General features: G+C 40.8%; 1 protein-coding gene across 1 annotated transcript; it reads right to left on the bottom strand.

The window, feature by feature from the left end:
* Positions 1-32,636: 32,636 nt before the first annotated feature.
* Positions 32,637-61,986, bottom strand: Cyp19a1 (cytochrome P450 family 19 subfamily A member 1). The gene is made up of 9 exons (XM_005316566.4): positions 61,808-61,986; positions 55,973-56,123; positions 47,320-47,474; positions 42,980-43,156; positions 40,873-40,987; positions 37,581-37,695; positions 36,647-36,809; positions 34,357-34,598; positions 32,637-32,982 (listed from the first exon to the last, which is right to left on the bottom strand). Exons 1-9 carry the CDS (start codon positions 61,950-61,952, stop codon positions 32,734-32,736), a joined length of 1,512 nt encoding a protein of 503 aa, XP_005316623.1. The 5' UTR covers positions 61,953-61,986; the 3' UTR covers positions 32,637-32,733.
* Between the last annotated feature and the right edge of the window lie 10,103 nt (positions 61,987-72,089).

Here is a 72,089-nt window from a genome sequence, read left to right as displayed (position 1 = left end):
AGCCATACCACAGGTGCATGTGTGGTTAGGCCAAGAAGTGGGTTCATTAACATCAAGGTAACAGTTGAAATATTTTATATTTCACCCCTAGACTCCTTCTTTTCACTGTCTCCTCACTTATATTAACAGGGTTGTTACAGTTAGTACAAGATGAAGTATTTTTTTTTAAGGATTTACTTATTAAATAGTTAGTTATACACACAGTCTAAAAGCAAGTTTGTAGAGTGTTGTATTTAAGTGCATCAGGAAAAAAAAAAAGACAAAATTGTCTGAAGTCACTTTTGGTACACAGCCCTAGATTCATTTCCTACTATTGTGGTTTGGTGATGGACACAAGAAAGAATCAAATTCTCTTCCTCCTAGTAAGTGATGAATCTATGAACCCATTTAACTACATACAAACAGCAGTCAGGTAGAAGATATTATGGGAGGAAAGAATCCACTTGAAATTATAACAAAGCAGACAAAATTACTCCCAGTAATTTTTTCTGCAGTGGCCCAGATGCTCTGGAGAATAGTATGGAGTTTCTCAGGATAACAAGAGGAATTGTTCTCCTAATTCAAAATCGAACATGTTCAGGATATCGGGCAATAAAAAGAAGAACAGTAACATGTTAAAATATTTTTACGGAACTTTATTATAGCTATTCTAAAACTCCACATCCCTGTTGCATTATTGAGAAAAACATGTCGAGAAATGGTAACAAATAGGGGCTGGATCTTATGGGACAGGGCAAGACTAGATTGTCATCAATTCATGTGAAAAGCACATTTAAAATGCTATTTTAAATTACACAAAAGAAGCCTTAAACAACAGAAAGATCTCCTATGTTTGATCTTCCATTCTATTTTTTTAGAAAAACAGTGCTTGAATTTATTAATATATAAAAGATAAAAGTTGTAATTATATATTGTGGGTTCATTAACATCAAAATAACAGTTGAAGGTGTGATGAATTCAAGCACAGGCAAGCACAAACTGGACTCATCTTCATAAAACATCCAGTACTGGGTATTGAACAAGGAGAAGGCTCAGGTCAGATGTTTGGAAAGCCATAAGGACCACGTTTCTACATGAGCTTCCATTCTTGAGAGGACTCAATATTGCAAAGATGTCAAGTCTCCCTAAGTGAATCTAGACGCTTTTAATCATATAAACTGAATTTAAAATTCACATGGACAAACAAATAAGCATGTTCTTGTAAAGAAAAAAAATTGTGAAAGAAAAAAATATAGAGTAACAGGAGGGACTAATACAATCAGATTTTGAAACACATTATAGCAATTAACACGACATGGTACAAACACCTGCCTAGATCAATGACACAGACTAGAAAGTCAAGTCAAATACATAATGAAAGTTAGCATACAATTTAAAAAATGAATTTGAAGAGAAAAAGTAGGCTATTCATTTAATAAAATGAGTAGATCATCATGTGAAGAAAAGTTGGATCTGGGTGAGGTCACACGCACTTGTAATCCCAGCAACTCAGGAGGCTGAGACGGGAGGCCAGTTTCTAAGTTAGAGGACAGCCTCAGCAATTTAGTGAGACCCTGTCTCAAACTTAAAAAAAAAAAAAAAATGGAGCTGGAGGTGTAACTCAATGGTAAAGTGCCCCTAAATTAAATCCCCAGTAACACAAAAAAAGGGGAAAAAAAAGGAGTTTACTAAATCACAACAGCATTTGTTGTGGGGAAAATCATCACTGAACACTAAAATTAGTGGATAAAAAAACACGAATAAGAGATAGAGGGCTGGGGATGTAGCTCAGTGGTAGAGTATTTGCCTGGCATCCGTGAGGCCTTGCGTTCAATCCCCAGTACTAGCCAAAAAAAAAAGATAGGATATTCATGTGATCTCAAGCTATCTCCCTATAAGTTATTAATTAATTACAAAGTGAAAGATACAACTTTTAAAAGTGTTTGGGTTTTCTAACCAAGGCACCCACCATCATAGAGCAGAGATAAACCATTCCTGATATTCCTGTCCAGATCCCAGACTTTCAGAATTCATGAGCATAATGAATGGTTGTTTAATGGTGCTGAGTTTTGGGGTAATTTGCCATGTAGATATAAAAATGGAACAGGTGGTGTCTGCTAAATTTTCTTAGCGTTAAGTTTCCATTTCCCTCTTTGTAAGTAACAGATAATTGTGTGGGAATACGTGAGACTGTAAATGTTCTGTTTCTCATCAAACTTTTACCCTTGTCAAACCAGCTTTAGCATCTGCTGATGATTTTCTAATTCCATTATTCCTTCTCTATTTCTTTGTTGGCATTTTTATATAAGGAAAAGCTTTCCCCTCTTCTCTACTTTTATGTGTATATATTTATAATGATATAATCTCATGGAATCTTATTTTATTCACTGAAATATAATGCATTATTATCATTGATGCTCCAGTTGTCCCACTGGCTAGCAGAAGTACCTTCAAGCTTGTTCTGAGTTCTTTTGAATTTTCCCCACTTCTTGTTAAGTGTCTCTTTAGTTTCTGGTTCCATATATATAGCAGGCTCATCTTGGAGTTTCCATGCCCCAGTTCTAGAATCCAGACTTTTCTCCCAGGAATCCTAGTTCTTTTTTGGTGGGGAATGATATTTGGAAACCAAGATTTAAGTGCTAAATGTGCTCACTGCTACATGGGTATTATTGCTTCTAGGTACTCTCAATGGACACATATTTATCTATTAATATATTAAAAAGCATGAGTTCATACTTATATCTCCAATTCCAACTCATAATCTCAGAGAACATTCCAATCTTTCCCCTTCCCATGTTTTAAATTTGTTTCTCTGACAGAAGGAAACCTGGCTCCCATTTCCCTCAATCCATTTATTCATTTGATCAGGCCTAAAAATCAAGGAAATTCGTTTCAGAATTGCTAACTTGTGTTTCTGAGAAAAGCAAGCCTAGTAATTAGAGTTCAGCATTTTTCCAGTTATTTTTTTTTAAGTAGAATTAACATGTAGTGAAAAGCACAAATCGTGAGTATACATTTGATATATTTTGACTAATGAACCTACATTTTATGAAGGCATAATATTCTCTCATCCTGGAATATTCTCTCCTTAGTCAATACCCCAAGAACCAACCACGTTTCTGAAATTTTTTTTTCCCCACTGCAGTTACTTTTGTCTTTTGTGGAACTACATATAAATAGAATTGTACAATTTGTACTGTTTCGTGATTGGTTTCTTTTGCTCACAGAATGCCTATGAGATTCATCTATTATGTATCAGTAGAGTTTCCCTGTGTATTGCTCAGTACTATTTCATGTATAAATGGACCACAGTTTGTTTATTCATTTCCTTGGATTTTAGTCATTTCCAATGTTTGACTATTATGAATAAAGCTGCTATCAATGTTCCTGTACAAGTCTTTTTGTGGCTATACATTCTCATTTCTCTTGGGCATGAGCGCTGAGTCATACGGTAGATGCATATTCAAATGCATATGAAGCTACCATTTCCAAAATTATCGTATAATTGAACCCTCCCACCAGCAACCGGTAAGAGTTCTGTTATTTCGCATCCTCACCAACATTTGGTGTTTTCATTTCTTTTAATTTTAGCCATTCTAGTTGTTTTAGATTTTGTCTCTGGGATGACCAATGGCTTCGAGCCCTCTTCCCTCACTTTCCTAAGCATGGGCATTCCTGAGGCTTGGGTTTTGGCTCATTCTCTGTCCTTACTCTTCAGTTGGATTTAGTTCAGGGAGTGGGCATAGTTGTATGGTTCTTAAGGTTTTTGGAATTAAGCTTAAGAAATAGATCAGAAAGTTCAAGGATGCTCTTTACATTCCTAATTCCGATTTACATAAGCTTTTGTTAATGAGACAAAATTTTGTAATTAATCACGTGCATATAATTTACTTGGGTTTGTTCTGTTTTGTAAAGCTGATTTCAATTATAGATATTTATAAAGAAAATGAGTATCTGGCATTGTTTACATGCTAACACTTCCAGAGTTTTTATGAAAATTATATGAGTAAAAAGATGAATTTTCATAAAATTTTCTTAGCAGCCTTTTTATTTTTAGAAAATAATACAAACCGTTCAAGGCTAGCATCAACATATTGCCAGACTGATAATTGTACTTGGTGTTTTCATACTCCTTTGCTTTTGTGCATTCGTTCAGTATGCCTACCACATCTCTGTACGGTATTATCTGCAATTTACAGATGGAGCCAAGGGAGGCTCAGAGAGGTTAAGCAATTTGCCTAAGGTCTTGCAGTTGGTAGCGGATCAGGAACTGAAGAAGAATGAGTCTGTGTCATGGTCCATGCTGATTTTATTAGAAGTTGTCTGGGCTCCCCAGGAGCCCAATGTGTTCTCTAGCCCTGTGGAAGCAGCCAGTTTGATTGCTTCATTTAAATAGCACCGTGATGCAGCTCAGGGGTCCAGATCCAGTCAAGGATGGAGAATATCTACATTTGGCTGGGGTCATGGACCTCAGAACTTTCAGGAAGGGGCAGATGTCTACTGGTTTCCTGTAGCTGCTTCTGTGGAGCGCTGGTGAGGAGCAGCAATGTGAACAGGGTCTCTCTGACCTCCTTGCAGAAACAATTGCAGAGTTGGAGCAGGAGGAGGCCCTTTTATATTCTCATGACCTGGGAACCTCTGTTAGGATGAAATGTCCAGGTAAGCTGAGCCCATCTTTTGCTCCTAAATACAATATTAACAATGTTTTGACTTTCTACCTGATTCTCAGGTGAGATAATTGAGTTCATTGGTAGGCAGTCTCAGTTCAAATTTCCAGGCTCTTTACTTAGATTCACAACCTGGTAGCACTCTTACCCAGCTTTTTCTTTCCTCTTTACACTAATGAAGAGAATCATGACTGCTCAGTAGCACTCTCCATTTGCAATTTGCAAATTGCTTGTCCAAAGGAAAAATGCGCTCCAAATACTGACGTGTTTAATAATACATTTGCCCATTGTATATGTTTCTCAGACTATGGAATGAGTTTGACTGTAATTATAGCACAAAATAATTTGTAAGGAAAAAAAATTGTAGAAAGTATTGTAAAGAGATGTAGCTATAAGGGAATGACATTTTAAAATTACATAATTTCATAAAATAGAAATATTTACAGATAAATCAAAGGGTAAGCTACCTGGGCATCCATTAAACTACTTGGTCATTTGATGATACAAATTAGTCTGAACTTACAGTCATGAAGCCTAAAAGCAATCATACTAAGGTACATAAGAAATTGTCCAATGAAGCCAGGAATGATGGTGCACACCTTTAATCCCAGGAGCTTGGCAGGCTGAGTCAGGAGAATCGTGAGTTCAAAGCCAGCCTCAGCAACTTAGCATGGCCCTAAGCAACATTGTGAGACCCTGTACCAAAGGGGGGAAAAATGTCAAATGGGAATTTGAGAATTTGATTATAAATTGAAAAGTAAAATGAAAATGCTTTAAAAAAAATCATTACAATCCCAATAAAATTTAACTTGGTACAGTTAAATCCTGGATATGGGTAAGGTATATCCATGGAAAATATAATATTTTAAGATGTCCTACCAGATCTAGCAAGTCTATGGAAATGGGAAGTGGAAGTAGAATTTGATGACTTTCATGTGTTTGAAGTTTGAATGGAATAGTGGAGACTACTGGGTAAAGGAGAAAGGAAGATCAGGCAGTGAGAGTTACTGGTCTTACTGGTCTTATTTCCTATAATTTCTCAGATAGAAAAAAGAGTGTGAACCTGAGAAATCTGGAGGGACAGGGTGGGGCAGGGTCTCAGGCCTGGGGTTTTGATGCAGAGAGACAGGCCTGGGTGCAAATAGCACAGCCCAGGGACCTAGACTTGGGGGCAAGAAAAGGAAACTAAGAGGAGGGAGCAAAATGAGTTCCCAAGGTCTAGCTCTTCCCTGTCCACTCCTCATTTACTTCCACTTCTGAAGAAGGTAATTTAAATATCACAGGGAGGTTCAGCTTTGAGGGTTCTCCCTACAAGGCCTAAAGTTCACGACTGAGTTCACAAAGAAACTGTGCCAACACATGCAGCCTAGTTTTTGTCACGGAATGGGGCTCTGTACCCTGGCAACTATGATTCAAAAGGAAAGAGCTTTAAAAGGAACCCTATAACATGGATTTTATTCCCCAGGGAAGTGTCATCCCTATAAATAGAGAGTGAGTATGAGGAAACATATCATCCAGAATTAATGAATCTGGCTCCCTTGGGGGATTATCATCAAACACACGGGACTGTTTTCTTTCATTCCTCTCCAGGATAACCCTCAGTGTTTGGGAAGGTGACTTATCAGAGGATGAAGATCAAGGTGGACAGAGCCAAAGTCTGTCATGGTGAACAACTCTTGTCCTAGCCTATTCAGAGCAGCCTCATCTCATCCAAAACGTCCACTGGGGATTGGTTCACCTTCACCCCAATCATGGAGCACCAGCATAGAACTTGTTTCTCCCCCGTACTCCAACCTCTAGAGATCTGCTCTAGGGTGGAGACTGAGAATCGTTCCTAGGGCCAAGTTATCAAGAAGCAAAGACCTTGTTAGAGTCAGAGGAGGATTTTGCAAGCAGGTGTCTTCACAAATATGCCCCTAGCTATTTCATTTGGGTATGATCCAGAAGGTCATATCAGTGGTCAGACATCTAATGTGGTTTGGAGATTTTCATCTTCCTTTCCTATAATTTCTCAGCCAGACCTCAATAAATGAATATGCAGAGGATGTCACATCCTGCTAGAATAAGAAAATAGGTGGTAGAAAGGGAATTTTTTAACTGCTTTTACAATAGTGAAGGTTAGCAAAGTCCCTAAATCAAATAGCTCAAGGAATTCCAGGTTTGGGGGAATGCAACACAGAATGTCCCCTTATTAGAGGGGTGCTTTCCAAGACCGCTAGTGGATGCCTGAAACTGCAGATCATACTAAACCTGATATGTACTGTTTTTTTCCAAAACATACATATTAGCAAAATTTGAATCAAAATTTGATTTATAAATCAAGCACACTGAGAGATTAGCAACAGCAATAATAAACTAGAACAATTCTAATAACATACCGTAATCAGTTGTTTCAAACTTATAAATTACTTATTTCTGGAAATTTCTATGTAATATTTTTTGGACTATAGGCAACGGTGGATAATTGACATTGTAGAAAGCAAAGCAAGGGTTAAGAGGGGGCTACTGTATAGTGAGTGTTCATATCCCCACTGGGCTTCTGAAGGTACCATATTGAGAGTATTAGGAGAGGCAGCAGCAGAGGCTGAGAGAGATTTAAGGAAAACATCTAGAATAAGGTTAACTTCCTCTCCCTCCCTTTGGAAGGCATAACCTGTTGGAAGGTATCTCATGGGTACTTCTGAGAGGGACGAAGTCATCCTTTCGTACGTACCTGATCTTGTGATGATGGACCCAAGCCCAGCAACAGCAGCATTCACCCATTCTTGAGGCAGAGCCACTCTTGGGGCTCGGCTTTTCAGTGCTATTGCATTGGAGATCAAGTTTCCACCACACGAGCTTCGGGTGACACACTGAAACCACAGCATGAGACCAACAAAAGCTGTGAATTCTTTCCATCAGTTCAAATCAAGTTTGATCACCAAATTTTCAGCCTTCAGAAATCTCACATTTCTCACTTCTTCATGGAAAGTGTACAGGGCTAGGCCCACTTTCAGGGGCTAGTGGCCACCAAGCAGCTTGTTGGCTTCTTGGCCACACTCAGTGGACCCTGAGTCTATTCTGTAGACCCTGCGTTTCCAGCTTGGGGAAGACATAAGAAGAGGAAGGAGGGAAAACTTGCTTTAATTCACATTTATAGTTGTTTGCAGACAGTTCTGTTAGCAGAGAACCCCAGAAGGAAGGATCTAGACATGCATCCTCAACTACCAACAGAGCCCTTAGTTAACATTTTATCACCAAACACATTGGGTACTTGCTCAGTGTAACTTGTTAGTCTTTTCATCAGGTCACATCTGAAAACACCAGCTCTGTTGCTGTTTCTCTTTCTTGCAGTTGCGTTAGCTCTAGTGTCAGGGTTACAACAACTCACATCATTCTTCACTCACGGGGTCGCATTGCCCCGTACTTGCTCCCCTGCCTCAGACACACGTTGTGCCTCCATTTAATCATTCAGTCTCATTTTTACCTTTATCCTCCCCACTCCTTATTTTTTTGGTACTGGGGATTGAACCCTGGGATGCTTAATCTCTGAGTCACATCCCCAGTCCTTTTTATATTTTGTTTTGAGACAGGGCCTCGCTAAACTGCTAAGGCTGGCGGCCGGCTTTGAACTCGTGATCCTCCTGTCTCAGCCTCACAAGCCATTGAGATTATAGGCGCATATTTATCTTAAACACATAAATCCTCAGGCTTCACTTCATTCTGTCTCATTTGAATCTCTCCATTGGTAGAATAGTTCACAGAAGGATTCACTTGTCTTCTCTGCGGGAAGGTGGTTCTGCTGAGCTTTCTGCTTTAGCTTTGATCATTAAGGCTCAGAATTTATAGAATTAGATACTAGTTTATAGAAAACTGAAAGGAGGTGAATGATTTTTGTCTGGTTGAAAGCGGCTGCTTCGTTTGGTGGGGAAGGTTATCCCCTGAGTGATGGCTTTATGCTGTGTAGCATTAACTGGTTCTGTATCTAAGGTACCAATTGCCCCCGGACTCTTTTTTATTACTGACTCTGTGTCATTTTCTCATGTTACCCTTTTAGCCAGCTTTTCCATCCTGCCTTCCCTCATTAATGAATATGCAAATCTTTGACACTAGCTCCTTGTATATTTGTAAAAAAAAAATCGCATTCTTAGCATTTTGAAAAGTATGCTTTGACACCCCCAAATGTGACTAAGATTGACTTTCTCACCATTCTGGAGAGTCGTTAAAGCTAGATTTAGCTGAATTAGCAAAGTTGCAGTGCTGTGAAATTCTTGCTCCTGAGTAATGTGGTGGTTCAAGGACGAGTTTTAAAAGTAGAAAACGACAGGGAGCAGCCCCCGCCCCAATATTACTTGAGGGAACTTTATAGCTTAAGCATCTAGAGGATGGAGTTGGAAATGTGAATATGATCTGGGCAAAGCTCCTGTCCTCAAGGAGCAGTGTGGGGTGGGCTACAGATGGAGCCTGTGACTGAGAGTCCTGGTCAGTACAGGGTGCATGGCAGCAAGGAAGAGCAGGAAAGAGCTCAGGGAGGGTGGGACACTTAGGAGTGGCCCCCAACTTACCCCCAGATGTTGTCCAGTGCAGGAATGAATACAACTTAACCCAATGTGAAGGTAAGAAAAGGCCGTTCTGGTTAGAAAAGTGTGAGAAAAGGGAGGGGAAGGGAAATAGCATGATATGTGAGCAGAGGTTCTTGTCTTCAGAGCACTGGTTGTGAGGCAGGAAGTAACATGTATTCTGCAGACAAGCTTTTACTTATGTAATGGTTAAATTCATGTGTCAGCTTGATTGCCCAGAGAACTGGTTAAACTTTATTTCTGGGTACCTCTATGAGTGTGTTTCTAGATGAGATCAACATTTGAGTTGGTGGACTTAATAAAACAGATCACCCTTCTCAGTGTGGGTGGGCACCATTCAACCTGTTGAATACACAGAATGGTGGTGGGAGGTTGAATTCCCATTCTCTGCCTGACTGTTGAGCAGGACTTTGGTCTTCTGCCCTTGAACTGGGGTTTACACCCTCAAAGATCTCAGTGTAAGAGTTTTTAGGCCTCTGATCCCTCAGACTGGAAAAAGTTTCCTTGGCTATGGAGAGAACAATGGAGTAGAAACACCAGCAAGATTGCTAAGGAGCTTTGTCCTTTTCAGCTCAATTTCTCTGGTTCTAGAAGCCGTGAGGGAGGCAGTTGTGATGAGTAAGTCTAGTTGTTTATTGGTCAGGGAGGACAGCCCACCAGAGTTAGTTGGCTTCAGAGACTCTCCTCTGTTCCCCCCGACTTGGTTCAACTCCCAGCTGTCTCACAAGGACGACTCTTATGGTGCAGATATGAGGTGTCCCCCAAGAATTCATGTGTGAGACAACACAAGACCATTTGGGGGAATGATTAGATTATGAGAGTAGTAATATAATCCATGGATTGACCCACTGATAGGGATTAACTGGGTGGTAACTATAGGCAGATAGGGTGTGACTGGAGGAAGTAGGTCACTGGGGGTTATGCCTTTGGAGTTTATATTTTTGTCCCTAGCAAGTGGAGCTCCCTCTGTGGTTCCTTGTTGCCATGTCCTGAACTGCTTTCCTCCTCCATGCCCTTCTGCCACAATGTTCTGACTTGCCTCAGGTCCAGAGCAATCTATGGACTGAGACCACTGAAAGTGAATGCTGAATAAACTTTTCCTCTTCTAAAATTGTTCTTGTCATGTCTTTTGGTCACAGCTACTAAAGAGTTGACTAAAATAACAACCCACTCACAATAGCCCAGAACACTAGCAGACCCACTATTTAATAGTGGGTCTGCTAGTGTTCTGGGTATAATGGGTATAATGGTTAATTTAAATTTTCAACTCGATTGGGTTAAGAGATGCTGACAATTAAGAGGCTTCTGGGTGTGTCAATGAGGGTGTGTCTAGGAATGATTGGCATGTGGGATAGCCAACCGAAGTGGAGACCCTCCCTAAGTGTGGGCAACACCATCCAATTGGATGGTGGCTTGGATGGAATAGAAGTTGGAAAAACAAGGAAGCAGCAGCAGATGCAAGCTGGATTCTTCTTGAATGGGTTCTTGATTGCTGCTGCAATTGTCTGAGGATATTGGACTCTCACTTCTTCACTCTTTCAAAGCAGATTCTACCAGTGAATTTCCAGAAGCCTTTGGTCTCAGACTAGGGTAGCACTGTTGGTCCCTCATGTTCTGGGTGTCAGCCTCTTGGACTGTGTAGCTACTGGTTCTTCCAGCCTGAAGATGGCCATTGTGGACTATCCAGCTTCTGGTCACATAGGCCAACATGATAAAACCCCTTTTTATAATTATATTCCTGTTGATTCTGTTCCTCTAGAGAACTCTGACTAATACAGTGAAGCAGAGGATACCTGGAGTGGGGAGGTGGTGTGGGGGTGAGAACTCCTGCCCTGAGCAAGTCAGGCAAAGGAAGAACTGTCACAGATGGCTCCTCAAGTAGAGAGAGAGGCGTGGACTCTGCCCTCCAGTGCACAGGAAGACATGAGTATTTCACACCTGCTCAGGAGGAGGCAGTAAGAGGAAGGAGGCCATGCCTCTCAGGATGGGTAGTTGGCAGGTTGCATAGTATAGATCATACAGGTATCGGAAGTAATCATTGCCACGTGGAACTTTTAGGTTTCCCATCAATTTAGGAGTTGAATATGTCTGTGATTTATGTATTTATTGTTATGTAATAAATTGAGTGCTTTAAAACAACAATAAACATTGATTATTTCACATAGTTTGTATGGGCTGAACATATGGGTTCCGATTGAAGTCTTCTTTGAGATTGCAGTCAACATGTGACCTGAGGTTTCCACTATCTGAAGTCTGATGAACTCTGCTTCCAAGAGTTCACTCACACGCCTGGCAAGCTGATATTCATTATTGGCAGGAGGCCTCAGTTCTTTGCCAAGTGAACTTTTTCATTCGGCCATTTGAGTGTCTCATGGCATGACAGTTGGCTTCCCTTGCAATGAGTGATTAAAAAGATAGCAAGGAAGCATCCACATGTCCTTGATGACACTTCAGAAGCCACACACTATTATTTTCTCAATCTTCTATTGGTCACACAGGTTACTTCTTTCCAACTTGTGAAGCAACTATGCAAGAATAGGCATCCTAGGAGGTGAAAGGTAAGAGCCATTGGAAACCATCTTGGAAGCTGGTTATCATACTCTGTTAGTAACAGAGGTCTGAAATAAGTGAGAGAGCTTTGTTTTCTTCCATATGAAATAAGTCTAGATGTAGACAAGGCCATCCCAGGCACCTTTTATCTGTCTGCACTCACGGGGTTGCCTCATGGTTCCAAGATGTCCTCTGTAGCACCTGCCATCATGTCTGAGTTGCAGTTATCGAGAAGGAATGCAAAAGTGCAAAAGGGCTTCCTTTTAAATCAAATCAGCTGCTCCTTTAAAAAGTCTCCCCCAGTGTCTTATTCAATGACATACTTGCCAAACTTAAGTTTGTGGCTGTCCTTACCTACAGGGTAGGCTGAGAAATATAGTTTTCACACCTCCACAAAATCAGTGCTTTGTCAGCAAGGAAGAAAGGAAGACTGGGTTAGAGGTAGACTTCCATCCTATTTCACTACTTCCACCCCTTGTCTAGGTCTTAGGACATCATGCATTGCTCCCTGCAGCCATTCCTCTTCACTGTTAGTGTCCCTGCTGTAGACTTGGAGCCCAGTAATACCTACTCAGCTCTCTGTGTTCATGCAGTTGACTCTGGTTTGGTTGGGACCTGGCAAGGAGATTGCCTTCCTTAACCTTCTGTGACTTGGCTGCTGAGCTGAAGAACCTGGGGACTAGAAGTTACTTCATTTAACCTTTATGACGTCTGCACAAGGTGGATACCATTATCCTCATCTTCTAAATAAGGAAAGAGACCCATATCTGGGCATGAGCTAGGGCTTGAACCCAGTCATTTCTAGCTCCAGAACGAATGCTCTTTCTATGGCAGCACTTCCACGGACCAGCAGGCTACTGCAGGTGAGGTAAACTGCAATACTAATGACACATGCCAAGCTGATGTAAAGAGTGTGGGCGCTTGGTTGGGGTGGAGAAAACATGTTTAAAAACCTTACAATAGTCTATTTTTTACAAAATATAATAGACTTATGCTGGGCTGTTGCAAAAGATTTTCTTTTGCTTGCTTTTAAATCTGTTGGTCAGACCTGGTTGTGCCACAGGCTCATAAAACATGGCAGAGACTCATCTGATGGACTGAAAACTGACAGGAGGGCCTGGTCATGATTGGTGTGGTTAATGGATTCCACAGGGAGCCTGAGTCTTTGGGCAATGTCTTGGCAGGACAGAGCATTGTGTTGTCTAAGACATGGAATTTGCTGTGTCTCTGATGGGGGAGGCTGGAGAAAACAGGTTAGGGTGAGAGAGAAGTAAGGTTATATTTCTGGAGTAAGTGAATGCAAATTAGTGATTTTATTTAATCTACATAAATACATGGGTTGAAAATAATTCCTGGCCTGGCAGAGTTCACGGTGGCAGCCTTTCTACCTCCTGGAGTTCCACTGGTGGCCCAGACTAATCTCTGTGTGCTTCAGGGAGGGTATTCATTAGAATATTCTTGGAAGGGAAACTCTTTCAATATAGTCCCTGCTAAAGTCTTTGACCATTTTGCCTCTTTCTCAAAGAAACACCCCATTTCTGGAGCTCTCTCTTGAAGGCAGTGTTGTTTTCCAGCTGTGCGTGGTCATCCTATAGTCTAAAAAGGATGGAGAGAAAAGTGCTTGGTATCACTGAATAGGATTCAGATTGATGCTTTAAAACGCAAGTTCTGCTGGAGGTCAGCTGATGGGATCAGTCTCCAGGGACACTTACTCTGCACTTTAAGAAACTTCCTTGCCCTTTCCATCTGGCCAAGGGCGTTGGTCCACTTGGGTGTGAGTGCATCCCCCTGCCCTGCTTTTGCACCCTCACGGCAGCAGAGCCCAGGGAGGCCTGGCCCAGCAAGGACACTCGGCATTGAAAAGACAACATCGTCTGTGGCCTTCAACCTCTTTTCTCCTTAGATAGCCTCAGCCTGTGGGGGGAAAAAATTGTCTTTCTCGTGACTTTGTGTTTAATAGAAGCTGCGTGTGCTGGTTCTGCTCCAGGGCTCACAGAGTTCTGTGTGTCAGAGCCTGCCTTTTCCTCTGACTCCTGCATCCTTGTCAGGCCAAGTGGGCCATTCCCCTGGGAAGCCCTCTTGATGACCAGGACCTTCTGGTCCCTTTCCCCATGCTCTCCTGCTGTCCTAGCCATCCACCCGGAGCCTTCCACACCACTCTTCCTTAATGTGATTAGTTCCTTAATGTGAAATCCCGGTTGGTTTCTCTAAGTCCTCATTATTCTAAGACCCACAGTTAGAATCATGTGAAGAGCCCCTAAAACTGACAACTGTGGAGACAGCTGTTATTAGCCCATACTTGCTCACAGTATTGGAAACTGCAACCGCATTCCCACAGTAGTAATAAGAATTGCCATTTATAGAGAACTGAGGCTGTGTCAGATGCTACATATTCTTTTAATTCCAAGATACCCTTTGGGGCAAAAGCTACTATTTCCAGTTAGAGATTGAGGGTCAGAGAGGTTAAATAAATTACAGAGTGTTACAGAGTTGATAAGTAACAGGTAGGGGGAGTGTCTGACTTTGGAGCTCAAAATTCCTCTACCCATTGCCAGGGCTGCCAACCTACATAATGAAGGGCCATTGCTATGACCTGTTTTCCTCTTCTGGGCATATAATAAACAGAGTGACTGTGCTTGGAGGCTAGAGGTCCAGATAAGCTCAGTACAGGCAAAATTAATGCTAAGAAACCTCCTCACAGAACCCAGAATACCAGTCGGGATATGGACACTGTAAACAGCCTATCTCTACTCCTCATGTGTTGGCCATTGGGGGAATGAATATCAGCGAAGGAGTAGTGGTCAGGACCTACTGTGAATGACAGTTGGTCTTTCTGGCCACTTGTGATATATTGATGAAAATTTTCAGCCTCTCAGTAGGCAAAATCCATGTCGGCAAAATGCTTATGGAGGCAGGTAGAGGGGAGGAAGCAGCTGGTTTTCTTGATTTCCAGAGTGGATGGGAGGTGTGTTTATTTCAATCTCAGAAACAGCCACTATCTCTCGTTTTCTTATGAGCCTGACTTTGCCACCAGCCAATGGCTAAGGGGCTTGTCCAAATAAGATGGGGGCTAAACTTTTCTTATTCCAAGAAAAAGTTGCCTGTGCTTCATTATTCAATATATATTGTAGTTCTGTGACTCTTGTTGTGTCCTGACTAGGAGCAGATTTGACAAACTTTCTGAGAAGTGCATCGCAGCACAGAATTCTGTTGACCCATGTTCAGTTCCCTCTTGAAAATTCTAGGCTGTCAAGACAGACAGCTTTTCCAACACAGCTGCATGATCCACAACAATAACTCCCGCCACCCTGCCTATATTGCTTGCAGAGTTTTTGTGTGTGTGTTTCTTATTCTATTTTTCCATCTGGTGACTTTTGTTTTCTCCTAAATGGTGCTGTTTCAATGCTTCCCACAAACGCAATCTTGAAAATAAACACATTGAATGGATAAGAACAAAAGAGGATCCATTCTAGATGCTGATCACTGCTGAGAGGTTTCCTCAGCTGCAGGGAGATGGGCTGAGTGGATGAGCAGATCGTCGGTCAGCATGAAATGCCACCTAAGGGTGTTGTCAGGATTGGAATCCAATCAGAGTGGCATTAATTGGTGTCCTGACTTATGGACATGCTGAAGGTCTCAACAACTGGGCACTTGTCAGCAACCAGTGGGCCTGGAAAACTTAGCAGGCTCCTCTCCCACTTGGCAATTTATCAAAGCCCTGATTTCAGGCCTTCTAGTGCTTACCAGAAGAGAGAGAAGACTTATGGTTAGATTGCTTTTGCTTTATCCTCCTGAGATTTTCCTGTGAATTGGTTTCCCTGTCAGTTTCTTTTCCAAGGTTCCCAGCTACTCTGCTATGATTTCTGCCTTAGTTTGTAGCCACCGATCCCCAGCAGACCCCTGGACGTAACGGAGCAGAGACAAGCCATTCCTATGGTGCCCCGAGTTACTGACCCACAGAATCTGAGAACATAATAAAATATTGTTTGTGTCACTGGCTTTCGGGATGGTTTTTAATGCAGCAATAAAAACCAGAACCTGTTTCTGGTGGCATTTGCTTCATTCTGAGAAAAGTCTGAAGGGAGTTGAGGGGCTTATGATGCTCATTACCGGTGGTTCTCTGCAGCTCAGAGATGGACCCAGAATCCATGAGGGACAGAGAACAACCTGCCCTGCCACTTGTTTAATATCTACTTGCTCTCTGAAATTTCAGCTCTATGACAATAGGGATTCCCGCCCCCTCACATTTTTTCAGCTTACAACAGTGCCTATCACATTATAGACCCTCAATAAATAAATGTTTGTTGAATGAATAAAATATTTGACCTCACCTTGGCATTAGTCCTACATTTCAGCTTCTGGCTGGACAGTACCACCTGGAGACCACCCTAACATGCTAGAATCTAGGATGAGGGCTCCGGGGTCCCTCCATACATAGTGGGATTGACTGGCTTAAGCCCGGTCTGAATACCAGCTCTGCTTCATTTCCCAAATAGAAAGGTTGACAAAACTCCCCAGCTCATGAGGTTGCCTTTAGCCTTGATCAGAGAGGACTGAAAATGACAGGGCAAGCTGAGCCCTAGGAACATGCCTGGCAGAAAACAAAGGCTCAAAAAGTACCAACCATTACTATTGCCATCACTAGCTGTCTTTTGTCTTAAAGAAAAAAAATCCTTTACTTACCTTTGTTCATGTGGTCAAGAATCAAAAATGCAAGACAAGTTTGATAAATGTCCTTTTTTCTCTTTTTATTTCTTGCTTTGATAAATTAATGAGAACTTGACTTCTTTTTTAGAGTGGGTTATATTCCACCTATGGAGAGTTATAATGCCTTCTTTATATCAAGGTAATAAATAGCGCTCTACTGACCAAAAATCCCCCCAAGAGCAAGAGTCACAAGCATTTACTCTTTGCATCCTCATCAGAAATGTCATTCTCCTGCTGACAATAACAAAGAAAATTTATCGCATTTATGGACAGAGACAGTGCTAAGAGCTTTACATATATCACCTAATTTAATTTTTACAGTCCTCTCCCCCCACCAGAGGGGTAGATATTGTAGTATCATTGACATGTTCAAGAGGAAGAAATGATACTCAGGAAATGTATCAGTCATTTTTCTGTTACTATAATAAGTATCTGAGATAACCAATGTGTAAAGAGAGAAGGTTAATTTTGATTCATCGTTTCAGAGGTTCCAGTCCATGCTCAATTGGCCTGTGGCAAGGAAACACATCATGGCCGGGAGCACACGGTGGAACAGAATGGCTCACCTCATGGCAGAAAGCAGAAGTGAGTAAAAGGAAGGGGCCGGGACCCCACAACCCCTTTAGGGGTCACACCTCCATGACCTGAAGATCTCTCACTAGGTTCATGCTGGGGATGAAGTCTTTAACAAGGGGTCCTGTAGAGAGCACTTAGATCCAAACTATAGCGGGCAATTTGAATCATTAATCAAAACCACAGCACTAGGACATGAACAGAGGAAGTACTCAGCTCTTAACCTTCAGGACCCAGTCTTCATGCCTCCCCATTTATATCCATTTTTCTGTTTGCACTACCAAACTCCAGTGATCCAGTGTGGTTCCTGAGCCAGGAGGCAGCCTGAGATGGTTCCCGGTATCTCTGGCTTGGCCAGAATTTCTTCCTGCTCACTTTCAATGGTTTTCGGGCTGGCCAGAGTTCATTCCAAAGTCTAACTAGCCTTCTGGTATCCTCTCCAATCCTGGCCAGGAAGCAGAACACAAGGCCCAACCTGGAACCCTAGCCTCATGCCTGCCCTGTGAGGTTCACTTGGCCTCCTACCAGAAGATTTTAGTAGAGCAAAGAGAGAGCCTTCCTCAGGAAACCCAGGGGTCACAGATCCAAGCCTGACCTCTTTCCATGTGATAGAGGATAATTTTTTAAAAAGTAAATTAGAGTTCTCATATAAAGTAAAATGAACACATGTTAAAGATTCTATTGGACTCACTAACTGAATGAGGCAATCAGCAACACGTAACTGGCTCAGAGGAGAAGCCAAAAGAACTACAAGTTTATGTGGAATAAAAGAATGTTGAAATAATTTTATATGTGGGTTTGGAACTCGTTTTATTATTTGGGGGGGGGTGTGTGCAGAATTTATTTACATGCCTACGACAAGAATTGTTTGTATGTATGTGGCCTCACAGATATCACTCAATTTCCCTGAGTCTACCTCTTCTTTTAGTTGTGAGGATCAAAGTTTCTGGAACGTGGTGAGGATGGAATCTACCCCTTATTTGCTATTTACTCTGTGTGAGGCACAGTTCTCAATTAAACATATTCAACTCTATTGCCATCTCTATGGTTCAAGTGTGGACACTGAGGCCTAGGATGGTTAGGGCACTGAACCAGGGTCAAGCTATTGGAGCTGGGACTTAACGTTGGGCAGCCAGATCCCAGTGTCATACTCAACCAGCACCCGTGAAGTGTTGCTTGTACTGCCTAGTTTCCTTAGTGCAACCAAGTCTTGCATTGTGGGCTGACTGACCACGGTAAGAAGCCAGCTGCTGTGTTTGTGGTCACTCCTTGTTCCTTGGTCACTCACGACCCATTCTGCACTGGGTTGGGGCAAGGGCACGTGACCCACTGCTCTCACTTGAGTCTTGGTGTGTCAAGGCCCCAAGGTCTGCTTGTTTCCCTTGTGTTTTTGTCTGGTTTTACTCTCTATTGAAAGCTACTCACAGCTCAGTAAATTTTCATCAAGTGAATATAGACACATGGAAGCAGCACTCAACTCAAAGAAACAGGTCATGACCAGCATGCCCGAAACCAGTGGCCCCTTCCAGCCACTACCTCCCCAGGGGTGACCGCTACCCTGGTGTTATGTTTGGATATGAGATCTCCCCGAAAAGCTCATGTGTGAGGTGATGCAGGAATGTTCAGAACTGAAATTATGACTAGATTATGAGAGCTGTAACCTAATCAGTGTATTTATCTGTAACCTAATCATTTGATTGATGGGTTAATAGTTTGAAATGACTGTTCTACTGGACAGTAACTGTAGGCAGGTATGGTGCAGCTGGAGGAAGTGGATCGCTGGGAGTGTCCCCTTGGGGAGTATACATATGGCCCCTGGCTCCTCCCTCTCTCTTTTTGCTGCTTGGCTGCCATGAACTGAGAATCTTCCCTCTGCCATACTCTTCTGTCATGATGCTCTGCCTCATCTTAGGCCTAGAGCTTTGGAGTTGGTTGACCATGGACTGAACCTCTGAAACTGTGAGCCCAAATAACCTTTTTCTCCTCCCAGTTGTTCTTGTCAGGTATCTTGATCACAGCAATGAAAAGCTGACTAACACACCTGGCCTCTGGCAGCACAGAGTGGTTTGGCTGTTTATGATCTCCTGGAAAGGCAACCACACAGTCTCTATTTGGATGTGTATGTAGGTGTATGTGGCTTCTTTTATTCAAAGTTCTGTTTGTGAGATTAATTCACATTGTTAACTGTAGTTGGTAGTTTGTCCATTCCCAATGCTTTAGGAATGTACAATTTATTTATTCATTCTACAATTGACAGACATTTACGAAGTTTCCAGTTTATGATTCCAGCACCTACCTCTTAGCCAGAGTGGTCCATATTTTTGTGGGATCTGCTTTATTTTTAAAAGAAAAAAGTGTTGAGTTGTCTGGCCAAGACATTTTCTTGACCCAGACTTAACAGATGGGTCAGCCTGTTTTTTCCTTTGCCACAATCAGCTGTTTTTCTTTTGTACTTTTCCTTCCTCTGCGTCAAGTGTGCCAGGCCATCTGCACGACTCTTTGACATGTGCTGAGCAGGGCCAAATAGCTGTTGTTTTTCTAACATATGCATGTGACTGGCTCCTTATATATACATCCATACTGCTTCATGGATGAGGGGACACAAGCATCAGCTTCCCGAGGCTGGCCCCCAATCATGGGGGAACTTGGAAGTTCAGCTGCCTCAGCAGCTGACCCCATCACTTTTCCCCGTTGGGACATTCAGTTTTGATAGTGTTTTTCCACTCTGGAGGCAATGATTTCTGCTCCCTGATCCTTTCTGTCCCTCTGTGGAAAACCTATTGCTATTTGCCTTCCCTTCCTATGATCTGCTCCTGCATTGAATTCTAAGCAACTTCTTTCCTAACCTGTGCTTTTCAGCTCTCACTTCTGCCACCCCCTCCTCTTTTTTGCCTACACAGTAGGTCAACTTTTGGCAGGGTCTTTATTTTCACCACTTGCCTCATTCTCAGAACCCTCCATCCTGTCTTTCTCAAAAGCATTTTGATTATTGCTGTTTCTGCTTCCCCTCAGGCCCCATTAGTCACTTCCTTACCTGTAAAAAAATTATTTTCAGGGATTGGCAGCCCTCCTGTCCCCAGAGTGCTCCACTCTGACTTCCTATTAGTTAGGCAGCAAGCCCAGACCTCTGGATGGAGCAGGTTGGGTCAAAGATTTGTATAGTGACTTAGTAAAATATGAGCATAGACAGAATATGAGAACCAAACAAGAAGAAGAATGCAAACATGGTGGTCATAGGATCAAAACAGTAAAAACTGGCCTTTAGATTGGGTGCTGAGCTTCCTCATAACAAGGACAATAAAATAAATGAGATTATAGTGTTACTGTTGTTAAGATAACACATAAGAGACAAAAAATAAGAACTATAATATTTTGGGGGGTGAAAATATTTAACCCTGGGACACTTGGCCACTGAGCCACATCCCCAGCCCTATTTTGTATTTTATTTAGAGACAAGGTCTCACTGAGTAGAACTGCAATATTTTTGAAAGAGTGTCTCATTCATTTTTCTGTCGCTGAAACACCTGGTTTAGGGTCTTGTGCATATTAGGTGCTTGATACATATTTATTTAGGCTAAGTTAACCAAGTAAAAATCTCTATTATTGCTGGCCAGTATGTATTGAGTAGTTATTATGTGGCAGCTGATTTTCAATTACTTTAACTCAACAACCCTAGTAGGTGAACACTCTGGTTGCCCCAATTTTAAATGTTGAAACCAAAGCATGGAGTGTAACTTTCCCAAGGTCACAGCTCTTTAATGGCCAGGTTATAACTTAGATTCTAGTACCCTGATTGGAGCCAGCCACTAAGGATTTTAAATGATAGAGTAAATGGGTGTTTGGGGTATTTTCATTTTATCAGACAGTAATACCAGCCACACTGGCTTCTCACACTACTAGCCCCGGTCGGCAGCCAGGTTTAGATAGAGCCTCTGCAGGAAACAGGCAGGATGAGCTCCCCTCTGCTGGGAGCTGCCCGATGTGGAAACTGACAAATCTTTTCCATGTCTTCCTCCTGCTGGCCGATGTGAGCATAGCAGGGCTCTCTTCCAGGTCCTTGGAAGAGCATCCTCTATGAGAGTGCCGCTTGGGTGGCCGCCTGGCCTGTCATTGTAGAGCAGTGGTGTATAAATTGGGACCTGTTCTATAACTGGTTTCTCTCCTGGAAAATCTGGCTGTGTAGTCACTCAGTACAGGGTGGAGGCAAAGTGGGGGCTAATGGTCATTTTTTTTAAAGGAATTGGGTTAAGATTTAGGACTTGGATTCCAGTCCCAGCAGGGTCATGGGTCTGAGGGGCAGGCATATTTCTTGCACCTGTTTCCTCATTTGCAAAATGAGGGGTTAGACTACACCATTCTAATGGCCCTATAGTGGCTCTAAACCCCCACCTGTAAACCCTTTAACTCTTTTCTTCAGTCAGGTCTCCTCATTGGACCTTACCTTCTCACCCCAGGCCTCCTCCTCAGTCACCATCCCCAGAACATGACCAGACTGGCCAGTATATCCCCATGGACAGAGGTTTTTTTTTTTTTTTTAAAGATATTAATAGACCTTTATTTTGTTCAATTATTTATATGTGGGTCTGAGAATCGAACCCAGTGCCTCACACATGCTAGGCAAGCGCTCTGCCACTGAGCCACAGCCCCAGCTCCTGGAGAGAGCTTTTGCACCAGGTGCTGCCCATTCCTCTCAGAGCCAAACCACCTTAGAATAAGGCCCCAGGCTCCCATTAGCTAAGAATGGGAATGTCGTGGTTCAGAAAGTAAACTGGGCTGCACTTCCTGGCATCGGCACCAGCCTTCCACTGACATCCTGGTAAGAACAAACCCAAGATTTAGAAAGAGAAGAAACAGAAACCCACAACTTATATGATATCTTCTTGGGCACTAAAGATGGAATCTGATGTAATAATGATCCTTTGCATAATGTAATAATTTAAAAAGCAGTCTTAAAGCAACTCTTTAAGGAAATCTTTTCTATCACCTACATTTGTATAAAGGAATTGAGGTCCAAGAGCTATGAATGAGGTCCATGATCATTCTACACATAGTTGGGCTGGGACCCAGGGCCAAGTTGATTACCCTACCCCCAGGGTTTGTCCCAGTAGAAATTCAAGGGTCCAGAAGTGCCCCAGACACTGGAGGTTGAGAGCAAGGTGGTCTCAATGAAGGTGGACTTAGCTCTTCTTCCTAATGGGAGCACCTGGATATTACCTACTCTCCTTCTAGAACAATTCTGCACCCGGATTATTATGGATTTCTATGTGTCCTCTACTTGGGCCTCCTGATTTGGATCCTAATCTAAGATGGGCCTGATCTGTACCTGTGCAGGGTATATTTAGAGTTAGGCTCTGGATGAATCTCATCCTCCTTAACCTCAGTTTCCCTCTCTGTATGATGAGGAGGTTAACACCTATCACCCAGATATAGTGACAGAGGAAAACAACATGTTTGGAAAAAGCTGTTTATAGGATTCCCAGAAGCTGTGAGAAGGGTGGAACATGGAGGCAGGTCTACTGAGGCTTCAGTAATGGCATTCATGATGGAGCATGAGCTAGAATCAGGCCCTCAGTCCAGGGGAAGCTGAACCAGCCCTAGGGATCGTGGCTGCTAGCAGTTTTCACTGAGCAAATGGCTGAGGTCCCAAGGAAAGCTAGGGACAAGAGAGTCTGTGGGGGCCCCTAAAGTTGTTGTCATCCAGTAATGGATGCCTGTGAAATCTAGAGATTCCCAAGGGAAATATGGGGCTAGAGTTTCTGAACCATCAGGGATGAGAATGAGAACCAGCCAGATATGGCTATGGCTGTTAACATGACCTCATGTTCAACCCTAGTATTATCTGGAGAAAAAAAGAGTTTGCAAAGAATTTTGATTATTTACTTTGGACCGCACACAGTGTACTAAATAGAGTCTAAGGCAAGGTTTTTGTCATAAAGAACAAATTAGTTCTGTTCATTTCCAACCCATCATGGATTGAGACTTTAAAAAAAAATACAACGCAAATAAATTACTAGAAAGTGAAATTTAAAACAAACAAATACAAACCACCAAACAAGTCTTAACTAAGTTCTCTTCTTGTGCTTGAATGAGGTGGTCGTGTCTAATTGTCACATGTTGCTAAATGCCACCTCCACATCGGTGTCCATCTCATTAGGAACCCCAGTTTTCAGACCAGCCTCAGACTGTGCACACACTTTGAGAAGCAGTAGCTGCTCTTAATTCTGGGTTCTCTGGAGAAGAAATAAATCTTCACAACTACAACAGAGATAGTAATTTGTAACATATGGATAGTTTCCTCGAGGAGGGAAAGAGGAAAATCTGTAGCACTTTATTTATCAACACCACACTTGCCAAATGATACCACCACATTAAAGATATGTAGTTGTCCACGATGACCATGATGTGCTGAGGGACAGTACTGGGTTTCTCAGCATCCCTGGAGAGATTGTCCTCCTCCCTTAAACTTGAACAGGTTCAAAGAGATCAGATAATAAAAACTACAGGAACAATAAATAGCATATTACTCCATTCATATGCAACTTTACCAAAGTTGCATTACTGAGAAAAATGGCAACAAACAGGGATTGACTTTTGGGAGACAGGGCAAGAATGGACAGTGGGCAGCTCATCACCTTTCTTTTGTTTTCTGTTTATTTACAGCGTTCAATCCTAACTGCATTTCATATTTTGGCTTTGACTTTGGACTTTGGCTACAAAGCAAATGGCATTTTATTTGATTAAAAAATAAGAATTTCTTTTATCTCAAGTATTAGGTACATTAGCAGTCTCGTTTTAAAATTGTCCTCAGGTTAGGAAATACCATGACGCTCTAAAGGAGTAGCCAGTACGCAGGGGCCTGAGTGAGGTGTCATTTTAAAGGAAGGTGCCTGTCTGTTCAGCTGACATTCTAAAGTCAGTTGAGGGGTCACACTGTTATTCTAATCATTCTGCCACTGCTCAGAACATTTTTCGAATGCCTTTTTTTGGCATTGCCTTCAGAGAACAGTTTTGAAGAGAAATGATAAGAAATGATGTTGACTGTGAATGACAAATGCCACTGGCCTAAAAGGCTCCAGCCCAAGTGTCCCTAACTTCCTGTTCACTTCAAACACACTTTATGGTAATTCGATACAGTCACATCATTCAAACACATTTTAAACTACTAGTGCCTTTGATGGCACATTTAAAACAAAGATCCCAAACCCCACTGAAGATTTAAATACCACAAAAGACAGTGATAGTTACAATGAAATTAAGAGTTGTCACAATGCAATCACCACTACAAAGGATGAGGTTGTCTTGGAGGATTTGTAAAAATCACATACAGTTGGGACTCTTTCACTTAGTCATCTGGGCCACAGTTTGAAAAAAATTCTTGCTGCCCTGACCCCTCACATTGGTGAAGGCCAATGTCCCTACATGTCCCCTGGGTGTCCTCATATCCTCTGCCCTGTATTCCTGCCTCTTCTGCTTAGGAGTAACAACTCCTAACACCACACTGCATCGCACCTACTACTTGCTCAGTATTTTGTCTGGTAAAATCACTGAAGTCATGTGTATAGAGGTTCATTTCACAAGCTGGTCACCCACAGTATAAATGTGACTGCCAAGCAGAAGGGATTTATGAGGCATGGCTGCAGCACAGGAATGGAGCAGTCTGTTCCCAGCAATCTGTGGACACAGCCTTAGAGCCCTCCTTAGCACACTGTGAGGGGCACAGTTCTCTTCATTTCAAAGCACCCAAATCATAGATACTGGCCAAGTGTCAAAAGAAAAACCACGGGAGAGAGATCTAGGGACATGGCCAGCACCCTCAGAAGGAAGCAATCAACTGTCCTGAAGAAATAGAAGTCCTGGTTGCACTATAATGAGAACCCCAAAATTCTTTTATATTAATAAATTTTATTATTTATAGTGTCCAGTAACTTTAGATTCCTGGAAATAATTAAAATAGAATATTCTAGAAATGTATAAAGTAATAGAATCGTAAGAAACTCCTATGTCAATTCAGGCATGGGTAAAACAACCAGTGGAAACTATGTGAAGCAAATATTTGGGGAAAATATAAATGCATTTGTTTCAAAATCTGAGATCTCTGAGGATACCTGGATAATGCCCTAAATTTATTTACTATTATAAATAGATAATGCCATTTTTCTGTCATTGATTATGCTGGAACACCCTTAGAGTTTAGGTTCTAACTTCTACACGTCTGTCATGCAGAAGACCCATTGTTCTAGAAGTCCTGGCCATCATTCCAAGTCTCAGGCACATGGTGCTCCAGAGCATCCCCAGGGTTAATATACTTAAGCACTTCCTTGTCCCTTCTCCAATCCATCATGGGACCCATTCTTCCTCCATCACTTCCCCTTATACGATGTGTTCTCTAGGTTCATCATCCCAACACTCCAGTTTTATTAAGTTAGTTTCCCTCCTCCAATGGCCATTCCATAGCTGCTGCCCCACCTAAGTCATGGGAAGAACCCAATCTGTAGGAGAGATGAGAGACAACTGAGGCATTGATCACAGATCCAGGACCTGGTGGCAGAGGGGGGTGACCCAGTGAGTAGAGGTACCAGAGACATGGAATCTGAGTTGGTCACTTGGAACAAGGTCCTCCTTTCACTTTGTAACCTGCTGGTTGCTCTGTACTGTGCTTGCCAGGGCCTGTATATTTGCAGTTCATCTGGGTTTGTGGCAAAGTTCAGGGCACCTTTCCTAACCCATCTGTCAGTCACAGGAGAACATCCTCAACTGTTTGCTCCACTTTCTCTGTATAGATGAAGTCTCCATATTATGCACTGAAAAAGTATTATGAATTATTTAAGACCAATACATAAAAGGTTTTAGCCACATGGATGACATAATTACTTTGCTAATGTATTTTATTTTCCATGAAAATTATACATGTTTATATGATTTTCAAGCCCGAGTTGAATCTCCAGGACCAGTTGGTTGGATGAATGAGACAGAGAGAGGTCACACTGTCAGTCTGAGGAATTCAGCTAAGGAGGGTGCTAACTGGCTGCAAGGGAGGTTTCATCACCAGCTTCTCCTGGCACTGTCCAGCTGCTCGGTGTGGCTACCTGTTTATCCTGAGGAGTGGGATGCATAGGGATAAGGAAAAGGAAGGAGTAAAAAAGATAAAGGTGGGAGGGCCCCTGGGGCAGGCCAAGCAACCCCTTCAAAGAAGACACTTTCCTCTGTCTGCCTTCTATTTTGCCTCATGGTCTGATGTTTCATTCTCTTTTCTTCTCATTGCTTTCTGTAATATCTTTTCAACAGCCATGGAAAGATGCCACTTTTGAAGAATGTGTGTGGGAGTTAATCTCCTCCTCACTTCCCACCCCTCTGTGTGTTGGGGTAACCCTGAGATCAGAGGGCAGGAAACCCTAAGTGTGAAAGTGGAGAGCAAGAATCTACAAAAGGAGTAAGGTGCAGGGGAACCAGAGCACCACCCGTCAGAGCTCTGCTGAATGTCAGGGATTTAAAGCCCATGCTGGTAGAGACTAATGTTTAAATCTGACAGTTCAACCAGAAGGAAAGTCTGGTTTTTTGTTTCATTTGAATTCCATAGGCCAGATACAAATTTTGAGAGAATTCGCCGTCTGACTCCTCTGCCCAGAAGAACAAGCCTAGACACAGAATTGAGGTGGGGGGATTAATCCAATTGGAGATTATAAATTGGTTCTCAACCATCTCACACCCATCAGAATAGCTACTATCAAAACAAACAGAAAATGACAAGTGTTGGAGAGATGTGGAGCAATTGGAAGCCTGCGCTCTATTGGAGGGAATGCAAATTGGTTCAGCCATTTTCAAAAACTAGAATTCAAATCCCACTTCTAGGTGCATGACTAAAAGAATTGAAAGCAAGACCTTGAATAGGTAGTTGTATATGCCCCGTGTTCATGGGGGCATTATTTACAATGACCAAAAGGAAAAAGCAATCTAAATGCCCATCGCTGGATTGGGGTCTGCAAAGTTGGGTTTGAGTCTCTTCTATTGAGCCCCCTGGCCTCCACTCCCATCCCCCAAGAACCATTATGCATACAGCAGCCAGCCATATTGAACAGAATATAAGCCAAGCCATGTCCTCCTCCGGCTCAAACCGACTTTCAATTGCGCTTAATTTGCACATATATTAGTGGTGTGCTGGGAAATATTTAACAACTGGCTATCCTGGAGGGCAATCTAGAAGAAAGGAAAAGAGCCTGAATTTGTAATAAGTGCCAATGTTCATGGTATAAATACTTCTACAAACTACCCACTTGACATTAACCATTTCACAGAACTCCTGAAATTTACCAAGTGGCTCTTGAGAGTTAGAATGACCTAGACCCAGTATATCCCTCCTACTTAAAATTCAGCTTCTTTCTATGTCCCTTGAGGCCCAGAGAGGTCTTCCCATCTTGCTAATGTCACCTTGTTTTATGTTCCCTTCGATAATGTCACTGCAGTCACACTGGGTATATAATCAGAGACTCCATGACTAGTCCCATGTAAGGGCCTCTCATTTGCTGTTCCTCCTACCCGGAACTTTGTTCTCCAGGTTTTGACTGGTTGATTATTCTTTGCCCTTTTGGCCTTAACTTCACTATTTCAGAGAAACCATGCTTGGGCATCCAATTCTGAAATAGAGCCCCTCCCACATTACTATCTCATCATTCCCTTTATTTCCTTCATAGCCCTTACATTACCTAAAATAATCTTGTTTATTATTTGTTACCTTACTTATTTTGTTTTGACATATAAGGTGCAAAGGAACAGGCAGTTAGGGCAGGGCCTGCTGTGTAATACGTGTTCAATAAATGTTTGTTGGAGAAATAAGTGATTAATAGGGCAAGAATAAATTGCTTCTGTTGTAATTGGAAGTTGTTTAAGCATAGGAAGAAGTGCCACACTATCCTGGAGATTTATAAAATTGGTCTTAGATTTTTTTTAAGTTAACATAGTTTTATTTTGATGTGGCAATATGTATATATAGACCTCTTAAAGGACAGTATTTTCTTCAAAATGAACTATTTGAAAGACCTCTAAGTCAGGAGGAGGAAGGAGGAGAAAGAAAAAGAAAAGATGTTCATTCATTTTCCTAAGGGCCACCAGAGCAGAAAGGACATTCAGCACCTTTGCTGACCTGATATGCTGGATTCTTAATGATTTATAGTAATTCTTTGTCACTTGCCTCAAGGACCATGCGCAAAGACACACAGGCCATTCCTGAATTGTCATGGGTAGAATTTCTCCAGAGTGAGAGTTCATTTTTCTTTGCCTGCTTGCTAGACCTGCATAAGTGGTAAAAGTAGTGGCTGCATTTTGGGAAGGTGATAAACATTACAGAAGGGTTGCTCTTGCCCAAATAGAGTGCGAATCTTAGCAGTGAAAGGAGATACTATTGAGATCTTAGTGATTCAATTAGTCTGGATATGAAACCACTCAGAAAAAGAGATTATTTCCGAATACATTGGCTTACTCAGAAGTCCAAGTAGGGAATAAGATAATTATTTGTGAGCCAAATGTGTTCCACAAACATCCTCATTCCCCCTGTGGCAATGTTAGGGCCATATGCAGACATATTAGTGTTTGGGGGGTTGGAGTGTTCCAGTTGACTTACAATGGATGCTCAAATCATCTTTTCAGAGACCAAATTGCATGTTTGACCTGAAAGTGAGAGTGTCATATGCATTAAATTACTATCAGGGCTTAAACACAAAGGGGAAAATTGGTGTTATAAAGCACATTAGTAACTTAATGGAAGTTTTGGACATTACTATAAAGCTCCTCTGGCCTAATGCATACTTACAAATGGCTCTACTTAGGCTTGAATTGGTGAAGGGCAAACAAATAATCATCAGGATATGTACAGTGATGCAGAGAAGTCAAACTGGGTGAAATCAAACAGCTCCCAGTACTCAGCCTCCTTATGCATCAGTTTCTGCTTCAGTGAAATGGGGACTTTTCTTCCTTCCTCACTGGGTGTGTGAGTGGGTGGGTAGAGGGTACACATAGAACACTCGATGTGAAGGGGTTGATGTTAGAAACTGTAAAGTCCAATGCAGGTCAAGAATGGGTATGCTTTGGCTGGCACTGTGTTTTAGAACATTGAACTTGAAGGCCTTTACTCTCAGCATTCTCTTTCCCACACAGGTTATTCTTAGAGCTGCCCGATCATCTGACATGTTACCTGCCTGCCTCCTATGGACATTCTGATTTATGAACACCTGTGACTGAAACACTGTATAGGTAGGACCAGGGGTGAAGTGCCTTTTAGGGGTATCTGGAAGGGACCTCCTCCTCCCCCTCCTCTTTTCCTTCTACCAGCCATGCTGCTGATGCCTATAATTCTCTTGTGCAATTCTCTAGGGGAAAAAGCACCTCTATTGAAAGGAAGATAACATTTTGAGGCTTAGCTTTGCTTTATCATTTAGGTAGATAACTTTAGCAGGCTAAAACAATGTTGAGAGTGGTTTTTTAATTTTTATTTTTCTGTAGTTGTAGATGGACAGAATGTCTTTGTTTATTTTTATGCGGTACTAAGGATTAAACCTGTGCCTCACACGTGCTAGGCAAGTGCTCTGCCACTGAGTTACAGACCCAGCCCCAAGAACAGTTTTTGATAATAGAACTAGAGACATTGGCCACATATGTTTGATTGTGTGGGTAGGAGAGGGAAACTACCAAGCAGGTAGGCCTTGGCTACATTTTACAGGAGAATAAAAATAGATGAATGGAGGATTTCCTTATCTGTAAAATGGGGTTAATACTTACTTCATCATATGGTTGGGAGAATTAAATAATTGTGTAACTGATAAGTATCATAAATTCTGTTCAACTCATTAACAAGTTTAATTTAGCAAGCATTTCTCCAAGTGGAGGTCAGAGTCACCCCAGAGCCCAATTGACACTGGAGACAGAAAGGTCCAGTAAGCATTCTTTCAGTGGGTCAATGCTACACACTCATGTAGAATATTTGCAACTTGAACAGAGAAAAGTGCTGTTTAGAAATAAAAATAACAGTTTTCAACTGGCATTTCTCAATAATGAGAGGGCTTTCTGAATTTGATTATTTTCTACTTGGGTGAGATAAAAGTGTGATCTCAATGAAGGCACTGGAGTGAGAGTGTCTGGCACACCTGAGAGGATATGAAGGTACTATTGTCCTTAACATTTGACAGTCATAGAGCCCTTATATGCATGCATTTCACTGGCAATTTACACATTCTAGTTCTTCAGAACTGATGAAAACAGAATCGACAACACATTAAAGAGTGACAATTAAGTATTTAACAATGAGGCAAAGTCTGAAGAGATGGCAGGACTCTCAAATATATGTCCATCAACCTACTGAAAAGCTAATGGTACTCCAAGTTTCTTAGGCTAACCCTGTGCAAACAGATGGGGTTTTTCTACACAGGCTAAGTGGGGGGGGAGTTCAACAATTACCCAGATGTTTTGATTCTAGGAGAGCTTGCTTTGATCATTCAAACTATGTTTCTCAGCCCCCAACTTCCAGATTCTCCCCAACATATTTTCTGCTGCATTATCTATATACAAGTATTTCAACCTCTCATTTCACTGTATGGATATAGTCCTTGGCTACATTTATACATATAAAATATACAAGTGTTTGGGAAGTTCTGGATGAGTGAGGGAAATGGATCCAGCCTCTTCCTCTGCCACGAAACTCTAACCAGAGGCAGTGTGAACAGCATGTCCATAATCATCCAGTGAATTAACATCAATACATTAAATCTCAAATTCTGGTTTATTCTCAGGGGTTTAAATTATTTGGATGATTGTCTAGATCTGACCACAGACATGCTCGAGTACCCAGGCATATTCCAGGTATCTTTAGACCATAGAGAGAATCCAAATAATTCCAAGCTCAAGTATTTCCTTCTCCACTAATGCACATCCTTGATTGTTATAATACTTACCTCTTCTTGGCTTGTTTTCTGGGTCAATTGAAAGTATCTAAGGGCAAGAGTGTCTCTTTGAAACTCATCTTGACAGCAAATATGGAGACACTAGGGTAATGAGGATGGGGATAGATGATAAGAGAAAGAAAACAGCTCCGGCTCTCAAGGAACTTATACTCAGTTTCTACTCAGCTGCCTTGTTGCTAAACAGTAGGATGTGAGGGATGCTTGGATGAAATGTGATGGCTGTTGATGCAGTAGACATATTAACATATTTGTAAATGAGCTTAATTTCTCAGTTTTTTAGTAACATCCAATAAATACACTCGAAGTGACTATAAACACAAGTAAAGTGGTATTTGGAAAATTGACCCATTTATTTGATTCCTTATACAGAACAAATTCCAGGTGTACATTTTATCCATGGCTACATACAATGATTCAATAAACTAGATAACTGTTAAATTTCTAAGGTAACTATTAAATTTGAGGTAGGATTTTTTAAAAAAAATGGTTTGCAGGGGTTCTACATGAACCATGTTCCTTATTGATTGTTGCCCTTGGATTTGGGGGCATGGAAGGAAAGGGAGGGAGACAATGTGAAAGGAATGAGGTGACAGGAGCTCTCCTTAGAAGTCAGAAACCTGTAAAAATGTGAGTATGTAACAGATGTGATTCTGCAATCTGTATATGGGGTAGAAATGGGAGTTCAAAACCCAATTGAGTCAAATGTATGAAAGATGATATATCATGAGCTCTGTAATGTTTTGAACAATCAATAAATTAAAAAAAAGTATATTCACACCAAAAAAAAAAAAAGAAGAAGTCGGAAACCACTGGGCTGTAGTACTAGATACAGATTCAGAGGGCTTTCTCACTCCTAAATGACTGATGCTGTGGTAAGGGCTATTTGACTGTTTAAAGTCATCTCTTGTTAGCCATGCTATTTTGGAGCTGAGCAACAATGCAAACATGGAAAAGGGATTTTTATTTGAATTTGGAATACATCATGTAATTTCTACCCTTTATCCCCTACCCCCTGATATTAGATGTAGAGTCCTAGTTATATTTTACCCAGGCTATTACTAAGTTAGCTTATATTACCTGTATCTATACCTACTAGAGCAGAGGTATTTGAGACATGAATGGAGAGACTGGAAAAGGATATTCTTTGATTCAACTTTTGCCACAAACAGATCACATGTGGATACATAATAGGTAACTGGGCCTAACTCATGAGAAAAGTCAAATGCTGAAATTGTCTAAGTATTTCTTCAAAGTGTCTGAATGTTGCTGTTCTATTATCACAAAAGAAAAAAAGAAAAAAAAAGAAAAGAAAAAAGAAAGCTGTTTTATTCACACTAGCAGATGTGTTTGGCCTTAGGTACTCAGACTTGGCCTGGATTTTCTAATCAATTCCAGTGCTTCTGCCCAGACATTAAAATGCCCTGGGGCAGGGCAGTGGAGATCCTGTAGGAAACCAGATGTAGGTGTAGTGGATTGCTCATCTTTTCCAAAGCATATTTTGTGGAATTGGTCCTTTTGGACTGTAGTTTCTTCACTGACTACTTTCCCCATGGCCTCTTTTCTCTTGCATCCTGGTTCTCTAGCTTGGACGAGGGTAGATGTCCCTTAGCTCCCATCTTGCTGAAGGCCCATAGGAGGTATGCCTTGGGCCCAAATGTTCACTGTGAGAATGATATTACCTGGCAAGGGTGAATGGTTCCCATGTGAGCTACTGATGAGAAATGTTCCAGAGTAGTCACTGAACAACCTTCTTTAGTGTTTGATGCACTTGTCTGAATTTCTTGGGGTAAAAATCATTTCTAGCAGATCACTTGTTTCATCTGGGTGCAAGGACAAGTCATTTCTCTTCTGTATGTTTTCAACACACTTTCCTTGCAATGTCTTCACATGGAATCGCCTCAGAAGTGTAACCAGGACAACTTTCATCATCACCATGGCAATGTACTTTCCTGCACAGCTGCGGGGCCCAAAGCCAAATGGCTGAAAATACCTGTAAGGAACCTATGAAAATGATCAGACCATTAGCCAGAGTGTTCAAGGCCAGAGTCATGCAATACAGTCTCTGATTTCACTCTGAAAACACTGGTCAGTCAGAACACTCTGTTTTGGGGTCTCAGCCATACTGCTTCTTCACTGACTTGAAGGACTGAATAAATAAACCCCTTTCTCATCCATTGTGATTCACCTTTTGTGCAGACTCACCCTCAGTCTCCACTTTTGCCATTCATGTAAATGAGCTAGAGTAAAGCAAAGCAAATCAACTTTTTACAGGCAATGCTGGGGTACTCAACTACCTCTGGAGAATACCCACAGCTCTCCTGCTGCTTTGCAAGTCCCCAATGCAAAGACTGTTTCTGTGTGATGCCATATAAGCCTGATGAAAAGGGACAAATGCAGACAAAAAATGTCAGTACTAAGCAACTGTTTTTAGTTATGAAGAAAATTAATGAGGACCATGTCCGTCTGTCTTGTTCACATCTGAATTTACATAGTGCCTGGCACATAGATGTTCAATACATTTTTTTGACCAATTGACTGATTTATGTGATATTATCTAGATTGCCTATATAGAAACAGGATAAATTAAAGTACTGAATTAACTTCATGTTTCTACAATATATGCAAGTGGGGAAAGAGAGCACTGAATTATCTGGATAATTCAGGCTTAAAAATACTGTTGTGGTTGAAGTTGTCGCTCAGTGGTAGAGCACTCGTGAGATCTTGGGTTTGATCCTCAGTGCCACGTATAAATAAATTAATAAAATAAAAGACCCATTGACAACCAAAAAATTTTTTAAAAATTAAAAAAATACTGCTGCCTAAAATTTGACAGAATGGAGGCAGAATCTCCAATATAAGTCAAGCATAGAAAAAGCAGAATCTCTTCCACTCTATTATAGAGTCTTACTTAGAATGAGATCTGCTGCTCATAAGGCTATTTGATGAACCAAAGTCAGATCTTTTGGTCTCATTTAATTTCTATCTAAAGCAGAAATGGATTTCTTTGGCTTAAATAGTGCTAGCTGAATCTGGATGATGACAAAGTGATCAGTTTAAATGGGAAAAGTAGATTCACTGGGTTCAATATAATTTATCTCACTTTAGCAAAATTAGGGGCCTAGATTTTGCACATGTTGAGCCACCATGTTGCTCCCACTTAGATATTTTGCAGAGCTGGAGACCCAGCAACCTTGGCTTAAGCAAGAACTTGGTAGCCATGGCTTAGGGCCAGGGAACATGTGTGCTCCGAGTGAGCTGGCAGACAGGAATGGGTAAGAAGAATGAAAAGCGTGTGGTGCAAACACAGACCGAGAGCAGATTCAACAGTTGAAACTGGCCGAGAGTGGCACATTCAGTTTTAAGAAGGGCTCTTACATTCTTCTCAAAATTTTCAAGAGTAAATTCGTTAGGCTTGGGGAAAAACTCGAGTCGATGCATTCTTCCAATATTCAGAATAATGTTAGTTCCCTTTTTCACGGGGTAGCCGTCAATCACATCATCTTGTAAGGCTTTGCGCATCACCAAGTCCACGACGGGCTGGTACCGCAGGCTCTCGTAAATGAAGTTTTCCATCACTTTTAGTTTTTGCACATCGTCAATCTTTATCTCTCTTTCACCTGTGAGAGAAAAGTGGGCAAGGAAGGTAATGTTAGTTTCAATATATGTTGGGTACTGACACTCCTATTTTTTTTTCCATAGAACAGTTTGCTTTTGACTGAAAAACAATTATGTCTATAAAAATTCAGATTCCAAGACAGTTATCTTAAAACCTGGAAGATTTCATAGAAACGTTGAGATTTCCTGAAAAGTCAGAAACACTGGACCCACATTCCCACAGGGCAACAGTGGGCTGAAGATGAGGGGCTGATTACCCCTTCTAAGGGGTCCTGTGGACCATATCTAGTACCCTTCATACACCATTCAAATCTGCCTGGCTTCTGAAATCTGACTTTTGCACATAACTCTAAATTCTAGGAGTCATTCATTTCCTCTTTGGACTTGTGAGCAAACTCACAGCACAACCATCCCCAAAAAAGGGTACATGGGCTGCTGCACAGTCAAAGTGAGACAGTGGATTTAATCCATTGCAACAACATTTTTTCCTCTGGTTATTGTACAGTCACCTGCCCACATGTCTCACTGATATTCCCTCCACATCTCATCAAGAACAACCTTTCACAGTAGTGTGGCAAGAACTCCCCTCCAAAATAAAATAGGTATTTCAGATCAGTCCTGGTTGGACTGGGGATTGATGGGCACTCACACTCACTACCTCAGACTGGTATGACATTGCTCAAAGAAGCTTGAATTAGTCCCAGAGGTGGCAGAGCTTCAGCATTTCCTCAAATGGGCCACCACTTTTGAAGAATCAGAACTGGCCCAGAGTTCTGAGTCATCCCTGTGTCCTATACAACTAAGCCATCTAAGAATGATCTAATTGGTCAGAGAACTCTAACCAAAGTAAGAAGCCCTGCCCTACATGTATTGGTCTTTGTACCCAAGGATGTAGTGGAGTATGTTTAACTGGAGTGGAGAGGTAGAAGGGAGGATGATGGGGAAGGTAACCAAAGGCATCCACTAGGAAGCAAATGAGTACAGGAAGGAGGACAGACATATGTGCAAGTGGCTCTGCTGTTTTTCTGTCTTTGCAGAGGTCTGCTGAAGGATCAGGGGAACATCAATAAGTACAAACACGTTTCACCTCTTGAGGAAATTGTATCAAAGTTATATTAAAGGCTTATGTATTATGGTCTCAAAAGCAATTTCCCTCTATGCCCTGAACTCCAGCCTTCTCTTCACTCCACTGGGCTTGATGTGTCCTCTCCCTCCCACCAGCCCAAGTGTGTTCCTGCAAAGATTACCAATATGAAGGAGATTCCAAATAAGGACCTCTGTTTTTTTCCCAGAAGGCTGTCTGATTCTTATGACTGTGGCAATGCTTTTGTGGAGAGTTACTACAGGTTGGTGCTGAAACAGGCAGGGCCATGGAAAAGTAGAGGGAGACCTGGTGGCTCCCTGCAGAGGAGGAGGAGAGGCATTAGGGATGAGAGTGAGCCTCACTGGGTTGGAGCCCAGAAGGAAACTTTTCACTCCCTTGTCTTTGCTGTTATTCTCTCCTCTTCCTTCTGTCACCAATTGGAAGTTCATTTGTGACTGAGTTGCTTGAAATCCAGAAACAATGCTGTAAATAGCAGCCATTTTTCCTGGGTGGACCCACAAAGGCCTTTGAACTGATAAAGCAGGCAGAGCATACACAATCCCAAGTTTTTGAAAGACAAATCCAACCATGAGTTGGGTTTGTATACCCATAGAAAAAGATCTTGAAGAATAAACAGCAAATAATTAACACTGGTTAGCTCTGGGAATGACAATAAGGTCAGGAAGGACAGTGGAAAGGATTGGGAACTATCATTTTCTACTTTATACTTCTTTCTGTTTTCTGAATTTTCCCAATGAGCATGTATTATTTTTATAGTAAAAAACAGAGAGAACCATCTTTTCAACCTACCTGGCATAGACCAACTGTGATAGAATTACTTGTTTTATTTTTCTCCAAGTGGATTATAAAAAGAATTCTGTGTTTGACCTCCTTCTTAGGACATAAGAAATTGACAATCAAAAGGATTATCTTTTAAATTCTATTATTTATTTGATAAATTCTTACCAACAACAGTCTGTATTTCCTTCATTATTGCCTCTTCAACTTTAGGGTGATTTGCAATGAGGAACAGCATGAAGTACACAGTGACAGACATAGTGTCAGGTGCTGCAATCAGCATTTCCAATATGCACTGGTTCACATTCTCTCTTGTCAGATCTCCACGTTTCTGAACAATTCAAAGAGGGGGAAAATTGAAAAAGTAATCAGTTTCAATAAAATGAAGCGAAGTGACCTTCAAGCTCAACAACCTCAATAAAATGAAATTATAGAAATTACATGTCTCTATAATTGACTATCAACATTTCACGTGGCAATCTACAGCTGAATGATGAACAGTTTAGACAATTATCTACATGTAGTCTAGCCTCTATATCCTTGGGTTCCAATCTATGGATTCAACAACCACCTGGACATTGAGACTACTTGAAAAAACAATTGTGTGTGTAGTAAACATATAGAGACCTTTTTTCTTGTCATTATATCCTAAACAATACAGTATACCAACATTTACATAGTACTTACACTGTATTCAAATAAGCAACCTAGAGATGATTCTAAGTATGTGGGAAGATATGTATAGGTTTTATGTAAATATTCTGCTTTCTATATGGGACTTAAGCATCCTTGCATTTGAGTATCTGAAAAGGGTTCTGGATGAACTCCCTTAAATGCAGTGGAATGATTATATTGAAGGTCTTTAATATTCCTTTTTCCTGATTTCATATGCTGTATTGTGGTACAGAAGAGTTTTCAATTTTAAAGACCAGTTTTACTAGAATGTCCGCATGGGATATTTGGGTTGGGTTTACAGTACTTCTAGAGAAAATACTTAAAAGCAGAAATATGCAACTATTATAAAAGGGAATCTTTACACACACATGTACATGAACAGTCATAACATGTTGGGTAGGGAATTATGGTTAGTCTAGATCAGTACCTCAGCAAAAATCAATTCAGTGGCAAAATCCATACAGTCTTCTAGTTTCTCTGCTGTGGAAACCTTTTGCCTTTTTTCTTCTACCAAAATATTTATGGCATCTTTCAAATCCTTGCTGGAAAAAAAAGTCAAAATATAATCTCAATTTAAGCCTCTAGAAAAACATTGTTTTCCTGTGTTTTTAAACAAAATGTCCTGCTTCCCTTGAAGCCAGTGGTGCTCATGAATAAAGAAATTCATATTTTATTTCTTCACTAACATTCCTAAATTACATATGGTTATACTTTGTTAAGGCATCAGAATTAACTAGGGAGTAAAATTAAAGCTGTGACTTTTTAGTTAAGGGTTAAACACTGATACCAAAGGCTACACTCAGCCATGCTTTGCAACTTCTGATTTGGTAGGCAGTGTTTAAAGTAAGAGCCCATGTATGTCTTTGGTTGGGGCAAGCACTCTTCAGTTTGTCGTAGGCGCTTCCATTTCCTGCCTTCTTATAGCCTCACAGCCCAGTTTTACTTGCCAGGCCCTGAAGACTATTGAGTATAAATTTCCTATACTAGACAATAAACTCAGGTGGGTACTATTCTTGATATTTATTCTCATACCTGTGACTTTTGCCATACTGTAAGCACTAGGAATAAGTAGTAGCATGAATATGTGTATGCATATTGTGGTAAAGGGAGAGCTCCTTGGACAACCGGTGAGGTTCTAGCCCAGGTTACTCACTTTCTATGTAACCTACTTTACATTTCCGAGCCTTATGTTTCCTTTAAAGTAAAAGGACCAAACCAGATGAACAATAAGGTCACCTTGCGGTCTAAATTCCATTCTTGTCTTAGTCCTTACATGTATGTGTTCATGTGTAAGCATATTGTTCCCTCATCCTAGGGGACAATATTCTATGTTACGTTAAATGTACATATCTTTATTTCAAATTCTTACTGATATGGTCACAAATCAATAGCCTCTATTTTTAGTACAGTTCATCAAGTAAGAGACAAATTTTCCATCAATGTTCCTCATTTAAAAAAAATTTCTTTTCAACATCATAAGGAAGATATTTAAACACTTTAAGAGAGTAATTGTGTGACTATAAATGAGGATGCATGTATTGTGTATCTCTATGAGTGTACCTACACACACACACACACACACATACATACCCTTCCAGATATCTACCAAAGATGAATTCACATTCATTCATTCACCTACCCATCCATTTATTCAGCATATATTGGTTGAGCATCTTCTACATAAGGAAGACAGATATCCATTCAATTGGTGAGCTATGATGATTCTTTTCAAGTAGGCTTAGAATGCTGATAGCATTTCTACTGGAGCACTAGGCCCAAAATAACCTGGAAGGTGTTTGGATGCCCCTACATTCTGAATTCATAAACAGTACTTTCATAGAACTGCAGCCACTATTGAGCATATACTTCCTTCCTGAGCCAGAATTCAAAATCTTGCATTAGTGGACTGTGAATGCAAATTAGAATCTTTCCTATTCAAGTTACAAGTTGGCCCCAATAACTGCATAAATGTATGCATCTGAATTTATATGCCCTTCAAAACTGGAAGAATTGAGTTAAATGACAGTTTTCAGGAACAAGGAAATCTCTGACTTACAAGCATGTATATCGAGAATGTACCTGTGAATCAGTTGTTTGGAATTCTGAATACATTTTTAAAGACTAGGCTACCAGCCTAGACTATAAACACCTATTCCAAGGTATTATGGGGCTGAAAAGCTTTACATTTACAAAAACAAAACATAGAAAACAATACTACTATGATATTTGGAATTAAAAGAAGCAAAAATATAAAATCGAATAAGTAGAGGTAGGTGTTCATTTATCTTCCCATAAATGTATTTTTAAAAAGTACTGACATTATTTTAAGGGTTAGGTGGAAGAGATTAAAAGATTTCTCTAGGTCTGTATTACTATAGGAGATATAAATTAGAGCACTAATCATTGGCGACTGTGATATACAGAGGAATTGCTGCTGAGCTCCTTTCTATAGACTTCTGAGAGAAATAAATATACAGTTTACTGCTTTGTTCTATGGCCAAGGCCAAGGCTAAACTGATAACTTAAAAGAACACAATGAGACTCTTTAGAAAACCACTACCACCAAGTCTGATCACAGTGAAGAGATAAATCCTTTATCTAATTCATTAAAGTCACAGTAAGCTCTGTGAAAGAAGAGGAAATGTGTAAAGAACCAACTGTGCAAATCATTTACCTAAAACTCACCAACCACATGAGATCATGCAAAGCAACATCAAGTTAGGTTCCTCCCCAGAAACTAATATTATTGAATTTCAAAATCCACAGAAAGAATAAAATTGGATCTTCAAAACACTCTGGGACATTTTAGAATTGAAGAACTTAAGATGGTTAGGGATGCTTAAAGAAGATATAAATATAGGAAAAAGGGAAATTAACATATTTAATGCCCACTCTGCTGTGCTTAGAGCTCATTGCTCTCTATATATGACCTCATAAACCTATATTCCCACTCTAGAGGGGTTTGTATTTTACTTTAAATAACTCCCCAAGGCCATTTAGTTCTAAATGGTAGGGGAGGATACAAACTGGGACTTTCTGCCTCTGGATCCCATGGGTTTTCCACTGGTGGTCAGAGGAGGCAGTGTTTGGCAGCTGGGGAGCTATACTCTAAAAACCCATAATTAGTCTGTAAGCTTTAGGGCATTTGTCCAGTTTTCTACTGGACTACTTTAAGAATAAAACAATGCCATTTAATGACAATTTCAGGACCTCCAAAACAAAAAATATGTAACAAAAAAATCACACATTTTATTGAAGTTCATTATAGTCATTATGAAATAATTCTTTGGGGACTATTATCAATTCTTTGGTTTGAATTATGTTAAATGCATTCAGAAGCAATACAACTACAAATTGGTTCTGTGTTTCCATTTTTCCAGATATGAAAAGAGAGTTCTCACAGATATTAATGATAGGATTAGCCAACCTTTCTCAAGTACACTGCAGTGTCCTTGTTCCAGAAATGAGCTCTCGGACCACACACTCAGCACCCTGGCTGAGAAGCTGGTTGGCCAATGGCTTTTTTACTCTCTCATCTAGCTAAAAACAGCTAAATTGCTATTAGTGTTTCATTAGCAACTTAATCAAAAATCCCCGTGGGCTCTAGAAATGTAAAACTTACCAAAGAGGCCAACAACAGCAAAGACACAATGGAAAATAAGAAACAAAAAAATTCTTTCTGATTGCACTTATAAACCTTCCAAACTTGTGTTACTTACACAGGCTTTTCATATTTTTTGTATAGCCAAGAAATCTTAAAGAAGATGTTTGGCTTGAGAAGGAGAGCCTGCCATGCATCAAAATAACCCTGGATTTTATCCACGATGGCACTTTCTGAAAAACAAAAACAAAAATAGAGCCATTGAGCAAAATGTGAGCCTAAGAAGAGTATTCTGAGCAGAGAATATTCCCTACAGATTCTCCTTCCAGTTTGGGACTCTAAGCTGAGCAAGGTTCCATCACCAGTTAACAATTTAGTCACATGAGTACCACTAGACAAAAACTAAACATTTTTCAACTATCAAATATCAGCCATCATGCTAGGTGCTTTACAAAGGATTGATTTAATTCTTGTCATCTTACCAGGGGAGTAGTAGTTTTATCATTTTGCATATGAAAAAAAATTGCAATTCATAGAAAATGAGGCTTGACCAACATCATACAGCCAGTGTGACAGGAAGATCCTCAGGCTGGAGCCCAGTTCTGTCTGATCTCAGGATGATGCTCTTCTTTGTTGCACCGGGTCCCAAAGGCAAGTTGAGAGTTTAACAGGTTCCCAGTATAAATGGAAATAAACATATCCCCATATGCATTCTGCAGGTTTTCTAACATCACATTCTATACTCATGAGTTAACAGAGAGATTTTCAATTCCCTTTACAGAATCCTTCCTAACAATTGAAACTTGGGAGAACCAAGGAGCAGGGCAGTGAGGTATGTAGAACAGGATGGAAAGGGATCAAGCAAGAGGGTGTGACTAAAATAGTTCAGAGTGAATGGAGGCTCCTGTCCACCTGGCAGTCAGATGAAATTTCTATAGCTCTAATAAGGACCAGTTAGAGCAGAAGAGATGAGGCTATGGGAGCTGGGGAGGAGAAACAGAAAGCTTACAGCTTGTCTACCTGCTCAAATGTGACAAACCAGGCCATGAGTGGTCTATGTCAGCTGGTTTGGGCAAATGCTAAATTTCATGTATGGTTGCTCTGCCTGGACTGTTCTTCCTTCTGATCTGCACATGGCTTTGTGGCTTCACTCTATTCAGGCCACGTTCAGATGTCCTCTCCCTAGAGGCCTTTCCTGATCACCTGTTCTGTACCAGCCATGCCCACCCCACTGCTCCCACTTTGCTCTTTTTTTACCCTGCTTTGTTTTTACTTCAAGGCACTTATTATTGTCTAATAAATTTTCAACATTTACTTGTTTTATTGTCCATATCTCCCTTAGAATGTAAGCTCCTTGAAGGTAAAAACTTCACCTATATTATTTCTGTATCCTCAGAACCAAGAACAGTGCCTAGCATAAAATAGATCATCAATATGTATTTACTGAATGAAAGTGTGAATCAATGAACACTGCTGTAAATTAATTCAGGAAAAATCACATTAACCTGGATGTAACATCAATAATAGAATGGAATTAACATATTCAATTATTTCATTGCTTTTTGGTGAAAAAGTTTTAGTATTCACTTATGTAACAGTGAGAAAAGTGAGACATCTTGTCAGGGTTATTATAAATATTAAATGGCAACCATGCATGGAAAGCAATCTTTCATACTGTTTGGTACATAGTAGATACTAAATTAATGGCAGCTATCATCATCATTTCTATCATTATCATCAGCAGCAGCATCACCACCATTTTTATCAAACAGAATCAAGTTTTCATATTTGATAGCTTTTATATCTATATATATACACACATATATACATGTATGTATACACACATATATGTACATGCATATACATACACACACACACATATATCATGCCCAAAAGAATGGTTAGAAATGGTTAAATATACCTGTTTTATTGGTGGTAGGATACGTTAATGACCAAATTATCTGCTAAGTCTTAATCAGAGTATAATGCTATTTCTTAAAGCAATGAGGATAGATACCAAAGAAAGGCTGGCCTCTACTTCATGGAAATTTATATCTTATAAGTGAACAAGGCAGAAACATTGGGGGCTGGGGTGCCTTAGGAATACTTAGAAATGTTTAAACAAGAGAATTGTACAAAACATCACATGTTTAGTTGGCTATCCCTCTTATCCTCTGTTTCATCAAGGGCAGAATGTCAAATCACAAGAGTGAAAAGTTCAGTACCGTCCAAGGGAATCCCCAAGAAAAGCATATTAGAGGTGTCCAGCATGATGCGCCGCATGAGGGTCAACACGTCAATGTAGCCCGACATATTGGTGACCTCCTCCAGTCTGTCCAGGTGCCTTATGATGGATTCAGCACAAACTGCCACCATTCGAACAAGGCCAGGGCCTGTCAAAGCTAAAGAACAAACATCAGAGAATCAGCTGTCACTCACTCCAGGGCTCACAAACCACCAGGCTATTTTGGCATTTTGTGTTTGGAGCTCAATTGTCCTCACTTTTGCATTCAATGATAGGTTAGAAATTTTTGTACTCTTTTTTATACTTCCCGTATTTTCCTAATTTTCTACAAGCATTCCTTTAACTTTATGGTTAAAAGTGGATGAATGGATATTATTTTAAACAAGCTATTCAAACTTAAGCTTTCCTTCATGCTCTGGCAAATTATTTGTGAGATTGCAAATGAAACATTTAATATTTGTGGTCATAGTCATGATCAGTGATTTTTCATATTTGTTTTATACACTTGCCCTTTAAAGACAGTTTGGATTTGGCCTGGGTTATAATTATTTTCTGTTTCAACAGGTGGCAGGATACCACTATAGAACCAGTGAAAATGACCCTTAACTATTTGACCCAAGGTGCTTCCTGTTTAATTGTACATTATAGTTGTAAAAATGCTAGCCTTTCAAATCACCAAAAATGTCCTTGTCTTAATTTCAATTTCTTTTCAAATTGCTTCCAGATTTATTTTACTCAACCAACGACTTGCTAAGTGATTCCTAGTTTGCTTTTCAATGTTTCCCATGGAACTGGAAATTCAGCGGCAACTGCTTATTAGTCAACAGTACACCAGGCCCTTGATACATTGTTTGCCAAATGGAGGCTGAATGAAGGAAAACAGGTAGAGTGAACTGGCCCTGCCCTCCTCTTTGCTTTGTTCCTGACCACCTGGGCAGTGGCTTTGGCTTATAGGTCCTGATGCTTATAGGTCCATAATGAAAGCTTAAGCTCCTCTGCCCCTCTTTGATATGTTTTTTTAAAGCTTCCTTTAGGAGTAGTCTCTTTTTGTAGGTCCTTTTATTATTCAGACTTGCTGTTAAAAGTCCTCCAGACAAGATGATAAATTCTGAGGAACTTTGTAGGTAACTCCAGAAGGTCACTTTCTCAGAAGAATGGAAACAAATAAAATAAAACAACAATACAACAACAAAAACTTTGAAGTGGCAACAGCCCATACATCAAGGCAGACTTTGCACCTGAGAAAGGAGCCCTGAGGAGTGGTTTAGACCTTTAAGATTTCCATACATGTAAAAAAGAAGATTGAGATAGGAGCATTCTTTCTGATTTCAGGAAGAACCCAGCAGACAGGAAGGGCCAAGGCATTGTTGTTCTCTGGGTGGCTATCACATCTGCAAGTGGAACAAATAATTCCTTAATGATTCACCCTATTCATGGAAGGTTAGCTTCCAAAATCACTGGTGGCTTTCTTCTAGGGTGATACATGATTTGCTTCTGTGTCTAAGAGCTTGAAGGCACATTTCACATTGATAGGCAGAATGTAATATCATTTCTTATAGGCAGTAGTGATTATATTATTTAATTTCTAAAAATGTGTTTAAAAATATTATTTATCTAGGCCAAAAAAAATTGAGCAAGTAATCAAATTTCTTCAACATGGACAAACTTTTGGTACTTTCAGGAAACATATACCTTCTTTCCACCCTCCTGCCTCTTCCACCACCTTCTAGGATAAACCCTTTCCTAAGGTGCACTTAGCTTTTTTTCTGTAGACACACCCAGTAAGTTTAAAATTTCATTAACGTTACTGGTTTTGATACCAAAACCTGTGTCCACCTTTCTGGTGTATCTGAAAAACCAACAAGGAACCTAACTCCAAAAAGAGATTCCTCAAAAAAATGCTCAGGACTCTCACTGACTATAAAGAGTGAGACACCACAATGAATTTTCAATAAGCCCTTAGCTTGGTAGTTTGGGACATTTAATTTTGGGTGCAACTGCAGCACTTTTATTTAAAAAATCTGATCTTACATAAATAGGGCTAATCTAATCAAAAATTCACAAAGATGTTTTGATTAATTTAATTTGCTAGTACTACAGTTTCTACTCTCTCTCTTTGTGTGTGTGTGGTGGGGAGGTTTACTGGGGATTGAACCTCGGGGCACTTTACCACTGAACTATATCCTAAGCCTTTTTTTTCATTTTTTAATTTTGAGGTCTTACTAGTTGCTAAGGCTGGCCTCAAACTTGTGATCCTCTTACCTCAGCCTCTCCAAAAGCTTGGATTATAGGTATGCACCACCACACTGGCCTTAGGTTCTACTCTTTTAACATTTCATATACCTGTGGACTCCCCTCCATCCATCCTGAATCACTTCAGTAGCTCCTGACTGTTCTCACTGCTAAAAATCATGCTTTTTTTTCCCCTAATTAATCATTCACTCTGCCAGAGGAGTTTTTCTAAAAACACACATAGATCTATGTCATTTTGCTAAAATCTTTAGTGATTCCTCAAAGCTCTTGAGATAACCTCAGAAGGGTTTGGTGATCTGACCCCTCCCTCCACGTGACCTCATCCCTGCATGTATCCAAGCCAGGTACCAGGAATTATTTACAGGTCCCTGGATATGTCATGTTGATCTATCCTTCTTTGCTTTGGCATATTTTATTGCTTGCCCCTAGAATGTCTTTGTTATACTTGCTTAATTAGTAGTTTTAACTTCTTTCAAAATTCATGGTAGGCATCCACTCCTCTGAAAATTCTCTTTATCCCTTGGTGGCTTGATGGCCCATTGGTCTGTGCTCTGCAGCACTGTGCATACCTTGAGCATTACTGTCATCTAGGACAGTATTTGGTCATGTGCTGGCCTGCCCCTTCCCAATCCCAAAGTTAACCACTTTCCTAAATACTAGTTCACATATTTATTTAGAGTCAAATGACAAGGTAAAATAAAATTTACTCTTCTATGGGATCTTAAGGCATTATTTAATATGTTCTTCACAATAGCACAAGAGTGTAAGTTTTATAATGTTTATCAACTTCTGTGAATAAGAGAACTGAAGTACAGAGAAGCTAAGTGACTTGCCCAAGGTCATAGAGCTAGTTAGTGACAACACTGGGATTTGAATGAACAACCTATAACCCAGAGTCTTACCCTTGTACATTAATCTATTCTGCAGTATTGTAAGGCCTGGGGATATTGATTTGCCCAGAACCTACTAATATGTTACAATGGAAAAAGGGAGTTGGCAGGGATGACTCAGTGAAGGTCCTTGAGAGGAAGAAATTATTGTGGATTATCCAGGTGACCCAAACTTATCATATGAGAGGATGACTAAGGGAAGAATACTGAGTATCTAAAGTCCACCTAGCTCCAGATCACATCACTGACAAGATTTCCAGGGCACACTTATCTTTCTTGATGCTTAATATTAATGTCAAAGGATGGGCGTTAATATTCCCAACAGTTTCCTTTTGAGGAAGACATAGTAAAAGAAGAAAGTCACTGAATAAGGAAGCTTGAAATCAGGTCTCCTGCAGGACTTGCTGTGCTTCCTGGGTGAAAATCACACTCCTCTAGGACTTTATTTTCTTAACTATAAAACTCAAAGAGACCAGATGAGGCAAGATACACAGCCCTTCCCTGTCCTAAAGTTTTCTAATTTTCTTCACAAATTGTTTTCTCCTGAAATGTCATGATTGTTAATGATTCAACAACCACTCTGTTCTATCATGTTTAATCAAACATAAGGCTGACACTGAATTCTTAATTGAAATGATCCTACGTATACCAATCTCTTTCTTCTTCACATTCATGAATTTGCTTTCTATGTTCACAGGAAGAACCGAATTTGTGGTGGTTATAAATGTAGGCTCTGGTGTTACATCTTGGGGACTACGATTTATTAATGTTGGAACCTTGGAGAAGTTTCTTAACCTCTCTATGCCTTAGTTTTCTCTTCTGGAAAATGCAGGTGATAAGAGAATTCATCATATAAGGTTGCTGTGGGATTAAAATATCAAGTGTTTAGAACAATATCTAAGATATAATAAAGGTACAAAGAGCATTAGCCCTTCTTCTTATTAGTATTATTTCAAAGCTGTGAGACAGCAAAATTTTAAATATAATTTTAAAAATTTTTTTAGTTGCTGATAGATCTTTATTTTTTTAATATGTGGTGCTGAGAATCGAACCCAGTGCCTCACACATACCAGGCATGTGCACTACTACTGAGTCACAGCCCCAGCCCCTAAAATATAATTTTAAGAAAGTCACATTCATAGATAAAATAGAAGTATGTAGCTGAGCCCCTGCTTACCTTTCATAAAAAAAGGTCGTACTGCTCTCCAGACGTCTGGATTATTGTTAAATATGATGCCATTCTCATGCATACCAATGCACTGCAACCCAAGTTTGCTGCCAAATCGAGAGATGTAGTGACTGTGCTTCATTACATGGAACATACTTGAGGACCTGAAAAGAGAGCAAACCACGGTGTTAATTCACCATGGAGAGAAATCATGGTGATGCATCTTGACTGTGATGGCTCCCTTAGCAAATTCAGGTGCAATGCCTAGTTTCTAGTATTCAGGTTGAATGAATACATCTGTTGGCATGAGAGCACCATCTCCAATTGAATCAGTTCTACCTACTGACTCCTTATCTGAGCATCACAAACAAAAACCAAACACCACATTGTTCTTTATTTCCTCTTCTTCTCTAACCTCAAGTCACCAACCCATTAACCACCACCAAAGTCAGAGCTGCAAGGCTGTTATGAAGAAGGATCCTCTGCACCACAAGAGTCAGGAGAGCTTCCAGCCTCCTGGCTTCCATTTGGCCCCATTTCAGACAGTGCCACTGCCTGTAAGAGTGAGTCACAGAATTGGAAGTTGCTAGAATTATTGAGGTCTTGTTTTGTTAGTTTGGAACCAATATTTCTGAGTTTATCACCCAACCCCTAAAGTCTCCCATCAGGCCTAGTCCCTCCAGTATGGTATCAGGGTAGGCTCAGAGGAGATCACCCTGGGTACTTCTGGCCCTGGGCTTGGTCAGAGCCTGGATGGGCTGGCCTGGAAGGCTCACTGTGCTGATGAGAGAAATTATCTATGAGCACTGTGTCTCGATTTGTCTCCATAATGACTTATCAAGGTCTCCAGGGTAACAGTTTTCTCCTAAAATATGGGGTGTTACAAGTATAGGGATAGTGCAGTTTGCATGGTGCCCAATATGCAAATTCTCGATGCATAAAGTACATTGTTATTTTCTTTATTTCAGATGTGGCTATTTTTTTAAAAAATTCTGGTGAATTGAATATTTATACAAGGTTTCATGTATTCAGTGCCACTTTGTCTCTCCCTCCCCACTTCTCTGAAATTTTGTTTCTCAACTGTAAATTCTACTATGGAGATTTTCAGAACACATAACCCTTAAAATTTGGGAGTGGCTACACACAACTGATTCTCATCTGGCCTGGAGAGGTTATCCTGAGACTTGCTCTTCCCTCTCAGAGTTGACACTTGGCTCCTAAAGGATGACTTTACCTTAGTGAGCTTGTTCAGATAATGCTTGCCAAAATACCTTCCCATAGAAGTTACTGTGTCAAAAGAGCTTTGCTCTAACTGAATGGATTAGGTGTGAACTCCATATTAATCAAACACATTTGTGGTATATTCCATGGTTCTACTAGAATTTTAAATTTTTCTTACCACTGAAATAAAAGCAGTGATAAGAAATGAAAAAAAATGTAACAATTACTTTTTAGAAAATAAAATAAAATAAAATATTCTCCTGATTTTGCTCCAGAGAATATTCACCAAATGACTTCAAGTTTTGGACAAGTTATCCTCTTAGTAGCAACAAAAATGAAAATGAGAATCTAGATGTTCCAATATATATATACCAGCAAATTAATTTTACTGGCAGTTAAAATTGTATGCTACATAGAAAAACCATACTAAAGGGAGGACTGAAATTCTTAGTAATTAAAATATTTGAAACTCTTAACTTTTCTTATGTTCTCCTACCTCATTCTATAATTAAGGCAGAAAGTAAGTAAATTTTATATTTTTTGTTTGTATCTAGAAATTTGTATCTAGAAATTCTAAGTACTTCGAGATCAAGCAGAATACTATTTTCCTGATATGGCCCCTAGAGATTCTGAAAAGTATGTTAATAATATCGATTTATTTCTTTGAAAAATTTGCTCATCAATTTTAAAAAGAATGAATAAGAAACTTCAGTCGAAAACCCAACTAAGTGTTAACACTACTTTTTAAATCTTTGCGTCCCCTTTAGGGGGAGCCAACATCTCAGTTATTTTCAGTCAGAAGCTCAGACTTGGCTAGTGACAAAGCCAATCAGGCAGAAGTGGTACCCAGAGCGCAGTATCTGTGACTGGCCACAAGAGAGCAATTTAAAACAAGGTTATTTATCAAAGTGAGGCTGGGTCTATCTAAGCAAAGTAAATTGGGAGAGTGAAGAAGATAAGGTTAAGGAAGAGAAAGGAACCTCAGCCCAGACTCCTCCTGGCCCTGGCCTTGTGTGGGCTGGCCAGTGACACTGGCTGAGGAAAGCTTCATACCATTGGGAAAGTGAGGATTTCTCAGCACTGAGGAGACACCAACTGAGTCTTCAGGCTTAGAAAGGACAGTGGACAGTGTAAGATATCTGGTTATTTGGGTCATTCTTCTTCTTTAAACATGACTAAAGTCAAAAGACATTTCCAAAGAGGGTAAATCTATTGTCTAATCAAAATGAAAAGTAGCCAGGTAGTAAGCTCTTAGATGGCAGGGAGGAAATACCTCAATTTTTATTTTATTAAATTTACACACCTGTGGCCAGGTTGACTATGGTGAGTGCTAGAAAGAGGAGAAGGCAATAAAGGAAATAATTGGAAACAAACATTTAAGAATACTTGCCCATGCGTACACTCCTCTGCGTCTGAGACCCAATTTCTATCAGTCCTGTCACCTCTTCACTGTCCTTTGCCTATTCTAACACTAACCCAGCTTAAAGTCTAGGGTTGCAGCAAGAGAAATACCATTCTCATAACAGAGATCTTACCATAACCACCCTAACCAAGTGATCAAATCAAGCTAAACCCAGCCCTTAGCTTACTCTCGTGTTTGCACAGATCACACAGTATATGTGTACCACACTCATGCACACATACTCATACACTCACCCTGATGACAGGTCTCAGTTAAATTCAGATGGGCCCTTAGTGCAGCAAGAAATCCAATTCCATCTCCCAAGTCTATTCACACTTCTATGTGACTATTCTCCACCCTCACCCTCACTCCACCCTGTTGGGTCTCAGCCAGAGGTTCTATTCCTATTTTTCTTGAGGAAATAGAAGCAACTAGAGGAAAGTCCCCAGAAGCTACAACCACTAGGATCTGGGTCCACATATTCAGTCTTCCCCCAGTTACTGTGGAGGAAATTCTATGTCCCATTCAAGGCCAATCCTTCCTCTTGCTTTGGGGACTCCTTCACATCTCACCTAGCAAACCCTCTCCTTCTCCTGTATCAGCAATTTCACTCTGTGGTTGGTTGTTCCCACCACAACCTGCATGCTGTGATTTTCCTTATTGTGAACATGCAAACTCCTTCGACTGTGCATCCCTCTCCAGCTAGTGGCCCATCTCCTACCTCCTTTGTGTCAAACTCCTTGGAAAAGTTACTACACTTGCTACCTCTGACTCATCACCCTCTATTCTCTCCTCTGGCCAGAATTTTTCCCCTTACCATTCCACTGAAAGTGTTCTCTTCAAGGTTACCCATGACCTGTCTGGAAGCAACACTCAAGTGTTACTTGGCCCATCAGCGGAATCTGACATGGTTGACAATCCCTCCTCCTAAAGTGCATTCTTCACCTTGCTTGCAGACCCCCACTCTCCCTTGGTTTTTCTTTCTCTGTTTGGTTGTTTCTTCTCAGTCTCCTTTGCTAGATTCTGATTGCCTTAAACTGGATACATACTAGTCTCCCCTATCAACATCCACTCAGATGTCCACTGGGCATGTCAAGTCCAACATGTCTGAATCTAGACATGATCTGGATATCTCCCCACTCCACACTAACTCAGGTAATGATGTTCTCATTCATCCAGGCATTCAAGACAAAAAAACTTGAGCATCACTTAATTATTCTTTCTTTCACGCCCAACATCTAACCCAACAGCCAAATCCTATTGGCTTTTCCTTCAAAATGTGACCAGAATCTCACATCATCATCTTACCACCTCTCTTGCTGGATTCTGAACCAGTCACCATCATCTCTTGCTGAACAGGTCATTCTGCGCCCATCCCTTGTCCCCTCACTGCCAATTCTAAACAGAGCAGTCAAAATTATTCTGCTGAAACATGAACAAGCCAGATACGTCACTCCTCTGCTTAAACTCATGCAGGGTAAAATCCAGAATTGTTAAAATATCCTGCAAGGGCAGACAAGCTCTGATGTCTTATTATCACTTTAATCTCATGTGCTTTGTGCTTCCACTCAACTACTCTAATAATATCTTTGTAGTTTGGTCCTTGAACATTCTTATCTCAGGACTTCACCACTTGTTATTCCTTCTGTCTAGAATAATTTTTCTCTGGATTTCTACGTGGTTCACTTCCACACTTCCTTTAGGTCTTCATTTAAGTGCTAGTTTCCCAGTGAGGACTGCCTCAAATTGTTAATTTACAATTATACGTCCATCTTCTTTCCCTACTTTTTTCTATTTAGTACCCGTCCACCTAACAATCATGTGACCAGGCATCGGGTTTGTCCAGGACTGTCCCTGTTTTAGCACAGAAAGTCCCACATCTTAGAAAATCCTCTAATCTCAGGCAAATTGAGACTGTTGGTCACACTTCTAATTAATACATAACTTTATAACATTGATTGATTCAGTCAATGCTGGACCACATGTATGATGGTGATCCTATCAGATTATATCACCTTGTGACATCACAGTCATCTTAATGTAAGTATTCTGTATGATGTTTACACAATGACAAAATTGCCTGATGATGTATTTCTCAGAATATTCCCCCGTTGTTAAGTAACACATGATCATACTAAATATTTCACTTGCTTAATATTGGTATATTAACAATGTATTGCTTCACAAAGATAAGGATATTTGGCTAATGTATTCCCAAAGTATAATATTGCTGATTCTCCAGAGTGTAGAACTATACCTGATAGACAGAGCAAGTTCTTAGTAAATATTTATTTAATGAAAGAATGGAAAGCCAATTATGATTATTAAAACTTGAAATCATAGAGTGCTTAGTATGTAATAGATTCTTGATGGGTATTGAAAGAATAACTGGGTGAATCCCTTGTAATTTTACACATACTTAAGAAAAGTATGCAAATAAAATCCTAATAAGTATATTAATTGCTGGAAGATATACATATAAAACTTGAATTAGTATGTTAATTACTAATTTCCCTTTATGGTTGTTACTCAAAGGTTTTGGGTATTTATGACAGAACTAATATGTACATATAGTGGACATATGATATCAAGTACAGCATCTATAAACCCTCGCTTAAGTGTAGCTGCCTGGGAGCTAGGCAGGGGAACTGTCCATACTTCATCCACAGATGACCAGAGAGGGACCTTATCTCAAAGCCACAGGTTGTTCAGGCAGCATGACAATAGCACTCATGCCTGACTTCCTTCCCTGAAGTTCTGTAGCCCCTAACACTTTGGAGTTAAGCTGGCTGGAAAAGTTGTATTGAATGCTACACGGTTGGAATGACTACAGACTTCAAATTTTAAAAAGAAAAAAGTAATATGGCAAACTATTCACATAAAAATAAAAAGCTTTCCGAGGTCCGATGGGGTCTTTTCAAGAGGTACGGGTAGTTCTGGAAGGGACTTGAAGAGCAGGCAGGGAAAGGAGATGGGGAAAAACATGTCCTATTCCTGAGGGGAGCTCTGCCTTTAACAACAAAATTGAGCGGCTCTGAGGCAATTAAGGAGAACACAAAGACTCCAACAAGTGAAAAGCCGGAGAGAACAGGACAAGAAAAGACTCAGAGAGCTGGGGGAAGGGCAGGTAGGCTGTGTCCACGCCTCTGTGTGAATCAGTGCCTGAGATGGTCAGAGTGCCTAAGGTCATTTTCCTAATGAAGATAGGCAGAGTGGCCAGATGCCATCCTAATGGCAACAAGCATCCTACTTCAGGGATTGTCTTTGGACACCCAGGAAATGTATCTGGTGACCTCAGTGTACCATCTGAGTATCTCCTGAGAGGGATTTCTGCCTGATTCTCCACTCTCAAATCCATCATTCTTCACTCCCAATTTAGTCCTATGGCACCACCACCGGCTGGACTCAAGGGTAATGCAACAAGACAATGCCACTTCAACTGTGCTTAGCTGTTTCCCCTAACCCACCACAAAAGCCCTCTTGTACCAGAACCTTCGTCCTCTTCCTTTCTCTTTAAATGGGAGGTTCCCAAGCTCTGCAGGCTGCTGAGGAGTCCTGAGGAGCTTCAAACACCACTAATGTCTGGGTTCCCACTTCAGAGATTCTGGTCTCAAAGCTTGGGCATTGGGCTTTTAAATCTCCCTGAGAGACTCTAATATGCATCTAGGATGAGAAGCCACTGCTTCAAATGCTGACCATGGGTGGACCTCCTATTGGATAAATATTCTGAGGGTCACTTCACCTGCTTGTCAAGGGAAGCAGGTGTCAGGGAAGGCAGACTTGCAGAACTGAGGAGGGCTGGAAGGCAGCATGCTGAGCTGGGGGCTGAAAAAGCAAAATGTTTCAATCCCCAAACCAAAGGACAGCAGTTCCAGGACTTTTTTGAGACAGTAACCAGTTTTAAAAGTGATTGTAAGTACTGATTTTTAAAATGAGAACATATTACGATATCAAATTCAAGCCAGGTATGGTAGTGCACACCTATAATCCCAGCAGCTCCGGAGGCTGAGGCAGGAGGATCAAGAGTTCAAAGCCAGCCTCAGCAACTTAGTGAGATCCTAAGCAACTCAGTGAGACTCTTTCTCTAAATTAAAAAAAAAAAAAAGGGCTGGGGATATGGCTCAGTGGTTAAATACCTTTGGGTTCAATCCTGGTACCAAAATATAAAAAGTAAAAAGGATATCAAATTCACTCAAATTTGACTGACCAGAGCTCAATTGACTAGGACAAGTAAAATCAAAGAGTAATTATGATCTATTGAATACAGCAATGGTTCTCAAATTCAAGTGTGCCTCATAATTACCTGGAAAGCTTATCAAAACACAGGCTATATGATTCTACCCTCAGGCTTTCCTTTTTAGTAGGTCGAGATGGGGCCCAAAAACGTGCTTTTTTTTTTTTTGTACTGGAGATTGAACCCAGAAACACTTTTAATGAGCCATATCCCTGGTCCTTTTTTTTTTTTCTTTTGAGACAAAGTCTTGATAAATTGCTTAGGGCCTTGCTAAGTTGCTGAAGCTGGCTTTACACTTGTAACTCTCTTGCTTCAACCTCCTGAGCTGCTGCTGGGACTATAGGTGTATGCCATTACACCTGGCAAGAATTTGCATTTTTAACAAGTTGTCAGGTTGTTTGAGGCTGCTGGTCCAGGAAGAACATTCTGAGAACCACTATAGCAGTGTTTTATAATGAACCCAGGGCAATGACATGTCCACCTGCAGCCATTTATGTTTAGTTGTATAAATGTGGTCTGCCTTAGCTATTCTGGAAAGGGCTTCAACACCGAATGAAACAAACAAACAAAAAAAACCCTGGCAAAAATTGAAGTATTGGACAGATCCAAAATAACATTACCAGGTAGTCTGAAATATTTGGAAGTATAACACATTTTCTCTCACTGCTTCCTTTTTTCAGAATCTGTTTGAAAGAATTGGGCTTTGAGGATACCATGATATTTAATGAAATGAAATATATAACCTTGGCCTGAAAAATTCATGCAGTTTCCAGAAATGCTTTACTTACATTTTGATCGATAGTTTATGTATTGGGATGAATAATTCCAACAAATTACTAAAACGCCTTGATGAGTTTTCGTTTGTGGGTAAAGCTCTGTCAGGGATTGTAAATTAAAAAAATTATCAGTGAGACACTGTTGGAAGATAGCTTTGTTAAAGTTCTTGTCAAGTTATCTGAAGTTTAGTGAATTATGCCTTCTTTGAAATGCTTCACTTTTTTAAGATCAATAAGCAAGAAAACTAGTGCACAGTTGATATATATTTGGTTAATTCTAGAGTGAGGTCAACATACTAAGGTAACTCAGCAAACACGATGATGCAGGGAGTTAGGACATTGTTTCTTAATGGGTGATGCTGCTCCTGACTTATTTGGAATTGCCAGGCCAGGATACTGGCACACAGTCTTAGAGGGATGGCAGCGCCTGAATGGTGCCATAGCCTGCTGTCTGCTGTCTCTGAGGACTCTGAGACTAGTGTTAGAAACACTCTAGAAAACTACTGGTCAGATCCTGCATCTCAAGTTTTGTTCTAATTTTTTATTTTAAATTTCTTGTGTGTGTGTGTGTGTGTGTGTGTGTTTAATGCTTACTTGTAGAGATAAGACCAAATTTTTAGAAAAGCAGAAAAGATAATGCCTCTCCCTAAAGTCTGTTTTTTCAACACCATATCGTTTGGATTCTGAGCTTCCACATCCACTGCTCAGAAGTTTTGAATAATTTCCCAACTTTCCAGACTTCTTTATCTATGTACCTCTGGCTTCAATCCAATTATTCTGTTTGCATGCAGTATTACCTAGGAATTACTCACCTTCGTTATAGCAGTAAAAACATAGCCTTACCAAGATATCAAGGAATCAAAATTACTTTTTTTTAATAGCAAAAACTTCAGTCTTGATTTTAAAGTACGCATGATGATGATGATGATGATGATTATCTTGGGTGCTGGTGATTGAACCCAGACCCTTGCACTTTACCACTGAGCCACAATCTACCCCTGTGTCTCTGATTTTTATTAACAAACTTACTTGCTGATAATGAGTGTTTCTTCTCCACCTATCCAGACTCTCATGAATTCTCCATACATCTTGTTGTAGTAGTTGCAGGCACTGCCAATCCCCATCCACAGGAATCTACCATGGGAAATGAGGGGCCCAATTCCCATACAGTATCCAGGACCTAGGATAGTTATCAGAACATTGTATTTTAGCAAACCAGAAATACTTGTTCTTTTATATCTAAATGTTCTTTTTGGAGGAGGGGTGCTATCTTCAATGTGTTTTGTTGGCCTTTAGAAACATTATCACATATGAAAGGAAAGCTGCTGAGCTAATTCTAGCTCAATAACCTCTTAGGGCCCCAGGCCTGTGGATAATGAGAGTAGGTGAGCAAAGTAGCTGCCACTTGTTGCATGCCTTCTTTAGGGCTATTTTAGGGGTGACACATAATCCTCTGAATAACCCTTTAAACATTAAAACCCTTTTACAAAATTTGAGAGATAAACGTTCTTTATATCTATCTGTGACTCACTAAGAAAGCAATTTAAAATGGAAACCAAGACAAGCTTCACCTGGGCTCTTCATCCCTCTGTAGTGAAAAGTACTTCAGAAGCCCATCACACTAGCTCCATTTGGTCTCAGTCATTTCAGTCTCAATGAACTGGAGGCTGTGTGCTGATCTCTTCCCAAGTCACACAGTGCCAATGTGTTTTGCATACAAGCTAATTGGTCTTATTGGTAACAAGTGTGGAACCCATGAAAACTATTTGGCAGTTTGGTTTTGTCTGAAAACTTCTGGTTTTGAATGCCCCAGTTGACAGAACAGATATGTCAGAACTGGGCAGTTTGGAAATAATCCTTTTAACTGAGAGAAGCAAGATCTGCAAAGATAATGTCTAATCGAAAAACATTCACATCTTCTTTTTCCTCTCAAAAAAAGATTCAGTTTAAGAAAAGAATCTTAGGCTAAGTCTCATGAGGCAAAATAAAGCTAAGAATGAGGGATTAGGCAACAAGTCTTCTCAGTGTCTAGACTAGTTTGAGTCCCGTGATCTCGTTTTAGGCAAGAGCAGTGGCCACTCACATCCTTCCTTATATAGTCAGGGATAAGATTTCAAAGAACCCAAATCCAGGCAATGACTGGGGAACTTGATGTTGCTTACAGCAGAGAACAAACTTGGTCATTTGACTTTACTGGTTTTGGCAAACAAACTAAATAAAAACAGTCAGGATGGTCTTAGGAGTTGCAAAGTAGTCATTTTTGTAAATCTTTCTTCTTTAATTCTATTCTGTCAGTTAAATAGTTGTGAAGCCAAAACATGCCTGACTGTATAAGAGAACACCCTCACCCCCCAGGGCTATAGCTGTACAATAATCTAGATAATCAAAACTTTCACTGGAATTATCCAAACAATTTTTAACCTTATACTTTGCAATGACTGAGTTAATAAGAACAATACCGTCAGCTCTTTTTCCCCTTTTAAGGAGATCTTTGTTAATATCTATAAAACCAAAATATTATCAAAGGGTCATTAATCTTGTGATTATTTTAATAACAGTATATATTATATAGTAGATGTTTGACTTTATTAAAATAATTCCATATTAAAATAATTCATTGAGTTCTTAAAAAAGATTTGAACAAATAGATTTGATTGAACATATAGTTCCCTAAAATGTCATCAGATATAGAAAACTTTCGTCAGTTAAAATAGGTAATAACAAACTATATCATTGGATATTTATAGCTTAGCCATACTGCATGCTCAGTGTTTCCTTAATTTTCAAAATTCATAAATTCAAAATTCATAAATATATGCAGATAACATAGAGAATGAAGTTTGAATGTTATTCTTATTTAAGGTATTTTACATTTTGATAAAAATGGGAAAAAATGTCATAGAACACACATTTAGTTCACAAGAGCCAAATAGCTACTTGAATTTGAGTAGAATCATTCAGCACTCACTCACTCAATATGCAAGTCCCATGAGAAACAAAGACATACAAATAAAACACTGCTCTTTCCATCTTTTATCTAAAGGTTGGTGCCATGAAGAAAACCTTATTATCTGGGAGCCACCATTCCAACTGAATGTATAACAGTGAGCTGGATTTGGTAGCACACCCCAAGAGTCCCAGCTTCTCAGGAGGCTGAGGCAGGAGGATCACTTGAGCCCAGGAGTTTAAGGCCAGCCAGGGCAACATAGTGAGACCCCCCCATCATTTTAAAAAACCAATTTGCAAAATATAAAATTTCAAAATGAAAACATTTTAAGACATAAGATATGACTGTGGAGAGCTGTATCTACTGAAAAAGGGAAATTGCAATAACCCTGAAGTTTGGGCTGAGAACCTTAGTGTTTTAACCCTGCTGAAGAGGAAAAATGCTCTGGGAGGATAGAAACTTGGGTAAAATATTAGGGGAATATTCTGATTGCTTCCACATTACTCTGCTGTCTGCTTTGGGAATGCTTATCTAGGCATGCAGTGATTGCAGGAGCCTCTTTCACACCCTAAGAGGAGTAGTAAATCCTTCACTGCATTTTTGTGCAGAGACAGCCTCCTTGAAGCCAACAGCTGGGATTGCTCACCGGCTGCTCTAATCAAGAGCTGTTGTATTCCACACCTCAGAATATATCCCAACAAACCTGTGCATACATGTGTTCACAGCCATGCCATCCACCAGACTGGAGATGCCCAAAGTGTCCTTAACAGTAGAATTGGTTTTAAGCCATGAGATGTTCATAGACTCAATACCACGTGGCCATGACACAAACTTCAGCTGCATGCCACAACATGGATGGATCTTACAAACATAATATCCAGCAAAGGAGCAAGACAGAAGAATAAATACGCGAATGCTTCGATTGTTCAAACACTTAAGACTAGGCAAAATTAAACCATTTTGTCTGGGAATATAAAATGAGGAGACCAAACTATTAAAAAAAAAAAAAAGTACGGGAGTGACTGTCACAAAATCCAGGAAAGAATTTACTTCCAGGAATGAGAGAGTGACTGAGAGGGCACATGAGGAACTTCTAGAATGCCATTAACATCCTATTTCTTGTACAGGACCATGATGGTAAATCTTCCATTACACTGTGCACTTTTCTGTGAAATAGTTTCTTAGTGGGAAAAAGAACATGTTGCCATGTCCTCTTCCAAGTACCCTGCTCTGGGGATGTGGTGCCCAGGACAGAGTGTGGCATCTGGAGGGAGAGGACCCACATTCAAGGTTAGGATGGTTATGTGTCCTTGGAGAAGGGAGAGCTGCCAGGTGCCAGGTTTTGAGAGTCCTGGACGGAGATCAGTGGCCTTAGGGCATCTCTCAGAACTGAAGACTACAACCCTATCCCCCACAGAAGTCTTTCCTCCCCCAGATTCTCACTGCTCCCTTCTTGGCACTATGCCATCTAACTGTCGGCCACTTCCCAGGCCAGAAACCACACCTCTTGTCTTCACATGCCCTCCACCCTTAAACGCCTGACCTGGGAGAGCTTCTAAGAAAACACAAGAAGCCTAGATGTGAGTCCCAGTTCCATCGTCTACTAACAGTACAACATCTGCCCTCTTTGAACCTCAGTTTTTTGATCCACAGAAATAGGCATTAACATCAACCTCACCAGAGAAAACGGGTGTGGATCTGCCTTGTAATTTATAACTTAAGGTCTTTTAATCGTTATGCCTTCTGAACTCCCTTCAGTTTTTGACAACCCTGAGCTTCCCCGGAACCTGTAAAACCAAGAACCCAGTGATCCCTGATGCAAGGGAGCTGGCAGGAGGAGTTCAGAAGAAGAGAGCAGCAAGAACTACCACCCCAACAAGGACCATTTTCTCATCTTCCCACCCCCAACCAGGAACCACAGGTTCTTAGTCTGTGCCACTAGAAGATTCTAACCAAACCTCAAGTTAGCACAAAGCTAGAAACTCCCTGGTCAGCTAAGTGCTCATCGACATGGGACTGAGGACCTCCCAGGCATCCCCTATGCTCTCACCTTCCTTCCACTGGAGAGCTGACAAGCCATTTCCCTTCTCTGGGCTTTCACCCCTCACTTGTAAAACTCCTCGGTTTCTCACTCTTGTCATAACATGTCACCTGGCAAGGCAGATCACTTGTTCTGAACCTTTTATCAAAAGAAGGAGCTGGGCCCATCTTTGTGGCTCTCAACCCTGGCTACCCATGAAAAGTTACCAGAGGAAAGTTTTTAAAACATCAGCCTGGGGCCCCACCTCTGGCAGAGCAGAGGCCCACTGTACTATCAATGTGATCTAACTGCCAATGCTCCTGGCCCAGAAGTGAAGGACAAAGTGAGATGCCATCTAGCCTCATGACCCAGGGCTTTAAGGCTTCCAGTTTTCACACTTATTCTGCATAAGATGAACTTCAGACTCAAGGGTTCAAGGGAATATCACTGGTGCTTGCAGTACGAGAATCTAGTTGGATGTCTTTTTTTTAAATGCATTTTCCCAGGCATGGAACATCTTCATTTCAAAAGTCTGGGGGAGGGCCTGGGAATCTGGGCCTCACTGATTCTTCTAATAACTAAAAGTTAGAGAACCTGTGGCTTACTGGATGGGCAGACAATGCTGACCTCTCTCTCTTTGCAAGCTGCACTGATAATAAGTGGATTAGACTTTAACACTTCAGCCTATGTCAGGGAAGAGAAGGAAAAATCTTTCCACCCCTCCCTGCCATACACATTCACTTCACCTCTACCATTCATTGACCCTGACTTAGGAGCCCACTAGACAGAGGAAAAATCCAGTGAAGAAGAGGCACATCCGGAGTGGGAGTTCAAGTCAAAGACCAGAAAATCTTTCTTCAGCTCTAAGCCTCCTCCTCTGGAGATGACCCAGAGGCTGGAGAGCAGAGAACAAAATTAACTAAATATCCCAATAAATTTGGCATTCAAGTAACCAGGCTGAATCAGACAGAGAAACAGGCAGTTAACTGGGACATTTTGAAAAGAATCCAGACATGCAATATTTTGTACCAGTCTCATGTGCCCATTTTCAGTTACCCTATATCTCTGAGGCTCAACACACTTAGAAATGTAATTACTATGCTCTTGAAACTGTGTTATTGGATAGCTTATGGAATTGGGAACAGGTGCCTGCCAGGAGGCATTTACATTGAAAACTAAAGCAACAGTTCTGGTAATTCTGAATTAATCTGAAAATTAAAGCAGTAGTGGTGGAATGGTAGGATTTTTCCATTGGGATTATCTAGATAATTCTATTATTCTTTACTCTTAATTGACCCATGGGTCTTGTTAAAGATTCCATCAGGTTGTGGTGTGCCTATAAAATGGTGGTGGCCCCCATTCTTCTCCCATTGCCCAGGTCCCATTCAACTTTCATGGTGATGCCACAATCATTAAATTGCCAAGAAAACAAAGAGAAAGGAGAAATACAAGAAAGGGAGAGGGTGCAGGTAAGGCAAAGTAGGAGGGAGAAGGAATGGAGAAAGAAGGGATTCCAGAGACACTTCAGCCACAGGGCAAAATTGGAATGGATTTAAATATATTTTTTTTAAAAATTAATAAAAAACCCTGGAATTCTACCTTGTTCCACCCCATCTCAAGCTTGCTTTAAAAAGCACTTGTGTCAAGTCTATTTTTCCAAAGAAGTGTGCAGACTAGATGAGTTTATCTAAGATATTTTTAAAATGCTTTCATTTAAAATGTGCAAGTAATAGTTATAAACCTTTTAACCTCAGTCCTCATTTGCTATCATGACCATGGTCTTCAGAGATCTTACTAGGGTTTGCTCTTCGTCCTTTTGCAAAATTTTCTTTATGATCATGAATCAAAAGCCTGAAGAAACAATATCCTTAGACACAGAAATAAGCAAGTGACTTACCTGGTATTGAAGATGTGTTCTCATAATTCCAAATCAAGAGAAGAAGGCCCATGAGCAGCAGAATCGGCATGGTGCCAACATGTATGACTTCTGGCACTATGCTGGTGACATTATAGTGCATTGGATTCAGCATTTCCAAAACCATCTTGCTCTCATCAGCCTCAGACACAGCAATTTAGAGCTCTATGGAAATCAAAGGGGCAGAAAAGTTACTAGAGAATCCCCTAACAGGTTCGTCTATGACTCCAGCTGCTTCAGAGGATGCTGTGTTGGGGAGATCAGTACTTTGTTTTATAATGTGATTGGACATTTAGACAAGACAAATTTGTGGTTACAAGTCAAAACAAGCAAGCCCAAGAAAGATCTTTTGGCTTGAAGTGCAGCATTTCTGACCTTGGTAGAGTCTCAGGTTCTCTTATATGCGTGGTCTGATAGAACCTTATCATCTTGCCCTTGAGTGGGTAGAGTGATGCGCATTCCCAATTGAGAGCCAAATCTCTTACCAAAATACAAGAAAACGAAGCTCATTCCAGAAGTGGAATCATTCTGTGACTTCATCAGCAGATTTTGTTTAGGCAATCTTTTTTCCTTGAAGCCAAATCAATTAAAAAAAAAAAACAAATAAAGCAATCTGGCAATCCCTTTCCTTAATCAAACGTTACTTTCCCAAATAGTGAGTTTCTATCGCAAGATAGCAAGACCAAGACCCACTTCTTGGACATCATTGAAATGTTCTCAGAGCCTCCCATTGGATTGTCTATGGAATTCAAAGTAACTCATGCAGAATGTCTTTCTCTTGTGACTTTTTTAGGATCTAAAATCTCCTGCACCATAGCCTAATTAAGCAGTATCCCTGGAGTCAACATTAAAAGTAGTGGGGAAAAGAAGAATGGGAGGGGAAGAATAAAGGAAGAGGATAGACCGAGTAGGATGCCACCTGTAAGAGACTCAGGCCACTCTGCAGCCTTATCCCAACAGGGCTAATCCTGTGCAATACAATCCCTTGTCAGTTTGATTGCTGATTCTGCTGTTTTTCAACAATCATCTGCTGTGGAGTCTGTCTTTACAGCCAGGTTTTACTCTAGAAGAGAGTTTCAGGGGTGGTAGTTAGTAGTTGAAGAGGCCTTGGTTGAATAAACTCGTACAGTGAAAAGTCACCATTAAATCCTTTTTCCAGTGGCAGTTGATATGCTGCAAAGTTTGTCTTTTTTTAGAAAGTACCCAAATTTGGGGGCTGGGATTGTGGCTCAGTGGTAGAATGCTTGTCTAGCACATTGAGGCACTGGGCTCCATCTTTATCAGCAGATAAATAATAAACAAACAAACAAACAAATAAATAAAAGGTATTGTGTCCATCTACAACTAAGAACAAAATATTAAAATAAATTAATAGAATTTTATTTAAAAGAAAGTGCCGAAATTTGGTGGGACTTGCCATACTCTGAAACAGACTTTGGCTCTGTTTTACCTAGTAATAAAAGTTTAAGTTCATAGATAGGGCTTCTAATTGGATGTCAGGAGCTCTGTGAATTTCCTGAAATGTCCAAAATGTCATGTCTGCTCACATGCACTTTTGAAGGGAGAGAGCTTCAAATTTTATCAGATGCTTAAGGAAGATGTAATTTTACCTTTCCCCCAATCTATAAAAGATATTAAACATCCAAATACCAATTTCTGGCAATTACAAAATTTTCACAGGATAGTTAAATTTACTTAGTTGTTTCAACATTTTATTGATTCATTTATTATTTCACCACTTAAATAATCATTAACACTTAAGTGCAAGGAACTGAAAAGGTCCATGCATATGTGCGGTAATTTTGTTTTTGCTGTCTTTTAACATACATGAGTTGGCTCTGAACATTTAGAATTGTATCTGTTATCATCTGACTTCTTTATTAATGAATAGCTACTTTGAATAGCTTGAGGTTGTTTGTTTGTTCTCTTTGTTTTAGGTTTTTAACTCCCAAAATGAAATTTTTACATCTTTCTGAGTAAGCTCTCTGTGACTTTCTGACAAGCAGGACCTTTGACGTTTCTATGTCTGACAATACATGAAACCAAGGTTAAAGGTGTAAATGAGGAAACTGGTTATAACCAAAAGGATGAAGATGTCTGGAGGAAATAATGCCAGCAAAAACCTTCACATTAAGGGAACTTTCAGAAATATTTTACAACATTGAAAGTGCAAAGTGTAAGGTGTTGAAAGCTCATGCAGATCTATAAAGGATTATGACACTTCGCCAAGACAAAAAAAGAGGCTCTGTGGAGATAGAGAGAAGAAAGCAACACTGTCCAAATATCCTTGATCACTTTTTTTTTTTTACTAAAAAAGAAATTAAATTACACTTTAATTTTAAATTAAATGTAAATTAAATTTAAAATTTGCTGTTTCTAGTGTTTTAATTTATTGCATGCTTGTTTTTACTACTTTTTTAACTATATATTTAAAACATATGATAAGAGTCTTTAGTGTTTGACAGAAAAAAAATTTTTTTGAGAGAATTTTGTTTAATATTTATTTTTTAGTTTTCAGTGAACACAATGTCTTTATTTTATTTTCATGTGGTGCTGAGGATCGAACTTAGCACACCCCCCCCCAACCCGCATGCCAGGCAAGCGCGCTACTGCTTGAGCCACATCCCCAGCCCAGAGAGAAAATTTTAAAGGTCAAGGAACAATTTTAATTACAATTAATTATAATTATAATTTTTCTCTTGATTTTTAGGCTTGCATCCAAGTTTCAGCTTGCGTGGGCAGGACAGGGCAAGTTGAATGAGCATGATGCTAATAAGGAGAAAGAAACATCAGTAAGGAACAGAGAGAAGGTTGAAGACCCAGACCTCAAAAAGCAGGAAACTGTTCAAGAAGCACCAGGACTGGAGATGGGGGAAGAGACACTCATCTTCACTGCCCTCTGAGAGTTATCTTGTCAGGTCTTGCCATTGTTACTTGCAGTGCAGTCTCTGTTGCTTAGGCATCATCCCATGCTGGGCTGGCACTGGGGTTTTGGCTATCTGATTTCTCTGGGCTTGTAATGCTGTGCTACATGTACCCACAGATGTCTTAATACTTCCACTTAATACCCTGCCAACCTCAAGGTAAGGCAATGTCATTCCCTTACTCAGAATCCTCATCTTGGTTTGGATAAAAGCCTGAGTAGACAGAATACAGCCTAGGTGTCCTGATGACCTTGGTGTCAAGACACATCAGAGCCCCACAGTACCAGAATGTACTTTTTTTCTCTATTAAGAAATTAAATTACATTTTAGTACCAGAAGGGATTCCCAGATATCCTGGTACAACCTATGAAGGGAGGGGAGGCAGGTCCTGAACTCGCAAATGTGCATCCCAGCCTGGTCAGATTCTATTACATCCTACCTGCCAACATGGAGTAGGGGTGGGCATGTTCAGCAGGAAATCTACCCAGCCACCTTGAGTCTGAGGGCTAGAAGCCAAGCCTGCCCTCCTTATTCTCTCTAGCATTCCTGGGCCGTCCCTCTTTTATGCCCCCACTCTGGGGGGAACAGAACCCAGCTATGTTGGTTCCCCCTGATTCTCCCTTTTCTTTGGGTCCCCATAGGGGGACTGACTCCTAGGGCTGCCATTAGAGGCAAGAGACATGTGACCTTGGCCCATTGGGGCTCACAGGGTCTTAAAGAGGGAGGTTTTTAATGATTGATTTTTAATGGATGATTTTCTGAGTGAGGAAAAACTTCCTGTTGGGGGCAGGAAGTGGTATAGCTGGAGAATATTCTATTTCTAGCAGTGAGGGGACTGCTGAATGATACTGGGCAGGACAAGGCAAGGGTTGAATGAGCATGATGCTAATAAGCAGAAACATCAGTAAGGAAAAGAGATGAAGTTGGGGACCCAGACATCAGAAAGCAGGAAACTGTACAGGGAGCACTGAGACTGGAAATGGGGGAAGGGACACTTTTGTAAAGCCTTATAGGCTGTGATAAAGATGCTTGAATTTGTCCTAAGAGAAATGAGAAACCACTTAGGGCTTTAAGCAGGGTGTCAACAAAATCATATTTGTTTTGAAAACCTAAATCATATGGCTGCAGAAGAATACAATGGGGGTGGTGGGTCTTAGAGTGGGCAAAAAGAGACCAGTGGAGAGTCTTCTGTCATTTTTCAAGTAGGAGAGGCAGTTACTTAAGACATGAGTGGTAGTAGAAACAGAGACAAGTGGACCAGACAAGAGACATTTGGAGTTTAAAGTGATGTGATTGGGTCATGATTTAAATGTAGTGAGGAGAAGTGTAGAGAGGATAATGTTTAAAACGGCTCTAAAATTTCTATACTGTGCACCTGGAGAGATGGTGATACCATTCTGTGAGCCAAAGTCAGTGTTGTGGTGTGGGAGGGAAGCTCATTTAGTGTTTATGGAACTCATTTTGAATTTATGAAACTGTCGAATCATCCAAGTTCTGTGACTCACAGGGGAGGTCTGAGCTGAAGATATGTGCAAAGAAATTAAATCCTGGGCTATGGAAGACACCAATCAAGGAGGATGTGCAGCCTGAGGAGTGTGTCCTGATTATAAAATTTAATGAGAGAAGGATAAACCCGGGAAGAGAGATGAATTTACAGAGAAGGCAGGAAAGGAGTGGCCCAAGGAGTAGCTGAATACCAGCAGAAGCAGACTGTGGCTAAGTATGAGTATCCTTGATGACAGGAGGCTTGGCTGAGATGTTACCGTAAAGACTAGCAGAGGGGGAAAATTGAAGTAAGTATCCAAAGGGCATGAGAAAAAATCTTTTTTTAAAAAAAATTACAACAGTTGCTATTTTTCAAGAAGGACAAACAGTGTGGATAGAGTATCATAGTCCCTTGAAAAGACTATTGGACAAGACCTATTGACCGTAAGCATTGGTCTCACTTTCTCCAGGAATGTTCCACAATGTATAGCACATGTGTTATGGCTCAGCCTTCATGATGTCTTCGTGGAAAAAGCCCAAGCTTATATCTCCATCTTCCAGAGGAGAAATGAGGCTCCTGTCAAAGCAAGTAGTGAAGGTGGGAGGGGGCTGATCAACAATCTATGTGACCTGAATGTCCATTCTCTTAACCTAAGCTGTACTTTATGCCTCATCTCACTACTGTTTATTTCCTTTCCTGGATCCTGCAATACCAGTCTCTCGGTATTCTCCTTCCACATCCCGGGCCTCTTCCCTTCTTCTCATAGCTTCTTTTCCTTACAAACCAAGCAGCTCACACCACAGCTTCTGTTTCTTTTTGACCCATTTCTTTTCTCTCCCGGATTCTGCCTCACCAAAACCATCTCTCAGAAGTGACACATGGCCTTTCTACTGCCCCATCTGTACCTTCTCAGCTTCTGTTTCTCCTCTTGATTTCACTCTGTGGCTTTGGAGCCATTTGACCATTCCCCTGTCTTGTGTTTGTCCTCTTGTGGCTGTCGAGGAGGTCAGCTTTTCTTTTTCTCCCATTGTTCCTGATTATTCCTCTATACCTGTCCTTATTTCTCCTTCAGCTCCCCAAACACAAGAATTTCCCCAGCCTAAGTGCTTGCCTGGTGGACATCACCATGTCTCACCATCTCCCCACAGTTAGGTCTAAAACCCAATCTGTCAACTTGCTCCAAAGCTCCTTCCCCAAACACAACCTTCTTATACATCATTATCCAGTCTTCCAACTTCAGAATCTCAGTATTTTTCTTCCTTCTCCCTACTTCCTTTCCTACTGATACCTCTCTCCTATCTCAGCCTCTCTATGTCCAGTCACAAAGTTCTAGGTATATTCCTTAAAAATGTTCTCATGGTGCTTCCCTGAATATCCTATACCTTCTGCCCCCATATCTTAAATTTTATAATGAACCCAAACCTTACCTTCTACTCAGTCATGATCAAAGTATATTCTCAGTGGCCAGTTGAAGGCAAACTCGTAACTTCCTACTAGACTCTTGCCAAAAATTACCTTACCTTGAATTCTCTGACATCCAATTGTTTTCAAAATCCTCTTGAAAAATCTACTATTGGACCCTCAGCCCCCTCTCAGCACCCCAAACTATTGCCTTCAGGGGCTGCACAGGTGACGTGAATGTGGAGGTAGTGGACAGACAGCCATGTTACATAGACAGCACAGCCCTCCTCTCAAACCACAAGGCCTGCAAAACATTTCCCCATGAGTCCAATCGGCCTCCAGCTGTTTGCAGCCTTACCTCAGTGTCTGAATCAACTGCCATCACTTTCAAGGAGCCACACATTGGGACCACACATTTGTGCCCTTTCTGCAACTGCCTTTGTTTAGTAAGGCTTTACTGCCAGGCCATAATCTAACTTAGTGGCATTACAAGGTCAACCATATAAAACTCATCATTTTTATCTAACAAAGAATGTTGTCAAGCAAAGTAGATAAAATCATTTTTACTTATCGAAACTGGATGTATTTTTGTTTCCTCAAATCCTTTTAGGAAAAAAAAATGGGTCATTAATACATTAAAGTATACATCTCTCCTTTTGTTCCCTCTCCTTCTAGGAGGTAAGTTGCCCAAAGAATGTGTCTGTGTCTCTCCTTTGTGGCTGTATCCCATTTGTAGAATAGGGTCCAGGCCCTCATGCATGCTCACTACAAACCTATTGCCTAAGTTTGCACTGTTTGCGACTTTGTCCGCTTGTGTTCCCTACAGTAACCTCTCTGACATTCTTTCCCTTTGACTTTCCCTTTCACTGTCCCTCACACTGTGGCAAGGTTGTTAAACTGAGTTTTATCCTATCAGTCCCTGCTACAAACTCTTCTTTGCTTCTAATTGACTGTTTGGCTTCCAAACTCATCCTCCTCGTCCTCATTTCTTGGCTCTCTCCTTCAACATCTGACTCCTCATGGACCCACAAATATCCTACCTGCTGGGTTCCTCCTCCCCCTGACTCCTGGTCTTCCTGGTCTTCCCTACTCCCTGACTTCCCAGGAAAGGTCTGCTTCCTCCTGTCCTTCTCTGAGCCATCTCTTACCTGCTATAAAAATCCTTCCTCCTTTTCTCTTTGACATGGGTCCTGGGGTACTCCTGCTTTCAACTGCCAAGGGACTAGATAAATCAAAGTCATTGAGGGCTTCATTAAACAAATATTTAATATTAAAGACCTTGTCTAAGGGTGGTACTACATTCAGTTCTATTTCTAGACATTGAAGGTAGGAAGATGAGCAAACTAAAAGTGCTCTAAGCCAGGACATCTTAGGAGAATCGTGGTTCTCTAGAACAACAGGCAGAGCTGCCCACAAACTTCCGCATCATAGAAACATAAGATATCAGATCATCTTATTATCTCCCTTTAAAAATGAACCATCTACATGAGATTCAGGGAAGAAAGGCTCATTGTCCATGGTCACTTCAAAGCACGGAAGGTTTATCAGTGATCACCTCCTGGGATCTGCTTTCCATGCCCTGGCATCGGGGTCATGACACTAGAGCCTCTGGTCATTCTTTCCAGAAACTTTCTAATTCCTGGGAATTTCTTGAGCTAGGGCAGGGGAGAAATGAAGGGAATCAACGAGGAAAGCCCAAGTCAATAGATGTGCAGTTGGCTTGAACCACCTTCAGGGTAAGTGTCTTTGTCCACCCTGTACTTCCAGCCCCTGATGCCATGCTTCAATAATCCAGTGTGTGGAATGAATGAACTAGGAGGTGCCACTGGGAGACTTCAACCCTAGGCTTCCAACTGCACAGGGAAGACTAGAGGTACACGAAAGACACCTGCTGCTTAAACCCACATTTCATGTGAACGTGCAAATCCAATGCTCTCAGGCAGCTGTCAGGCAGGATTGGGGCCTTTTAACTCATCTTTTGAGGTCCCCAAACTTCTAGCACAATACCTGGCATAGAAGAGCAGGTCACATATTTGTGGAAACGCTCACTCCCATTTTTACGAGAGCTTGCTGGCCAACCAGCAGCAGGCCTGGGACTTGGGTAAGTTTCTATGGCGTCTTTTTACCTCAGCTTTGATCTTTGCCACTCCAGTGGTGCCTCTTGCCCTTCAGCAGAATGATCCATGGTTGTCCCAGTGAGCTGTAGAAGATGCAATCTCCCAGAAGAGCTTGCTCCAAAGCCCTGTTGGCTGTGACTGCCTTACAGGCCTTCTAGAGCTTGATTGTTCAATGCTTTTCAGGCCACAAGACAAGGTTTGGTACTATTTGGGGACCAGAGGCCCTTCATAGGCCCTCAGGTTAGGTTGTATTGGGGCCTCCCAATATCCAAACCATAGTTTTTCTCACTAGGAGTCCTGTCTTAGGGAGGAGGCAGAAAAGGCCAGGGGGAAAAAAAAAGTCATTTCTCTAAAATGTTTTTCACCATTTCACTTTTTAATTCAGTTTCATTAGATTTACCATGTTGCCTGGCCCAGTGGAATTTTTTGTTTCCAAAATTTTGGCTTTTAACTTGAAGAGGGAAAAGGCAGAAGTGACAGCATCACAAGAACAGGATTTGGGGTCAGAAGACCTGAGTTCAAGCCTCAGTTCTGCAGCTAACTGGTCCTGTAACCTCATTCACTTTCCAAGCTGCCCCGAACCCTCCCTGTCTCAGGATGCTGAGGACAGGTAAGGTGAGGTCCCATGAACCTCACACCAGCAGTGGCAGTCTCATTCCTCAGACTTTAAAATCTCCATGGCACAAGGAATTGTGTGATTTTGTGACTTTGGGAGCAACAATGGAAGATACCCATGTGGATAGACAATCTTTAGGGCAACCCAGATGCCATAGAGGCTGTGGAATCTCTGGCCAAGATCCGGAGCCACATCTAAGCCTTGGTGTCCACAATTTATCACCCTGAGGTCCTTAGTTCTCATTTACCTGGATATGCTCTTCTATGGGTGGACACACCTCGCCATTGAGGACAGCCAACTGCCTCTGCAGTGGGGTGTATTTCTCCACTACCACAGCATATGTTCCTCTGGGACCACAATACACATCTTTTTGTCTGTTGCCCCCATAGAGGTGACCACGAGTGCCCAGGAAATGTGAGAGGACAAATGAGTGGTTAGCATCTTAAGCTTTCTAGGCCTATGTTCATCAAAATATGGTACATGCGCATGTCCCCAGAGCGATGTTTTCAGTATCCTATCTGTGATTCCAAATGTCAAGCTCCAGCAATGCAGAGGCCCATAGCTACCACCCAAACAGTCAGATAGCAGCAGCATCATTGGCCTTTTCTTGTGAGCTTATCTATTGTTTAATGAACAAACTGTGAGGCCATAGAGATGTCCTAGAGCAGGGCCACTCTCTGGCAAGGAAGCCACTGGCTGACCCCAAAGTGTTGGGGTTACTTAGCCCCCTTGGACCTCTATTTCCTTATCTGTGAAATGAGTGGATAGGGCCACATGACTCCTTGTAGTTCTGACTCTGATACCCAACATATTTAACCTTCATCAACTCCCCACCTCCTGCCCCCAGTCCTTTGCCCTCAACCTTCCCGAGTTCTTTTCTTCTTCACTCCTGCCTCATGCCAGCCAGTGGTGCCTGTAGGCCCAGAGTTAAGCCCAGGGGTCAGGGAAGCTGGGGTCCAAATGACTGACTTTGGCCTCCATCTTTAAGTCTTCTCGTTCTCTTTAAAGGCCCAGACCCATTCTGAGAATCTTATAACTGTGTAAACTGTCTCTGAGGAAAATTCAGGAATCGACATGCAATGCATTGAACACAATGCTGGGTTTCTGGAACCCTCGGGATCTATTGACAGGGCCTCTGTGAAGAATTCCTCAGTCTGATTCCTTTCTCCACTTTCTGCCTCAGGTGCCCAAGATCCTAGAGGCTCTTTTCAGATCAAAAGCATCTTCACTAATTAGTATTGTTTCCAGGTTGTAAGTGAATTAAATTTCTCTAGAGGATTTTCATTTTAATTGGACCCCAAATCTACACTGAAGGCTTGATAATTAAGTGATGAATTCTTTGGCCCATGGAACCAAAGAAGAGGACCATGGCTATCTCAGCCTGACACCATCCAGGGCTGTACTTCAGCTTTGCAGTAGATATCAAGGCACACAAGACGTCTGGGCTTCTGCTACAGCAGGTCTCATGCATGCCCAAGCACATTCAGGCTACTGTCTTCAGTCCCCAAACTAAACTAATCTACACATCCTAGCTGCTCTTCTAGGCTCTAGGAAGATAGAAAAATGAGGTCATTGCCCTTCAGGAGTTAATTGGGGCAAGACAGCACCACCCATACTTCGATAGTAAAAGTCAGATGGCAAAAATATTCAACCAGAAGTAAAAGCCACCATAGGAAGGGAGGAGAGAGTGGCTTTCTGGGAAGGTCAGGCACGGCTTTGT

This window comes from Ictidomys tridecemlineatus, chromosome 5 (genome assembly GCF_052094955.1).
Source record: "Ictidomys tridecemlineatus isolate mIctTri1 chromosome 5, mIctTri1.hap1, whole genome shotgun sequence".
Lineage (NCBI taxonomy): Eukaryota > Metazoa > Chordata > Mammalia > Rodentia > Sciuridae > Ictidomys > Ictidomys tridecemlineatus.
Note: the sequence above shows the minus strand (reverse complement) of the source record. Positions and strands in the feature narration are given on the sequence as shown.

Excerpts from the sequence above, each read along its gene's own strand:
- Cyp19a1 (XM_005316566.4), bottom strand. The coding sequence starts at position 61,952 with ATGGTTTTGGAAATGCTGAATCCAATGCACTATAATGTCACCAGCATA. Across the intron at positions 40,988-42,979 it reads CTTGGGGATTCCCTTGGACG|AAAGTGCCATCGTGGATAAA; the intron begins GTACTGAACTTT and ends TTTGTTTTTCAG. Across the intron at positions 36,810-37,580 it reads CTGAATTGATTTTTGCTGAG|AAACGTGGAGATCTGACAAG; the intron begins GTACTGATCTAG and ends TGAATTGTTCAG.